Genomic DNA, 72,089 nt, shown 5'->3' with positions numbered 1-72,089 from the left:
GAAAATAATTTTTATCCAATTATAATCTTTAACTTTATCATATCATAATTATAATAATTTTTATTAGTATTATGTTTGACGGTAGGGGTAGGGCGACTCAAACTAATATCTATGCTATAACTTTTTGTTATTAGTATTGTGTTTGATAAGAGAGCAGCTCAAACTATTTTTATCTATATTATTAAATTTAATTTTATCATAAATATAATATTTATTGATTAATATTATTTTTGATGGGAGGGCGGTTCAAACTATCTTTTTTATTAGTATTGTGTTTGACAAGAGGATAACTTAAACAAATTTTTATAATTATTATAATATTTTCTTTATTAATGATATGTTTAACGGGAACATGACTCAAAATAATTTTTATACAATTATAATATTAATTCGTATCAAAATTATAAAAAAAATCATAACGCCGCCGCGAAACGCGGCTTTATTCACTAGTTTCTTATTATAAAATAGTGTCAAATTAATATCTGCTTGATCAGGTGGATGCGTCTCCTGATGTGGTCATATTATCCTATTATCATATTATAATTATATAATATAATTAATTTGTACGTATAATTTCATTCATATCTACATATTAGTCATTGATTAATAACAGAGTGTCATAACCTTGAAACTGTGAAGCAACTATAAATTATAGCAGGGACGAAGCCAGCAAACATCTGTAAGGGGGGCCAAAAAAAATTTCTTCGATACAGTAAAATTTTTCATCAGCACCGTAAAATATTTATTATAAAATAAATACAAAAATACTAGTAAAAAAATTATAGTACAGCTTTACATTCTTTTAAATCAGGAAATCAAATTTATAATTGTGTCAAATAAAAATATTTAGCTATTTCACTTTAAATATATTTAAGTATAAAATGATCAGAAAACTCATCATAATAACTCTAAATTATACAGTAATCTTTAATTAGCATGTAACACACATTAAATGAAATTGTATTTTGACAATATCTCAAAAACTAAATATTATGTTTATTATACTTACTCCTTTTCAAAAAAAAATGTTTATTATACTTACAAAAAAAATATTATGCTTATTTAGAAGATGACAAGTTATAATTTAAATAAGTAAAAATATTACGGATGATGAAATTTAAATTGAAGATGAGTAGATCAATATTAATATGAAATAATAAATTGATAATGCAAGGATTAGCTATTCTATGAAAATGAAGAAGTGAAGTGAGGTATAAGTTTCTTGGATAACACCTCCACCAAAAATTCTTATTTTTAAAAAAGAATCATTTATATTTATCACATATCACATTTTACGATTTTTTTTAAATAGTATAATTGTATATATATGCATATTTTTGTTTATTTTTATTTTTAAATTTGGTCTAATACAATAAATTAGCAAAATCTAAGAATTAAAACTTTATTTTGCAATGTTAAATATTTCTTAGAAGCGAACAAATATTTTTTGAGGGGGGCCAAATTTTTATATTTCTATAAATATATAGATAAAATACAATTTTTTTCAAAATTATATAATAAAAATTACAATTCTATGGAAACCCTAGGGGGGGCCATGGCCCCTTCTGGCCCCTATGTAGCTCCGTCCCTGAATTATAGTGAAGAATACCTAAAGCAGAAGTGCACAGAACATGAAAACAAATGGGAGATGAGCACCTTGCAATCCTCCTAAGTCCTAACTCGACTCAGTGGCTACTCTGGTTTGTATAATTTGTGATCTAAATAATTTCACAAACCGGCACACCGCACAAGTAATAAAAGATAGAAATTACTCAACTAATACTTCTTCTATGATTGACCCGCATGATCGTTCTTTCCGGCTCGAACTGTGATACCGACATATAGTGAAACTCGGTCAAAATATGATTTTTGGGAATCCGTTTTTTCGATGGAATAGAGGATTTTACCCGCAGTGTATTTTATTGGGATTTTAATAAATTGTTTTTAATCTATGAATTTTAATGAATTGTATGTAATTTTAATTTTGTGCGGATTCTTCATGTCTTAGAGTTGATATAAATTCTTTAGGATTTAAACACAATGTTTCAAAATCTCATAGATTTTAGTGTGATTTCAAAAAACTTAAAATACACTAAGGATTGCCACAAAATATTTTAATAAAATTTAAACAATCACAATTGAATATTATCGGATTCTTAAGCATAATATAAAATCCTCATTGAATACCAACATATTTTATAGCATAATTTAAAATCTCAATTGAATACCTCAAGAGTTTAATGGATTTTAAACAATCCCATCGAATACACACTCGGATTTCATGAATGTAATTTATATTTCGTACAATATAAAACGAATTTAACACGGTTAGTTGTTAAAAGAATTCATTGTCAGTTCTCTGTGAAATACTCGTTTGGAGGAAAATGAAATATTAAACAGGAGTATCATCAGTTAAGATCGATCTAGACCGAGATATTATTACGGCTAGGGATGAACAAAATTCTAGAATCCTGATTCAAAATTCTTTCAATTCACCCTTTCAGGACGAATGCAAAAACATTTGACAGTTACTCCCTCCATCCCATTTTAAGTGTCCATTTTGCAAATTTCACACATCTTAAGAAACAATTAATGTGATGTTTTTATCATTATCTTCACACACCTATTCACCTTGGTTTTTATAAATATTAATTACGTATAGCATCACTCCTACTTGAATACCGTGTATTTGACCTTTCTTCACTTCAAATTATACTATACATTCATATTCCCTACATTAATGCATTAATGAATTTAGGAAAGGCTTGTTGGTTGTATTTAATACTATATTGGAACTAGTAAAAAATTGCATGGGTTAAAGAGTATGACACATATTTTGGGAATTTTTTTTTTGGCAAAGTGGACACTTAAAATGGGATGGAGGGAGTACATTATAGAAAATTATAGTTTATCATTTCTAACAAGTACTCCTTCCGTCCCCTGGATAGTATACATTGGAGGATGAGGTCGCGGCACGAAATTTAATGCTCTTGTAAAATATAGTTGTACAATCTATTTTTTTTTCTCGCGTGTACAATCTATTTTTAGAATTTTCTTTTTCTGAATTAAAATTTGGATGTTATATTTTTATACAGAAAGGAAAATCTCAAAAATAAGTTACGGAACTATATTTTATAAGAGTATTGAAATGCGTGTCGAGCAATTAAAAAGAAACGTATAGGTATAAATGGGACAGAGGGAGTAGTTTTTTTTTTTTTAATGTGGTGGTAAATCCTTGAATACTAAAAAATGATATAAAAATGTTTTGTAGAAATTAGATAATTATTTAATAAATTTAAATTATATGAATATTATAAGTTACAGTATAATTTAAAGGGAAAATAGATTTTTTTGCCATTCAACTTATAGCGTTTTTAGAAACTTACCACCCAACTAATTTTATTTTTTTTAGTCACTAATGTTAGGTTTGGTTTTTTTTAGCCACTAACTTAGGTTCGGATTTGATTACTAGTATTATAATAATTTTTTTTGTCACTAAACTTATTGCGTCTTTAGAAACTAACCACTCAACTATAATTTTTTTTATTTTACTCACTAGTGTTAGATTCAGCTTTTTTTTGTCACTGAAGTTACGTTCGGATTTAATTATTAGCATTGCATATTATGTGTAGCATTATTAAAATATAGTGGTAGTCTGTAATATTTTGATAATTTGATATATGTTTGTATTTTTGTATATAGTACTTTTTATGTCTCCAAGGTCGTTTACCTTGGATGATAAGAATGTTACACGCATTTTATGGCCTTTAAAAGATGTAGTTTCAAATATATTTTTTTTTTTTTTGCAAATGAAAATTCAGCATTTGAATTTTTACACACAAAAAAAATCACGAAAATAAGTTATGGAACTATGTTTTATAAGAGTCTTAAATACGTGCTAAGCAGTAGAAAAAACGGTAAACTGATGAGAGAGACGGAGGGAGTAATAATAATATAAAATGATGTATTATATATAGAGGACAATCATCGAAAATTAAGTTTTCCTCTCTATTTATTTATCTTGAAAATTGTAATACGACAAAGTTATTAAAATTTTTGAAGATAAATTTAAAAGAGATCCTAGACTGAGCTAGTCGATTGAAACTTTAATAGCGAAAGATGATGCATCATATCACTCAATTACACTTTATCTTATGAGAGGAGGTCTATTGTTTGAAGTCATTAATTTCATATTCATGATTTATTGAAATTTTGGAATCTAATTACGATTTTTCCTGATTTTAATTTTCATCGGCTCATTTTATATTATTATTGCTATATATAAAGATATAAACATACGACACTCATCAAAATTTTACATACTATCACTATGTATAAATGATGCTACAAAAAATTATTATAATGCTCGTAATCAAATCCGAACCTAAGTTGGTGGATAAAAATAAAACCAAACCTAACATTAGAGCATCTCCAACGGTACTCCTAAATCATTCCCAAAACAATAATATAAAATGTGGCTCCTAGTAAGTTAATACACCGGAAAACGTGAGAACTCCAATGCTACTCTTTATATTTGGCTCCTTATTCACATTTCATATTTATTTTATATAAATGAGAGGAAAAAGTTAACTAAAAGAGAGAGAAGATTGAAGGAAAAATAATATAATATTGAGTTAGGAGCTACTAGATGCTCTTTAAAAGAAAGGAGAGAGAGTAGGCTCCTAAATTTTTAAAGAGCATCTAGGAGCCCATTGGAGCACTAAATTTTGATTTGCTCCTAAATTTGAGACTTAGGAGCTTGTTTAGAGAGCCCCTTGGAGTTGCTCTAAAAGCAAAAATAAATAAGTTGGGTGGTAAGTTTCAAAAAACGCTATAAGTTAAGTGGCCAAAAAATCTATTTTCCCTAATTTAAAAGAATTTTTGTTATAAACAACGCGTTGACGGGAGTCCTTGTTCAGTTTTCATTGGATAGTGGTGTTTTGACTCGTGCGTTGCCAAAAATGTGTGTGACAATCTTTTAATAAACCTACACCATTGTCTGATTGTATCTTTATTCCACATGTATGAACCGTTGACCACTAGAAGTTATAAAAAGATAAAGGGTGCGGTGAGTTAAGTTTCCCCCCTGATAAATTAGAATTAGTGTATTTTTATAATGATAAATTTTATAAAATCATTTATAAATTGAAAATCTTAATTTTTTTATAACTAATTTATAAATTGATTTTGAAAAAAATATGAGTATTCAAATAATAATTTATAATACTTTTTTCTTATAATGCTTATTTATATACCTAGCCTATTATGAATTATGAATTACTAGAAATTTATTTTAAACCGATAAATCAAAAATAACAAGGAAAATTTGGTAGCTAAATCAAAATGAACACAATTACTCCCTCCGTCCCAGCCATTTGTATACAAATGGTTGGGACACGGAGACCAAAAATAATGTAAGAAATAAGTAAAGTTAGGTGAAAAGTGGGTATAGTGGTGGGACCCATTTATATTTAATAATAGATTTGAGATAGCTAAAAATAACAAGAAATAATGTAATAGTGTTTATATTATTATAGAACGGTTTGGCTAGTGTGTGCCCATGGGCACATGCTAAGCACTAACATTAATAAAAATGGAGGGTTTTGATTGGTGTGGTTGTTGTAACTGCAGGGGGTCCACCATTATTAAAGAAGGTAAGCTAATAGAAACTCTCCAATTTCATAAATTTTGGTGCTTAGTGTGTGCCCATAGAAAAACCGATTATAGAATGAGGATAGTGGAAGAAAGTAGTTAGTGTAATGATGTTTTATATTATAAAAATTTACTATTTTTAGTATATATGACGGAGGGAGTTACCTTCTTTTTGGAGCAGCTGCAACGGGGCAAGTATTTAATTGAAAATGGGTTGTTGTAACGAATGCTCCCTGTACTTTAACAACAAGTAACTTACACAGAAGATGCAAACGAGGTTCCTTTTGTACTTTTCTCACCATCCAAACCCCCATAAGAAGCGACACAAACAAATGGAACACAAACCCAACAACAACATTTGCAATCCTAAACAAAACCCATTTTCAGACAAGCCTTCCGAGCTTCTCGGGTCAGGACTGCGCGTTGACCGTTGCAAGAGAATTGATGTCATCAATGGACGCGGTGGTGAAGGTGTTTTGCGTTCATACGGAGCCTAATTTCTCGTTGCCATGGCAGAGGAAGAGGCAGTATAGTTCGAGTAGTAGTGGGTTTATTATTGAGGGCAGGAGGGTTTTGACGAATGCACATTCTGTGGAGCATCATACTCAAGTTAAGTTGAAGAAAAGGGGGTCTGATACTAAGTATTTGGCTACTGTCTTGGCTATTGGGACTGAATGTGATATCGGTAATCACTCTTATCTTCTTGCTTATTTTTTTGGTTTTCGAGTTTTTTGATTATGTACTAGTTTACTATGTGAACAAGTTGATGCAAGGCCATTTATATCGTTCTCAACTTAAATTGTTGTTGCAAGATGAAGTGTTTGTTTCAATGTCATGATTGCTCTGAACACTGGAATACCGAAATTCCCGAGCTAAACATTATATTCAAGTTAAGAAATAAAAATATTGTTATGACCAGGTGTTGAGGTATATCACAAGTCGAAATTCAATGAATCAATGCAGTATTTGAGCTGGATAACGTTCTTAAACTTTTCTTTGTAATTTTGTCAAATGTGCCCAAAAAAGTTAACCTGACTAGTCTGCAAGCTTCGAGGTTGCTTGATCAGAGCCGGCAATTAAAAATTTGTTACTACCAGTTTTGCAGATTTCTTGCTTTGCTTCTATATCTTGATATTTTTTAGCTGTCATTAATGTCTTTTTTTTTGCCATTCTGAAATGGGGAGGGTTGGCTAAATTTTCATTAGAGATATTACTTATTCTTGTTTATATATTTGGAACAACAGCTCTATTGACAGTAAGTGATGATGAATTTTGGGAGGGAGTGTCTCCTATTGAATTTGGGGAATTGCCTGTACTGCAAGATGCTGTGACAGTTGTTGGCTACCCTATTGGCGGAGACACAATCTCAGTGACAAGTGGTGTTGTGTCTCGCATTGAGATACTATCATACGCTCATGGTTCTACAGAACTTCTTGGACTTCAGGTAGTTTAATGTTAATCACGTCTTACTTCAAGTTCCAACTGATCGATATATCTATGATCCTTGACTTAGATGAATCATGATGTGCAGATAGATGCTGCTATAAACGCTGGAAATTCTGGTGGGCCTGCCTTCAGTGATAAAGACAAGTGTGTTGGTATTGCATTCCAATCCCTTAAACACGAAGATGCTGAAAACATTGGTTATGTAATACCGACACCAGTAATTTTACATTTTATTCAAGATTATGAAGAGAATGGAAACTATACAGGTATGCTTGCTCAACCACATCTGTTTGACATTACCTATATCTGCTATTAATGCATTAAAATCATATAGATGATTAGTAGCAGTTAAATTTATATTCAATTTGGATTTGACATTCATTTTATCATTTAGTTACCCATCTCAAGTTAGAATGTCTATTCCTCGCATTAATTTATGTTTGTGGAGTTCTTTCTTCTTCAGGGTTCCCTGTACTCGGAGTTGAGTGGCAAAAGATGGAGAATCCTGATCTTCGTATGTCTATGGGAATGGGTCTCAAGCAGAAAGGTGTCCGCATAAGAAGGATTGAGCCTACTTCTCCAGAATCCCTTCTTTTAAAGCCGTCCGATGTTATCCTTAGCTTTGATGGAGTAGATATAGCTAACGATGGAACAGGTGAGTCTCATCTTATCCAAGCTATGTTTTCTTGCATGCATCCTTTCTGAAATCTGTAACAGTCTCAACTCATAACATGAAACACTAACCATATTGTGATATATAGTAAAAACATAGAATGCATCTGCAATACCTGCATTACTGGTATTTTCTATACTGTTTGAGTCAGTAGAAATCTGGCATAGCGTGACAAAATTCATTTAAATTATATGAGTTTCTTTATCACTACCAGTGTCCTGGAAGGCCTTTCAATAGTAATCAACCACATTCAAAGCACCAGGTATTTTTATAACAAATAAAATGTAGCTAAAGTTTACCATTTAGTTATACCCTATAACTTTATGCCAATTGCCTAAAAATGTCTTAATTCAAGTTTACTTGTCGATATGCTGCAGAATATATTTGATTATTTGTATTTTAGAGTCTGATACATGATAAAATGAAGATAAGTCTATCAATTTTAGAATTACAATAAGAGCTTATTCTCACCTTTCCTGGCTCATAGTCCACTAGTCCTTATAATGATACTCATATTATTTACTTGAATTTATTTTCAGGGACAAATATTAATTTTCAAATTCATGATGGGACATTAGGGTGTATATGTAAATTTTTTTAAAGTTTAAGATACTTGATGACTAATTTAAAGACCAGAATCAAATAAGGCTAATTATAATGCGGTGATTTTGCAACAAAAATATATTAAGTGTAGAATTGTTTTAACCATTTGTATTTTATTGCATTTTAGGCATGTTATATTATGTAAATTGGAAAACCACCACTATTCATCTAATAAAAGAGATGTCTTGGTATCTCTGTGTTGCAGCCTTAACTTAAATATCTGTCAGTCCATTCTCAAGAAAATACTTTTTTCATAGTTCCCTAATGACTTAAATTTTCAGTTCTTTTCAGGGATGGAGAACGCATAGGTTTCAGTTACCTTGTTTCCCAAAAATATACTGGAGATAAGGCCCTAGTTAAGGTTCTCCGTAATTCTAAGACTCTGGAGTTCAATATAACACTTGCAACCCACACAAGGCTCATACCAGCTCACATAAAGGGAAAACCACCTTCATATTACATTGTTGCTGGATTTGTTTTTTCAGCAGTATCTGTTCCATATTTGTGTTCAGAGGTACACTCAGTAAAAGTATTTTGCCTTTTCTTGTAGATTTTTGTGAATGAATGTGGCTATTTTGCTATGCATGCCTGTGTGCAATTTTTCACATATACTCGCTAAAATCATTTTTCCTCTTTTAGCAATTAGTCAACTAAAATGTTGTACATTTCTTAGTAAAAGATCTGTTTTCTTTCCTGTTATGAAAGCGCATGATTATTGACTCATATGTATGTATGTATATATGCTTTTTCAGTGATATAGATTCATATGCTTTTGTTTGTGATAGTTTATCGATACTGCTCATGATTTTTTTTTTTTACAAAAGGTTAAATCTTTAGTTCATTTTTTTTATAATCATCAAATCTGCATGTTAGATCATTTGATGGACAACCAATATATGGATGTATAGGCCAAACTTTATATATATGAAGTTAACTTTATATTCTCTTCCATTAATTATATCTTTAGAAACCAAAATTATTATTTTGAGTGAAAGTAGAGGTCACACTTTGTATTTCATATAGATAGAGCGGCTTCCTGCTTTAGTCATTTTACTATCCATGTATCTAGTTATAGCTCAGGTTCAAACTTTCGAAGTGCATGCTGCTTTTTGTTTGGATCACTTACAGATTATAATAACTTATAAGAGTTCCTATGTTGACCTCATGAAGGTTCTTAACTAATAATATTCTTCTAACTGTTGTTTGTGTTAATTTTTAGTATGAAAAAGATTATGATGCCCCCGTAAAACTATTGGAAAAGCATCTGCATGGAATGGCACAATCAGTTGATGAGCAACTAGTTGTTCTTTCTCAGGTACATATTCCTTTCTGAATCTTATCTGCCGACATATGTTTACCTCTTGCGCGAATACCTGATGCTGCATGCATCTTTCAAATGCAAAATTGAACGTCTGGAGTGTTGATTAGAAGCTCACTACTAAATTCTCTTTACAATTGTATAGGTACTTGTGGCGGATATCAATATTGGTTATGAGTATATAATCAACACTCAGGTCAGAAGGATTTAATATTATTTGTATTTCGAAGATTTCACTAGATTTCCTTAAAATTGAGTCACGTTATGTTTATTTTTACCATTCAAAGAGTATAAACATTTCTTGGAAAGATATTTCTAGACATACGATTATGCAAGTTATTAGTATTTCTAAAACTAAAATGGCAGTATGTTTGTTGGTCAAATTGATGAGGAAAATGCAACAATATATTAGTAGTCTTTTTTGCGAAGATATGTCTTCTTTTTGCCAGACATTGAGATACTATATATGTGCTAAGAAGTGTTCAAACATTTATAACGTGTTGAGTTTCATTGGTAGAATAAAGAGTCAGGGTGACATTGGATGCTAGTATGCTACCATATTTCTGGCTGCTGACTTCTTTTCTGTTAACTTTAATTTTGAAGGTTCATGCTTTTAATGGCAAGCCTGTTAAAAATTTGAAGGGATTAGCTTACATGGTGGAAAAGTGTGATGAAGAATTCCTGAAATTTCATCTTGAATATGAGCAGGTTGACTGTCTACTACAGCTTGTGGTCTTTACGCAAATGTCACCTACAGTTAAATTATGTTTTGCGAATTCTATAATGTTTACTTACTAAGAGTTTAGGTTATTTGCTTTATCTCTCTGTCATACCTAAAATCTCATTGATTTTTGTGTAGATTGTGGTCCTGCAAACGGAAAAGGCAAAGGCTGCAACTCCAGATATTCTTACCACTCATTGCATACCTTCAGCAATGTCTGATGATCTCAAGGCATAAACAGATTGTATATGAAGTTGTATGAAGTGAATCATTATGAAGAGGTCTACAGTGTTATACAATCAGATTTTAGCAGGAATTGTCAATATATAGACATATACACACTTTACTTCATTTGTTTGCAACTTGCAATAGAAGAATACATTCTGTAATTAACACTATGTCTATATTCATTATAGATTTACTTTTAAATTTTTCGTTAAACTTTGCTAGATCTCAGAGATTACGTTTGAGTTGTTATATCCTGACTACATGGTTGGATGTGTTTACGGTGAGATCTTTGTAATGGTTGTTGAACAATTAATTACATTTTTTTAGTCAACAAATCTAAATTCTCCAGGGTTATGTCCTCTGATTTATTGCCTCTGGGATATACCGATTCAGATTTCCAGACAGATAAGGATAAGAGAAAGTCCACCTTGAGATGTGTTTTTACTTTGGGAGGTGGAGCCGTAATATGGAGGAGTGTGAAGCAAAAATGCATCGCAGACTCAACCATGGAAGCCGAATATGTGACAGCCTCTGAGGCAGCCAAAGAGGCTATATGGTTCCGAAACTTCCTACTGGATTTGGATGTGGTTCCTAATTTGCCTAAAGATTTATTGTGATAATACTGGTGCTGTGGCAAATACTAAGGAACCACAGGCCCATAAGGCAGCGAAACACATAGAGCGTAAGTATCACCTTATACGACAATTCGTTAAGCGAGGAGATATTATTGTGACTGATATAGCATCGAAGGATAACCGGGCAGATCATTTCACGAAGAGCTTACCAGCTAAGGATTTTTAGGAGCACGTGGAAGCGATAGGAGTCAGATACTTTGTCACATAGTTATATACTCCCTCCATTCCAAAATAATAGTCGCTTTGACTTTGTGCACGTATTTTGAGGTGCAAAAAAAACATATCTCCATATGTTATTTTTGAAATTTTCTTTTTCTGAATAAAAGTTTAACATCTCTATTTTTATTCAGAAAAAAAAAATTCAAAAATAACGTGTAGAAGTATGTTTTTTTTACACCTCAAAATACGTGCACAAAGTCAAAACGACTATTATTTTGAAATGGAGGGAGTAGTTGGTAGTGGATTGCTTGTAATAAACCCTGACATACTCAAAGAATATCTTGAGTATATTCGTTTGAAGTATATAATAATTATTTGAGAATCTTGAATGCATGTTTTCACATTGTCTGTATATTATATATTGTGGACAATCTAGTATCAAATGGGATAACAGAAGATTAAATTGTCGAGTTCCTTATATAATATAATAAAGGTTCACAGTCGAGGTGGTGTTGGACAAACCACTGGAACGGCTGAAGTATTATTTAGAAATAGTTTATCTTGACTATTGAATAATACTTGTATACTTTGTGTATATTGAACGGGATCAAAATAGTTGAATAATTATTTCTTTAATTCTCACAAAAAAGGATTAAGATTCTATGATGTTATTAATGCTTAAGTTTTTAATCCGGATATAGTGATTGACACTTGTATTTAATGCACATGCCTTGACTCATAAGTTAAGTAATTTATTTTAAATTACGAATTTATGTATTGGGCAATGACATTATATACAGAGTGGGATATTAACTATAAAAGGAAACCATGTCCGGAAAATATATTTGGGTGATGATGTCCTCTTGAAAGCTCATAAAGATATTTATGCTTTAGTCCTGTAGGCAAATTTGTTCTTGCATAATTATAAGGTTGAGTGGATGATCAAGGATAAAACGCAATTAAGGTTAATAATTTTTTTGAACTTTTAATTAGTATCATAAAACGCAGGGCCTAGGTCCGATTGTTCCTAAAAAAGAAACTTGAAAGTCCGTTACATATTGATTCATCTTTCTACCAATGATATAAATACAAATTGCAATCACATCCTTCTAACCCCACACAAAAGTTTAATCATCACTTCCCGTTTACTCCGGACTAGTACTTAAAATAAATTGTCAAGGTTTGTATGTATTTGATTTTTAAAAAGTTGAAGTGGAGAAACTTTTTCATCAAATGTTGGAAAGTAATCTAGACGGCCGATGTCCCTTTTTCCATCAAATGACGGAGAAGCTTTTTCTAGCTGCTAGGGATAAGTCTTTATCTAGTTTCAGTAGTTTTAGGAGTATTTGGGTAAGTGAATGTAGCCGAGTTTAAGCAGGAAAGTAGTTGCTTATTTTCATTTTAAGTTATCGGAAATTGAATGCATATACGCTTGAGTTCCAGTTTTACGTGTGTGAGCTAATAATTATACATTTTTTTGTGCGTGTGTTGTGTTATTCACCTGTAATTCTAAATTATATATCAAAAATGGCTAGGAAGTTCAAGTTATTTGTCTAGTATTTGTTTTGAATAAGTCAGTTTGTATCAAATGTGTTTGCATGCAACTGAGTAGGTAGTACGTAAAAGTTCAGTTTTATTAGGAAGTAGTGGAGCTAAATCTAGTTAGTTTTTCAAATCGATTTATCTCTTCAGTGGTCATGTATCTTTCATTGAGTAATATCAGTTAAGTGAGATTGCAAATATTTCATACATCCAGTCGTGTATCCTATATTAGAAAGTTAAAGTGGAGAAATTTTTCTATCAAAAGGAAATGGCTGGGAAGAAGCTCAAGTTATCTGTGTAAACATGTGTTTTTATACTTATTGTTTTGATGTTTAAGTGTTTAATTTTCGATTTGAGCTTATCAACAAGATCATTGCACGATAATCTATTGAGTTCTAGGTATTTAACATAATTTCTTAAATGATGATATTCTTTCACTCATGTAACTATATAAGTAGTTATATGATTTTATATAATAGGCTCGAGCATTGGAATTTTATGTTCCAATATTACTTCTAAGTTGTCATTCATTTAATTTGTTAATATTTAATATAGTTTGCATTGTAAATCACGAAAATTGTGTGGGCTAATAAATGTTAATATTGAAATTTGTATAAAATTTGTATTGTACAAAGAAGAAGGATAATTAATAATATGATTTTTTTCTTAACAAACAAGACTATTAAAATGAAATTAAAGAAGGGAGTACTTGAGGAAAATATATGTCCCGTTTTTGGTCCACCAGAATCATCTGATCAAATGTGTTTCTGCATGGTACTTTAATTTTTTTTAAGATTAATGAACACCAGAGCGTGAATATTTTAAGTTTTGTAAAAGAAAATGAGAGATTAAGACGTTTCAACATGTGATTACGAAGAAACAAGATATCATCATATTTGAACCCTCTTAAAATAAGAGAAAAAGCTAGCATGCATACCTAACTATATTTACACGACTGTGAATTTTAGCAATTTACAATTAACACATTTTAGCAATTTACATGTACACGATTGATACACACGACGGATGATTTGTGGGCTGTGGCAGTGTATTTGTGATGTGTTTGATTATATAATCCTGAATTTGGAAATAAATGTCTAAAATTTGCAAGAGTTAAAGTGACTAAAACTTGGTTGAAAATTAGTACTACATTTTTACGTAAAGCTTGTGGTTGAAAATTACAGCTTCTACTTCAAGTAGTAGGAGGATCCTAAAGTACTGACGTATTAATTAGTAAGATGCTCTCGTTTGATCTCAGGCATAACAATAGCAAATTCTTACACATGCTGCTAATGAAGAGCAAGTTCTTATAGTTTAGATAAAATATGTAAGGTATTTCTTGTTATGATCTTATAGTTTATATTTTCAATTCAATATGTATATTGAAATCAAGTTCTAATAATTTTATTATTCAAAATTATAAATATATTTCAAGATCAAAACCTTTTTGATTATTAAAAAGTGTTGTAACTCCAACTACTCAGATTTAATGGCTTTGGAGTGAGTTTGGTGGAGGCAAGAAAGTGGGGGGTACAATCTATTTGGATGAGCAATGCATGCACATATAATAAGCTGCTAAAGTTGTGAGCTAGACAGGGGCACCCAACCTAACAAAATCTAAAATTGAACAATACACTAGAGGACAATAAAAGGAACAAGCCTATTAATTCTTTTATAATACAAACTTGTTAATTGACCTACCGATCAACATATGGACTAGAGCTTGCCACTGCCTTGGAAACTTTTCTTTGCTTTACTATATATAGCAATGCATGCACGAATAAATAGAATGTGCAAATTAGTGCTGATTAGCATAAGAGGAAATAGTAGACAGCTAGCCAGCAACCACATTATCTTTGACAAACTTCGCGTATGAGTCTGTGTTTTGAACTATAATTAGCTATATATGCATTCATAAATCACGAGACCCTTGTACATCAAATAATAAAAAAACAAATAAAGTACCACTTAAGCACCTGATATTCATTTGAGGTGGAGTTTGAAAACTAGCGTATCTACTTATAATCTGTGGTTACTTCCTTGGGAAGTGCTATTTGTTTCGCGGAGAGTTACGTAAACCAATGTAACATGTTAAGACGCACAATCAGTCATGTCCCATTTTTCAATTTTTCTAATATTGTTTCGTTTCTACTATACTTTCCAAGTACCATCGTATCGTTTTCAAATTATCAAGTGGTCACGTGCCACATAGGCCATCCAGCTCACTGAATAAACTGAATTTAGTCACATTCGATTGATATGAATCATGTTAAAGACATCATGTGAATTTAGCTTGTTATTAAGGCTCGGGTCTCTTTGTTTAAACTTTTACGCAATTTTAAAGATAGGAGTATAACATTTATTTAAATTTTATTATGAATATACAATGAGCAAGATAGACACGTTATTTCATCTGCAGTTTAATTTTCTTTTAAATTTTTTATCAAATGATTGTAAATAAATATCATCACTTCTTTTGAGGTTGAAATAACTTGCGGTATAAATATGATGTTAGAATATTTTATAAAAGTATTGCTAATTTACTTTTTATAGTTATTTTTGGTTGAGAATGTTGACTATAAAATAATTAATAGTCATGCAAGATACTCCTCTTTTAGATTACGGAGAGGCACATATATTTTAAATTGCTATAATTACTAACACTCGTAAATTATTGTGTATTGCATAGAATACCATCTGTGATTTCATTATTTTGTTTTATATTTGTAGACATGCATGCGATGAACTTGATTCCTAATTAGCTGGAATTTTTTTTCTGTTTTTATCTATGTCCTTGTCTTGTCTTGAATGAAGGAAAGCTGATAATATTTGCATGATGAATATTTGAGGTATTGTGCACCTAATGTAGGTGGCAATAGTATGGAAGTACTATATTAGTAAGGAAACTTGGTTATGGCTGTGGATCTTGAGGACTAGAAACCTCCAGAGCAAAACAACTGTCAAGGAAAAAAGAGAAAATATATTCAAACTGTTCATTCATAATTTAAAGTGCTCAACCTAGCGCAAATATTGAGATAAGTTTCTTATTTCATATTTTTATATTATTTTTTATGACTAATAATTTTAAAAAAATTCTCATCTTTTCTAGAAAAATATTAAAGTTTTTTCTAATATAATTATTATTATGTGTTTATCATGTCGTTAATGATTAGTAAATATTTAAGTATGATATATATATTCTTAAATTGTTTATTTGGAAGTTAGGTATGGCTAACTTTGTTTTGGAGATGTGGCCGGAATTTCATTTATTTTGAAAATTTTAGGAATAAAATAATAAAAGTTGGAGTTTCGAAATTGATAAAGCTGATGGACGACAAAATTACAAGACTGATTATCTGATTAGCAATCGACTTCAATGAAAATCTTGGGCCAATTTCACCCAATATATAAGGAGATAAGTTTTTTTTTTAATTTTTATTTTATTTTCTGCAATATATAAATTTATGTCATGCATTGTTATTGTTATTATATTGTTACTTTATATTTTGCAATATCTTGTAGATTATTATTATAAATATATGATCAGTGTTTCTTATTTAACCTCAAATATTCTTGTTTTAGTAAATTATTTTTAATTAGAAGTATTTTAATTGATTATTTTTTTCATCAAATGTTGGAAAGTAATCTAAACGGTGTCCCTTTTTAGCATTGCTGAATAAGTGGATGTAGAGGAGTTTAAGCAGGAGAGTAGTTGCTTATTTTCATTTTGAGTTATCAGATATTGAATGTATGTACATTTGAGTTCCAATTTTACGTGTCTGAGCTAATAATTATAAAGTTTTTTGCGTGTGTGTTGTGTTATCTACCTCTAATTCTAAATTCTATGTCAAAAGGCCTAGATAGAAATGGCTAGGAAGTTCAAGTTATTTGTCTAGTATTTGTTTTGAAAAAATCAGTTGTATCAAACGTGTTTGCATGCAACTGAGTAGGTGGTCCGTAAAAGTTCAGTTTTATTAGGAAGTAGTGGAGCTAAATCTAGTTAGTTTTTCAAATCGATTTATCTCTTCAGTTTCATGTATCTTTCATTTAATAATATCAGTTAAGTGAGATTGCAAATATTTCTTGAGTTCATACATCCTGTCGTGTATCCTATATCAGAAAGTTAAAAGTGGAGAAACTTTTCTATCAAAAGGCTTTGGATGATTTTGTGGGTTGTGGCAGTGTATTTGTGACGTGTTTGATTATATAATCTTGAATTTGGAATTAATTTTCTAAAATTTGCAAGAGTTAAAGTGACTAAAACTTGGTTAAAAATTAGTACTACATTTTTACGTAAAGCTTGTGGTTGAAAATTACAGCTACTACTTCAAGTAGTAGGAGGATCATAAAGTATATTAACTCGATTGCGAATTTTAGCAACGACTCTGCAATGTACTAAACAACTCAATTTACTGTAAAAGGTAAAAGCATTCACAATCACATGGTCACATTCACATAATTCAAAAACTGGTTAATGTGACCATATGATCATATGAACATATGGAGCACAACATATGGAGCAACATATGTGTCCATATGACCATATGAACATATGGAGAACAACACAACATGGAGGAGCCAACTGGCATAGCTCATCACAAACAATTGGTTAAGTTAAGTGTATAAATATAGCAGCAGAGTGTAGAATCAGTTTAAGAGTTTTCAGTTGTAACATTTCTTCAGCAATACATTCTTAAGAGTTCTTTTGGTTTAAGAGTAAAAGCTTAATAATCTGACAGCAACACGAGAGTAAAAGCTTCATTATTCTGTCCAAAGTTGAAGTATATAAACTGCCACACCACCCACCAACTTGTACTCAACTTTTTCATTATGTAAGTACACACTTGTTTGCGTTGCTTGGTTCTAGCGTAAATCTAATGTTCTGCATTTTGTTTTTATCATTTATATGAATGTTAAGATCATGTAAGATCATTATGTATGAATGTTAAGATCATTTGCATTATCTTGACTATGCATGCATGCATAATTCTTGACTATGCATGTACACATTCTTCACTATGCATGCACAAATTTCATCTCCCATCAAATTTCATGAAAAAATTACAGTTATAATGAGATCAGTTAGCATTTATGTGTGGCCTGTAAATAGAGGTTCTGCTTGTGTTCAATAGATTGTACCGAGTGGAAAAACACAAGTTAGAAAGTAAAAGCACCGAAGCTTTATGTTGTGAGGAAAACAAAAAAAAAAAGGTCGAAGCCTGGTTGAAAAATTGTAGTTGTTTGTTTTATTAAATATACAAGGCGTGTGTTTATTTGCAACAATACATATGCGAATCCATTGTGCAAGGCATGCATTTATAAATATGTGAGTCGTTGGATACCATAATCATCTCTTTATATTACTTCTCTTTTTGTTCCTCGTCTTTTCAGCTTCTGCACTCAACTGGAAAAGAAAAAAACCCATCACCCCAGGCTATCAGTTCTCTCGGGCCATCCAACAAAGCGATTTCTTCTCTACGATTAGGAGTTTCTTGGCGACCCTTTGGATTAGTAGGTATATATGTTACTACATTTTTTTTTGTTTTGTATTGAATTAATCTTGTGGGGGTTTTGAGCCTTTTATCATGTTTAGTTGTTATGGAGTTGTTGATTTTGTTAGTGTATAAATTAGTATGAATGTACAAGTAGCTAGGTTATATATATTTATTATGTTATGATTGTACAGAGGTTTTGAGTTTCTTGAAATCTATGTATTTATTCTTGACTATATATAAGAACTTGTCAAATGATTTATACGTGGAGCAAGAATTGAATTAATTGAAAATGCTGAGGGCATGGTGCATTATGTTTTCGGATATGGCACTCGTATCATAGGACTATAGGAGTTTTCTTGGTCTAAGCTAGGTGTCTGCTTTGAGTACAAAAATAGATTCTATAATTTTCTTGTATACATGGTTGTCCCTACATTTTGCAACAAGCAAGAATCACTATGAAAATATTACCTGTGTTGAGTCTTCTTTTTCTTAAAAAAAATAATTTAACACACTCACCCGTGTACCTTGTTGAGCTGAAATTTTTTTCTACTTCAGTTAATTATTATACTTGCAGTTAATATCAGCCTGCCAAAATAGACTATTGACTAGCCTTGATTTTACTACAAACCGTGTAACATTCTTCACTATGCATGCACAATTTTCTGCACATCTTTGATGTCCAGATAATATCTGTTTGTTTAAAATGTATACGGGTTTGAAATTCTAGCACATGTTCCCACACATGACTACAACAAGAAATTCTCAGCAGATATTATGATTGTTTTATTATATTTTTTGCCTTGCAAATTTATATTTGGTAATTAGGTAGTTTTATTGACTAGATGTGCCTTTTACTTTCTTTCTTCAGAGTTTGTATAATTTTTACGCAACAACAAAGAGATGAACGATCACGAAGCTAGCACAAGCGGCACCAAGAACAAAATTGAGTTGACTCAATTTCCGTTCTGGCAACAAAAGAATGATCACGAAGCGAGCACAAGTGGAACGAAGAATATGTATTGTAAGTATTCTTCAAAAAAAAACAAAAAACCTCGGTCGTATAAACAAACAAATCCAATGATCTTAACACTTTTATTAAATAACAATAATAATGATGATTGGTAACTGGTTTTGATATTAATCTTTTGTGGTGTACAGTTGAGAACTACAGCGATAGTGATGAAGATTTTGATCGATACTCATATGTATATGAGATCGATGAAAACGTCGAGGGACAAGTTATATCATCTTCTCCTTCGAATGTACAGGTTCCAACTCCCCCAGTTAATATTCCACCACCATCGGCTCATATTATCTCCCCTCCTAACCATTATTCCTTTCGTTTCATAGTTTTATTGCTTTTATTGGTCTTCTTATTTCATCCATTTTTTTCTTATCGTCATATGTGTATATAAAATCGACTTCAAAAAAAGTTGTTCTCCAACCTTGCACAACAAATATCATTAGTTTTAACACTAATGATAGCCATGTATCTCTCAACGTCACCTTTTCATATAAATTCTTCAATCCAAATTCTGAAGTGAAATTGGATGTACTTGAGGGGACAGTTGTCCTCTACTCTGACCTTCTTCTTAATGACCACCTTGCAATAAGTTTATATGTTGATTGTGCTCATTCTGAGTATATCTACAAAGTACATTGTTACTCCATCACTCCATGCTGATGGACATTGTCTAATGTTGGAGCTATTGGCCTATTGCGGCTTAATGGCATAAATTTGGCCCCAAAACAATCAACTTACAAATGTTTGGTTCTGGCTACTTTGTTGCAGTAGAGGAGTTTTTTTGTGATGGCGGGGATTCTAAACTTTCAACATCATGGTGTCCTCCACCCATCTCTTCTTTTGCTTTTTCCCACAACATCACCATGTAAAATTCAATAGAAATTGGGCCGTTTGGGCAAACTTAAAAGAATATAATAACTTCTTATCTAAAGTAAATAAGTTGATTATGAGTGAGAAGTAAATAAGTTACTAAAGTGTTTGAAAAAGAAGTAAAAACTCTGTGAGAAAACCTAGCATTCTCAACTTCTTAAAAGTGAACATGTCGAGAAAAGCATAAGCAAGAAACATCTTCTACTTCCCCTAAACAAACACGTGCACTGTCATGGCTCTGATAGCACTGTCACATAGAAGAAATACATACATCTTCTACTTCCCCTAAACAAACACGCGCATTGTCATGGCTCTGATAGCACTGTCACATAGAAGAGATACATACATCTTCTACTTCCCCTAAACAAACACGCGCATTGTCATGGCTCTGATAGCACTGTCACATAGAAGAAATACATACATCTTCTACTTCCCCTAAACAAACACGCGCATTGTCATGGCTCTGATAGCACTGTCACATAGAAGAAATACATACAATGCTGATAGCAGTGTGCTGTTAAAGAAGGTGTTGATTCTGCGTGTCAAAGGATTTGAAAAAAATGGTCTCAATGGCTCCGACCTATCATTTATAATCCAAAACGCTAGAACACTGCATGATGTAGCGTTTTGACATTCTAAAAAACTATTTCATGTAGCGTTTTACTCCTAAAACGTCAGATCGTCTTAGGTTTTATAGTTTTTTCCGGATCAAACACAACATGATGTAACGTTTTTTTCCGAAAAATCAAAATGTCGGATTATCCGACGTCAATAAATGATATTTTGGGTCATTTCTCCCAATTATGTTATTTTAGTCATTATTTGTGGGTCATTTCCATACTATTAGAATAAATGATGATAAAACATTGATATACCATGGTTGCTAATTTTTGATATTTACATATTTTCAGTTATAATATTAAAATAGATTTTTTTGATAAAGTTTAATAGTTAATTATGTGACAGCTTCTGCAAAGCTAAAAATAATATTTCTATAAAGTATGGAATGAGCTAAAACTACATTGGGAAAAATTACTTTTAAATTAACTTAACAAATTTTCACCCACATTTCTTTTCAAAAAAACTATCGTTCTTGTCCGTAACATAGTATCAAACGAAACCTTAATATTACATATAAATTATACCGTTCGTCATATTTTATATAACAATACTTTTGATATATCGGGAGGAGGTACCGAGGTAAAACTCTACAATTTGAGATGTAGATAATATATAGTAAATATGAGATGTATTTAATATTTTAATCATATTCTAATTATAATCTTTATTATTAATAATATTATAACTTTTCAGTGTCATATCGAGAATAATAGAGAGTTTAGTCCGGTTTATAAACATAAATATAAGTATTAATTGAACAAAATTGATTATTTTTTGAAGTTTATGACCTGTGAATTATCCAGAATTCCAGATTATTAGATTTAATTATCAGATTTCCATTTATTTTCTAATTCTGGATTTGATCCAACTTTTAAAAAGCTCCCGAATTTAATCAGGATTGTGAACATTTTGGATGTGACTTGAATCTTTTACAAATATATTATCAAATAATAATTTTTATTCACTCAAATAAAAACAGAACAACAGCTGATACTCCGTGTGTTTACGCTAAACGCTTATAAACCCTAGACCCGACTTCACTTTTCAATTGAGTCTGCAAAACCCTAGAAAATTCAATTACTCAATTAAGATCAAAATGAAATCAGTATCAGCACACGTAGTATCATCAAAGCCAGTCTCTTTAGCTGCAGCTTCCAGAATCCTCTCCAATTTCGTCTCTATGGAGAACGGAGCTTCTCACGCCGTCTCCGTCTATCTCCGCCGCGCCGCCACCTCTTTTGCCAACTTGAATCAGTTCCACAAGGACCTTAAATCATCCTCGTCTACTAAGTCCCTCAAAAAGCACTCTCAAATCATCGCATTTGATTTCGGACAGGATGAGACGGAGATTAAAGGGGAGGGGAATGAAGTGGAGGAGATTGAGGGAAATGATGGAATTGAGGTGGAAAAGAGTGAGGTCAATAAGAAGAAAAAGAAACGGAAAGGCGAGGAGATTGAGGGCAATTTTTCGGGGGAGTCTGCGGAACAGAGTGGATTGAGTAAGAAGAAGAGGAGGAAGACGGAAGGCGATTGATAGGCGCGGTGATAATGTGTGTTTTTATATACTGTTGTTATTTTTATTAATCATGTTATCCGATGGAAGTTCTTTGGGATAGTTGGGCAATTTTGCTATATGGTGGTGTGCGAGGGAGAAAAATATAATGAGATTTTCTATGTTAGTTATGTACTTAGTCTCTGATTGTGATGGTGTAATCACTCTTATCTTCTTGGTATTTTTTTTTAGTTTTCGAGTTTCTTGATTATGTACTAGTTTACCATCTGTGAACAAGTTGACGCAAGGCCTTTTATTTGTTTTATATCATCCTAAACTTGAATTGTTGTTGCAAGATGAAGTGTCCGTTTTAACATCATGATTCATTTGAACATTGGAATACCGAAATTCCCGAGCTAAACATTATATTCAACTTAAGAAATAGAAATACTGCTATGACCAGTTGTTGAGGTATATCGCAAGTTGAAATTCAATGCAGTATTTGAGCTGGATAACGTTCTTAATCTTTTCATTGTAATTTTGTAAAATGTGCCCAAAAAAGTTAACCTGACTAGTCTGCAACCTTTGAGAATGCCGACAATTAAAACTTTTTTGCCATTTTGCAGATTTCTTGCTCTGCTTCTATATCTTGATGTGAAATGTCATTAATGCAATTAAAATATCTGTCTGTCCATTCTCAAGAAAATACTTGTTTCTTAGTTCCCTAATGACTCAAGTATTCAGTTCTTTTCAGGGATGGAGAACGCATAGGTTTCAGTTACTTTGTTTCTCAAAAATATACTGGAGATCAGGCCCTAGTTAAGGTTCTTCGTAATTCTAAGACTCTGGAGTTCTATATAAAACATGCAACCCACAGAAGGCTCATACCAGCTCACATAAAGGGAAAACCACCTTCATAGTATTACATTGTTGCTGGATTTGTTTTTTCAGCAGTATCTGTTCCATATTTGTGTTCCGAGGTACACTTACTAAATTTTGCCTTTTCTTGTAGAACTTTGTCAATGAATGTGGCTATTTTGCTATGCATGCATGTGTGCAATTTTTCACATTTACTCGCTAAAATCATTTTTCCTCCTCTTGTAGAGAATTAGTCTTTATAAATGTGGTACACTTTTAACTAAAAGATCTGTTTTTTTTTTTTTCCACTTATGAAAACGCTCGAGTATTAACTCAGTTATGTATGTATATGCTTCTAGAGTGACATAGTTTCTTTCGTTTGTGAGAGTTTATCGATTCTGCTCATGATATATTTAATACAAAAGGTTAAATCTTCAGTTCATTTTTTATATAATCATTAAATTACCGATTTAGATCATCTAATGGACAACCAATATATGTATGTATATGCCAAACTTTAAATATATGAAGTTAATTTTATATTTTTTTCTTATATCTTTAGAAACCAAAAATTATTATTTTGAGTGGAAGTAGAGGTCACACTTTTTTCATATAAACAGAGCTGCTTCCTGCTTTAGTCATTTTACTATTCATCTAGAAAGCAAGGATACTTCATCTAGGTGAAGAACTGCGCAGGGGATACTTGGGGGTGCAGGGGTGCGGCGGGATACGCATGGGATACGCCACGTGTCGTATCTGTGGAGGCAGTGATGGGATACGCGGGGGTGCGGGGATGGGGGTGCGGCAGTTGCACAAATCGTAATTTACAACAATTTCTTTTTTAAATTAAAAAACTTAAAATTAGTTGGTCAAAAGAACGAAAAGAGGGGTAAAAGCCTAATTAGACTTTATTGTCTCTCTTCACTCGATTCTCTCTCTATAGACCATGCCTCTATCGTGCTGAAGCTCTTTCTCTCTCTATACGTCGTCACTCTCTCCACACACTCCATCTTTCTCCGCACCTAATCTCCCTTCACACATTCAGTCTCTATATGCTCCCAATCTCCCTCCACACTGCATTTTTCTCTTCAATTTTAAATTTATAGCTCTCATTCGGCTGGATTGAACAAGGTAATATTAGTATGTATAATTATAGCAACTGACTAGATCTAGTATGTGAGAATTGTCTATGATTGATTCTATTAATTTTGCATGTATGTTCGATTTTATCCGTGATTCCATTGATTTTGCATGTATGTTCGATTTTATCTGTGATTCTATAGTTTTGTATGTATATTCGTGAATATAAAAGGGAAAATTGAAATTCTGTCCTAGGCAGGATCGTAATTGGAACAAAAACATATCTTTGTTCAAATCTGTCGTCTCTAAGGATTCAACGAACAACTTTTTCAGAGTAGGATTTATCTTTGTCACAAAACATAGTATACCACATGAAGTCGACAACAGAGCAATTATATCCGCATGAAACTGCAATTTTATCCCACACAACTCTACAAAAAAAAGTATGGTGCGGTTAATTAAAATTGTACTAAAATTTATAACCTGACGTATTGATCAAATTGCAATGTGGTTAATTATAGGAGTTACCTATTCATGTATCTGGTTATTGCTCAGGTTCAAATTTTGTAAGTGTACGCCGCTTTTTTTTTTTGATCACCTGCAGATTATAAGAGGTCCTATGTTGACCTCATAAAGGTTCTTAACTAATAATTTTCTTCCAACATTTGTTTGTGATGATTTTTAGTATGAAACAGATTATGATGCCCCCGTAAAACTATTGGAAAAGCATCTGCATGGAATGGCACAATCAGTTGACGAGCAAGTAGTTGTTCTTTCTCAGATACATCTCCCTTTCTGAGTCATATCCGCCGACATTTGTTTACCTCTTGCGCAAATCCCTGATGCTGCATGCATCTTTTAAATGCAAAAATGAACGTCCGGAGTGTTGATTCGGAGCTCACTACTAAATTCTCTTTACAATTGTATAGGTACTTGTGGCGGATTTCAATATTGACTATGAGGATAGTCAACACTCGAGTCAGAAGGATTGAATACTATTTGTATTTTGAGGACTTCACTAGATTTCCTTAAAATTGAGAGTCACGTTATGTTTATTTTCACCAACCCAAAGAGGATAAACATTTATTGGAAAAATATTTCTAGACACACAATGATGCAAGTTATTATTATTTCTGGAACTACAATGTCAGTATGTTAAGTTGTCAAATTGATGAGGAAAAGGCAACAAAATATCAGTAGTCTTATACTTTGCGAAGATATGTCTTACTTTTGCCAGACACAGAGATACTATATTTTTGCTCAGAAGTGTTCAAACATTTATAATGTGTCGGTCTCGGAATGAATGTTTGTGGTTTAATATAAAATTTTGCATGTCCATGGCCAAGTGTTGAGTTTCATGGGTACTTGAGTTGAATAAAGAGTCAGGGTGACATTGGATGCTAGTATGCATATTTCTGGCTGCTGACTTCTTTTCCGTTTACTTTTGAAGGTTCATGCTTTTAATGGCAAGCCTGTTAAAAATTCGAAGGGATTAGCTTACATGGTGGAAAAGTGTGATGAAGAATTCGTTAATTTTCATCTTGAATATGAACAGGTTGACTGTCTCCTACACTTTGTGTTCTTTACACAATTGTCACCTACAGGTGAATAATGTTTTACGTATTCTATAATGTTTACTTATTAGGAGTTCAGGATGTCTGCTTTATCTGTCATACTTAAAATCTCATTGAATTATGTGTAGATTGTGGTCCTGCACATGGAAAAGGCAAAGGCTGCAATTCCAGATATTTTTACCACTCAGTGCATACCTTCAGCAATGTCTGATGATCTCAAGGCATAAACAGATTGTATGATGAAGTTATATGAAGTGAATCATTATGAAGAGGCCTCTAGTGTTGTACAATCAGTTTTAATATGCATTTAACTTCGGGAGTGTTTGGTTCATGTTTATTGAGTCCGGTTAACGGGAATCGGATCTCATGTGCTGGTGTTTGGATTTGTCATTTTGTGATATGGAATAGGAGCCCCATTCCCACTTGATGGGTAAATCAATTCTTCCATACTCCTTGGTATACTCATTCCCATATCCTTCATTTCCGTTCCAGATTCCCATTCTCATTTACCATCAAAACACGCCCCTCATATGTTTTCAACTTGCATTAGAAGTAGCACTATGGCGCGTTTGGATCGTGAGTTGGAATGAGAATTAGGATTGTGAATGAGGGGTATGGGAATGGGTATCCCAGGAAGAGTGTAAGGAATGATATACCCTCCAAGTGGTATTGGGTTCCCATTCCATGTCATAAAATTGCTAATCCAAACACCAACACATGGGTTTGAGGTTCCGATTCTCTTTAGCCGGGCTTATTAACCAATCAAACGCCTTCTATGTCCATATTCATTAGAGATTTACTCTTGAATTTTTCGTTAAACTTTGCTAGATCTCAGAGGTTATGTTTGAGTTGTTATGTCATGACTACATGCTTGGATGCTTTTACAGTGAGATCTTTGTAATGGTTGTACAACAATTGATTACAATTCTTCCGGTCAATAAAATCTGAACTCTTCAGGGTTATGCTTCAAATGTCGTTACTCTTCTTTGGAATATATTCAGTGTAGATGGTGTTCCAAATAATCGTCATTTGGTTGCAGAGATGACACAAATGTTACATCGCGCACATTTTTCTCTTATCACGCGACCAGAGAAATTTACTGCATTACATTAATATTTCCTGTACATTGGCACAAGGAGACTCAATCTGCTATCTATCATACAGTTTATGTTGATTGTGCTCATTCTGAGTGTATCTACAAAGTACATTGTTCCTCCATGCTGATGGAACATCGTCTAAATCTAAAGCGATTGCGGCTTAATGGCATATATTTGTCCCCAAAACAATCAACTAACAAATGTTTGGTTCTGGCTACTTTGTTGAAGTAGAGGAGTTTTTTGTGATGGCGGGGATCCTAAACTCTCAACATCAAGGCGTCCTACACCCATCTCTTCTTTTGCTTTCCCCCACATTACCGTGTAAAATCCTATAGATATTATCATGGCTCCGATAGCACTGTCACATAGAAATACATACAATGTTTAGAACATAGAGATTGTGTGTGTGTGTGTTTGTGTGTGTGTTGGTGTGTTTTGTGTGTGCGTGCAGAGAAGGAAATGTGGTATTTACCTCCCTAGATAGAGCGTGTCACCAAGAAAAATGACTCCCATGGTGACTGCAATGGCTATTGACAATGGCTTAAACATTGCAACAAAGAAGGGGCCCTTTACACGCAAAACCCATGTATGAACAGAATTGTTTATGAATGACCCAAAAATTCCCTAAAATGAAGTAGAGGGCAGTGATCAACCAATGAATATTAGATTTTGTTTAAGCAGTTGATACCATAAGAACACAAACCACTACTACTTACAGAGCAAATTATAGAGGCCAGTGCTATATCCGGTTTAAGTTTCCAAGCACTTGAATCCGGTTCTGTAATCAGAGCCACAATTCCAGCTAGTACGCTCACAATTAAGTTGTAAAAGAATACAACTGTTAATTCCGAAGGATATTCCTTCATGATTTGAGCCTACAAGATGGGTAACTATATTCAAGTCTGAATCATAGAGAAGTCTTGAAAATGCAGGCAAAAAAGCTACATGTAGTAGTACCTGAACAATGTACCACATTGGAACCAAAATATACTCGGTTGTAAGAAAAAGGCCTCCGAGCACCCAGTTTGAATTGGGGTTCGAATTTGAGGAGCTCAGGAGTTGAGGAACAGATAAAGAAGACAGAGAAGGAGTTGGGATGATTCTTGGACCTTTATAAAGCGTGACCAAAAATGCACCTGATATTGATACAATGGCTCCCAGCACTTTGGCTTGACTGCTTGAGCTTCTAAGTGCAACACTTTCCATCCTATCAACAACTATAAGGTAAGACCTTCTACTTAATATATGCAACAACTCGGCATTAACATTGAAGCTAAACTTATGTGAAACAAATCTGTTGCTAAATTTGCACTTTCATAAGGCCTAAATAAACAATATCACGACTTATTTACATGAAAATGACCCAAATTATCTTAGTTATTGAAAAACCACCCTTTTTACTTGATTTATATAAATGCTATTAAATTTATGGCCAGTATGACAACTTGGATTCCATTTGAAATTCTGAGATTTGATCAGATGACATGTTTGGATACAAAAAAAATGTTGAATTTGAATTTCATTTGAAATCCGGTACATTCAAATACCAGTATAAAGCTGAGGATTTAAAGTGACACTTCAAATTATGTACTTTTAAAATCCAAAATTTGAAATGAAATATATGTTCCCAAACATGATCTTAATGAATTTTAGAACTGCAACAAAATTCACAAGTTGACAGGGCGACTCAGAAAGTCGAAATGAGTCATTCAAGACTACAAAGACATCCGATTGCTAAAAAGTTCGCAGATCATGAACAAAACAAATCATGCTGATTTAAGAAAATGACGAGTTTTAGCTCTAAATGCGTGGGTTCAAGAAAAGAATAGCAAGACAAAAGAAAAAGTAAAGCGGGCCTGCGAAAAGAAAACCTGAAAATGATGGCAAGTATGAAAGTAAAGGCAGGGACAAGGTTGCTGATGGCTGAAGCTAGAGTTGGAGAGCTGTAACCGATCCCTGTATATCCCATGATCTGCGATGTGCATCTACAAACACCACCAAATTCCAATTCCAAATTTATCACAAACAACTAGCGGACAAGAAACTTTACAATTTTGTACAAATCTCTTCAACTTTACCAAATGTTTTTCGTCATTCTTCAACATAAATAAAAATAGATAAGTCAAAATATTTAAGAATACGTAAATTAGCCGCGCATAGGCAACATAACCTTACCCGATTAACCCGAGGATGCAAATCTTGGATACAATGGAGAAGTTGACCGGAGGAAGTGTCCTGCCTCTGCGCAAATGTTTCACAAAAATCAAGATCAAGATCCGAGGTGATCGTATAACTAAACCTAAATCTTCAACTAGTAAAAAAAACAAAAAAAAAACATTATATTTCATTTGTTGACTTAGAAATGATCGTACACATATAAAAGTTAGGGACATATTCCACCACAAACTATTTTAAACCACGAACTTGATAGACCAGAAACATGTTCCATTACAAACCATCTTAAATCACCGGTTTATATACAGTTCTTCAAGAAACATATTACATTAATGTGCATGAAAAAGATTATAGAAACCTGGGAGTGAAGAAAGGAGAAGGGAGGAGACAGAGAGCAGCAACAGCATAAGAGTAGACCACAAAAACATGCTCACTCATGCCTTTCATGGTGGCAGCTTTGTACAGAGTGTTCAAGCCGACGTTCAAGCACTCCATAGTCACCATAGCTGCAAAAGGAAGCACATCTCTGTAACAGTATTTCTGTCCGGCCATTTTGATCAACTTCTTGACTCTGTTCACTCACAAATAATTAGGCAACTATGGTCTTATTTTATGGGATTATAGAGTGGAGTGTGTTGTGATATTTGGGGTATTTTATTATTGGAGGTGGAGTGAAATGGCCAACTGGAAGCAGTTTGATTAAGACTGCCAAGTGTTTCCTGTTTATGTTCTTTTCTCTCCTCATCTCTTTGACAATATCTATTATTTGACGGAGAAAATGTTGCAAGAGGAGTTGAATTTAATCAATAAAAATAAGAAATGAAAATTAATTAAAAATAAAAAATCAGTTGGATGATTAATTAAATATTTAATTAGTTTGATAAATTATATAACTGAGATTTATTGGCGATTGATCACCAATTTTTAGAACAATGGAGGAAGCACATTAATAAAAAAAGCTGAAATGTTATTTCCGTACGTTTGATGTATTATGTGCAATTTTTTAGATATGAATATATTTTTGGTCACATGTTTACGGTAATCATGAACGTGGATGATTTATAAATTTGATATATATTTTTTCGGGTGATTAATATATCTTAGCAATACATTTTTGCAAATATAAACACTTTATAAATATTTAATAAATTTAAAAATAATAGATAAGTATAAACCTTTTATCTTATTAATTTTTTTTTTTTTTGAAAAAAAAAAGGAGATAATTCAATAAATAATGGTCATACGGCATCTACAAGAATGATCGAGTCGAACAAACATAGAAAAAATTAACATGCCTGTCTTCATACCCAAGATGAGACAAATAAGCGATGTTGAAATTGACGATGGTACAGATCCTTGCTCTGTGTTCACCATCTTTTCCAAAAACTCCGTTTGAGCTATCGACCACAAATGCAATTCCCGAAAGGCTTTATCTATGAATCCAAACCACTATCACAAAAGGAGAGAAAAATCACACACTCTCACCAGGGAGAGAAATCAAACTATAATCAAAACAAACTAAAACAATTAGATCTGCATCACGACGCTTAGGAGATAATCGATCCACTCACAAATCCAAAAAGGCCTCTGGAAGCGAATAAGAACGAAAATCGAAAGTTTCGGTAATATAGATCTAAGAAAACTTTCCCCGAAGATGGAGATTTATTAAGAAACTCAATGAAAAAGCAAGAACAATCAAAAACTAGTAATCAAACGAAAAGATTTGGGGCTTTCCACCGGAAACCGATGGAAGCCCCATCGGAGATGAAAAGAGGAGGCGCTAGAGAGAAGAGAGAAAAAGAAAACTAGGGTTTTGGGTTTGATTTTTTGATATCTTATTAATTTTTAGAAAATAAGTCACAAAACACTCGCCGACTCGACACTTAATTGTAATATAAAAAAATGATGAGTGGGATAGATGCTTTTGTGATCCGATTCACACGTTTGGGAACATTATAGAAGTGCATGTTCATATTTTATTGGCGTTACGTAGGACGTGCATATACCATAATATTTGATTAAAAACGAGTGGCAACTTCAGCCTAAGAAATACAAATAAATAAAATGAATGATATCTAGTGTGGGATGCAATTAAGGTCAAAATCATGCATATTTCAGGGCATCCAGTTAATTGGACCATCCGTCAAAAAAAAAAAAAAAAAGTTAATTGGACCCCCTCCAAGTGCGATGCTTAGCCAACAAACATGTTGCTTTGCGTGTTTTCTAACTCAAAATCCATTTGCATCTTATTGATTTAATTAATACTTGACCAGATTTAGAAATTCGGAATCACCTTCAATTTAGGTGACTCGATTTGCTTGGACTACGTATAGGGAGACGGAGGTAAGGAGAGGTATCGGGGACACGGGTCCTCCATAAATTTTTTTTTCCTTATATTTTTTCATCATTCTAAATTTTACTCTTTTCGTCCCTCTCATTTCTTATCAAATGAGTTGGGCAGGGAGGTTAAGAAACCATTTCTTATCAAATGAGTTGGGCACGGAGGTTAAAAAATATGTATGAGTTGGGCACAGTGAGTGAAGTGGTAGGACCCATTGATTTTTAATATATAAAAAGATGATAGTGGAGTAAAAGTAGTGTGAAAAGGAAAGAAAAGTGGAGAAGTGGTGGGACCCATTAACTATTTTTGGTAAGTTTTGAAATGTAAAGAATTGGATGGAACACCCCAAAAAAGAAAGGGTAAAAAAATGAGAGGGACGGAGGGAGCAGAGGCGGAGGGACATGGGGGCCTCTGGGTGCCCATGCCCCCATAGGTTTCAGAAAAGTGTGTATGTTTTTATATGAGGTCCACATATTTGACAATATTAATCTACAAAATATTATTCCTTGTGCCCCCTGGAATGTTAAAAATTGCCCCTAGAATGTTAAAAATTAAAAAGTGCCCCCTTGAGTATTGTGTTCTGCCTCCGCCACTGGGAGGGAGTATTAAATTATAAAAGTGTTCTCTCAAAATTTGAAAATATAGAAATGTCTTCTGAAAAGTTGCTTGATGCCGTCTTAAAATTTTGTGTCTGAATCCGTCCCGACTCCATACGCTGAGGTTCTGGTCTAAAAACAAGATTCGTATACCAATTTTTTTTCCATTACATATACAACTTCATTTACAGTAAATACACTCTTTGCAGGATATTACATATGTCTAAATCTATCAAAATTTTACGTTTTTCAAAACTTGTTTTCAATTTTTTCTCCAAATAATATATAATCGATAATAAAACTTTTACATATAAATTATTTAATTAAATAAATTATCTGTCACATGATTTGAAAATAAAATTTTGAGGACAAACATGACATACATAACACTAGTCAATTCAAATACTCCACGGATAAAGACCTCGAGGCTCGAACTAATTATGGCCACATTGATGCACCAACAAATTGCACAATAAATATCTTAAAATTCTGTTTCTATCATCTTTTTGCGTGTGGCATGCTCGCTCCGCTTTCGTATCTTTAGGCCATCTCCAACGGATGACTTTATCTTCATATTTTTGAAGTTAGAGTAATCAAAACAACTCCAACGCTGGTTTTATCTTCATATTTGAAGATATCAACATTTTATCTTCAAATTTGAAGGAATACTGTACAACTTTATCTTCATTACTATTTGACCAACTCTCACACAACATATATATGTATCTATCTTTCTATATTTTATTGTATTAAATTGAGTTTAAAGTAAAGTTTGAAGGATTGGTTGGAGAAGAATAAAGTTTGAAGGGTTGATTTGAAGATAAAGATAGAGACAAGATTGGAGATGGTCTTAGTTCCTTTTACTAAATATACCACTCCAAAAGAAAGACTCTCTTGACAAGTAGAAAGGTGCCAATTTCTTGTATACTGTACATCACGGGACCCTTAAATAAATTTAGTTATAAGATTTTTTGCTGCTATTTTTACCTTCTTATTCATATATATATTGGTCATTAGCGATTAACGATTAGCTGTGGTCGATTGAATCAGATGTTTTGACTAACTGATTGAAGTAGATGTTTTGACTAACAGATTGAATTAGCTGTTTCTCGTAAAACTGTTTGGTAAATAGCTGATTGATTATCCTCGACCAATCATATCTATGGATTTTCGTGTCAACAAAAGACTTGAACAGTCGAAGTAACAAAGTGAAGATGGATTTTTTCGATATTCTCTAGCAAGTAGCAATACAAACATATCCGGTTCTAAACTCGAGAAAACTCCCGGCGATCACTTTCCCGTAGGCAAACGTTATTTTGGTTTTGAGAATTTTGGTAATACTTGCTATTGCAACTCTGTTTTTCAGGTATCTCTTCGTTTTTTTGTTTGTTACTTTCATTTTCTGATTTATTTTGAGTGGAATTGCGAAAAAGTGTTGACTTTAATCTTGTTTGTTTGTTTAATCCTTGTGTTTTGTTTGGTTTCGGTGTTTTTGGTGATTTTTCGTGTTACAAATGAGACGCTTCATTATTCGTTTCGCATACGACGAGGCAACCTGACCGATAGCATAGCGGTGGAGGCCGATGATGGCGGTGACGGCGGTTTCGGGACGGGATCCGGTTTCAAAAAGGAAAGCGCTAATTGCGCCTTAATTGAGAGCGTAAATTGTGCCTCGTAATTGAGGGCGTTAATTGTGCCTCCTAATTGAGGCGTTAATTTTGCCTCGTAATTGAGGGCGTTAATTGTGCCTCCTAATTGAGGACGTTAATTGTGCCTCTTTATTGAGGGCGTTAATTGTGCTTTAATTAAGGACATTAATATCTTATTATTACGCCTTAATTAAGAGCTTAATTGTCTCAATCATGAGTTATCATGATTGTGAGAATATTTTAATATAATCTGTTAAATATATCGACTTATATTCTTCTTGTTTCTCTTGTTTTTTTTTCAGGATTCTTGGAAGAAGACCAATTTTTCTTTTCGGACATTAAAGTTTTATTGTCTAAATTTCCCCGATCATCTTGCATGTCCGACGGTTAGATAATAAGCTTTCTTGAATGAAAGAATTATCACAGTGAATTGCCGATGCTCGTTGAGAATTATTCTCATTTTCAAAAAAAAAAAAAAAACTGATTGATTAGATTTTTGTAACACAAACCAAAACCTATAACCCAAAAACCTCCGTAACCTTTAAAAACTAGCTTTTTGGATCCAAACCTCTATTTCAAATCCGCTAATTACCAAACACTAATTTTAGCGGATTTTAGTGGTCAAACCTCCAAAACACCTCAAATCTCTAATTTTTCTCAAAAACTCTGAATTCAAACATGCCACTATAATTATGTAAATATGTAAGACACTAGTTTATAAATAATAACTTATGGCAAAACATAATAAAAATTAAAAATCTCTTTTCATCTTCTTATATATAGAAAAAAGTGAGTAGTAAACAAAATTATATAATAATTAAAATGTTACGAGAAACAAAAATAATGACTAGATGACTAGATGACTAGAATTAGATGACTAGATGACGTAATTGATCTTGAAAATTTTATAAAATAAAAACAATTATCATATCTGAATAAATTAGATAGACCATAAAATATGTGGGGCAAGTTGGCAACGTCCATACGAGAAGTAATGCTTGAGCAGTTTACTCGAGGGAAACATGACGTTTGAATATTAAATATGATTATATATTTCAAAATAAATTGACTTGGGAATTTGAAGAAAATAAATAATGATAATTAATATTACGATATTAAAATAAAATTATTTCAAATTCTCCATCAAGAGCTACCATCAAATTCTCCATGAATTTTCACTCCATTTCTGCAACTTGGCTGGAGATCTGAATCTGAATATTTCCTTGAAAGGAAGAAAGTTCAGATGTTGCAGCTGACACACAATCTTCAACATGGCTTTGATTTCTGTTAAGGCTAATAAGCAGAGCTTTCAGCCTTTTAATCCCCTGTAACGCCTCTGTTTTCATCCAGACATTATGGTGTTAAAATAACCGCTGAAACAATAGGGAACAACTTTTCCCTAAGGTTTGATGTTCAGCTGCTAAATGAGTTCAGTAAAAATGTTAAGATGCCAAAACAAATACATAATAATATACATCTGCTAAGAAGAAAACACGAAACACCATTTAAAATTGTCATCACAAACTGCAATTCACAAATGTTTAACAATCTAACTGAATGAAAACTACATTACTCCCAGTTTCTAATGCAGACCTGAGACCACAGCTAAACATAAAAGTCTTAAACAAGCAAGCCAACATTTATTTAGTTTGCTTCCACTACATGTCATTTCAACACATCTTGCACCTAAAATTTGAATGGGGATTCGGCCATTTCAAATTTTGCAGTTAAGATGAATTGGAAGCCAAGCTCCTGCCTCATGTTCCAGGTGTTCATGCTTTGTCACGATAAGCATCATGAGGGACAGCTGCGACATCAAGCTCCCAAAAGCCTTTTAAACATCCATCGTTCTGATTTGAGAGCTTGAATGCTGGAATCTGATAAGAGAATCTTGGGAATTCATTATGAGGTATCTTTAGTGTAATCTTAAACCCTCTGTCCCTTCTTTGGTGCTTGAATATGGATCTCGATCCAGTAAAATGTTCAAGCAACCAGACTTCAACAGAGCTGTCATTGCTTTTAAAAACTTCAACTATGTCGTATGAGGGATTTTCATCCAAGATTCCAGCATTCCAGTTCTTGTAAATTGCCCAGACTTCACCTTTTCTTGGACAAATCTCAACTTTGTCCTGGCTGATATATTCAACACTCATCAAATGTGAAAAAGAACTTGGGAAATAAAGTTGGGGCTTTTCAGCCGAGAGTTGGAAAATTCCACAGCTGCTCGGCTCCTTTGAGGACCATGGTTTCAGCAGTACTGTAAGCAACTTGGTTGCTTCAACTTTCTTGATCTGACCATAAATCATAGGCAACCCAGTTTGTCCACAGTACATAGCCCATATCTGGCCGCGACCAAAATTCCCAGCAGCCCTGTCCATCTCAAAGTCATAATAGGTATCTCCTTTTGATCTTTTCTTGTTAATACGAAGAGAAGGAATTTTATCTGAAAAAGCGGTCTTTTCATGTCTGGTATTGACTTTTTCATCTTTATTTTTGGGATTCTCATCTTCAGGAGAAGTTTGGGAACTCATTTTCACTTCCTCAGGTTGCAAAAGCTCATCAGTATTGTTAGGAAGAGCAGCGAGATCGAGTTCAAATGATCCTGCTGGGACACCTTCTCTTTCAGTACCAGATAATTTGTTGGAAGGAACTCTGTGAGAGAACCTTAGCAATTCATGGGGATATATCTGATTAAAAAAACTCCCATTCTTGTAATCTCTTTCATATAAGCTCACAAAACCTGTAACTTTTGATAAGTAGCAAACATCTATCCCCACGATTTGCTTAAAATCTGTCAAAATCTCCACCAGATCATATCTGAAAGGCTTATGGCTTTCAGGATCAGAACTCCATCCAATATCCCAATCACTAAACATAGCCCAGGTCTCTCCTTTACGAGGATATATTAAGTAAGATCCTCTACTGCTGCAGTTTTCAAATTCAACCTGATGGGAAAAGATGAGCCTGTCAGAAGTTTCTTCAGTAGCCCCATGGTGAAATCTTCCACAGCTTATGGGTAACACACTTGCCCAATTAATGTCGCTTTCATTTTCAGGAGCAGGCTCTAGCCAAGTAAATTTGACAGAAAACGGAGAGGAAAGTACCTTCCTAATGCGAGCATAGAATCTAGGCATTCCATCCACTGAATCATAGCAGGCCCAGATTTGATTAACTCTAAAGGACGCTTCCTCTTTATTTTTATCAAAGTCACTGAATTCGGAATCTGGGCACTTGTAAATTTCAGGTAATGAGTTGGTATCCGATTTTGGAGCAGATTCAGCATTATCTGGGACACTTGATGCTTTGGGAGAAGCGTGACTTTTACCATGTTCCTCCTTGTTCTCTCTACACCAGCCAGATTTGCTCCCTGCAGACCATTGTGTAAGGTCTGGAAAGTCATCAGCAATCTGATCTTCATTATAAGAAACTTTAGGCTTCTGTCTAGAAGATCTCCTCCAATTACAGACATCTTCATTCTTTGTATTCTCTTTGGGAGCAGGCTGCACACTTTCGTCAAAGATCACTTCCTCATCTTGTTGGCTTGTGTGCACTTTGCGCTTGCCTTTGACACTAGAAGTTGTCTCAGACTTACAACTGGAAAAAGTAGGAGCTAAACCTTTTGAACCAACAGCATTTGGTTGATTTGCCTGGGGTGCACTTTGAGCATTTAAGTCGTATGCAACATATTCATGTTTGCAAACTAGACACGTCCTGAGTTTATTTTCAACTGTCCTGGAATATAGGAATTTTGAATGGCAAGATGAACAAATGGTCCAGAATGTTTTAGTACCAACTGCACTTCTGTCACTCTGATACACTTGATGAGCTGGTGACTGTGGTACCACATGTCTCTTAAAAGCTCTGTACATCTTATCATACAGAGACTTCTTTTTTGGGTTTAAGAGAACCTCAATGGCTTCTCCAATCAACTTAAACGCGGCTTCTGCACCAGCAAATTTGTTCTTATCAGGATGAAGAAGTAGTGCTAGTTTTCGATACTGCTTTTTGATGGCAGCCTCATCAACTATTCCTCCAATTTGAAGAATACCATACCAGTCTTTCTCAGAAGCAATGCTATTATCACGAGCAGCACAATGAACCTCACAAACGATCAGCAGTTGTGAAATGTTGTCATCAAGTCCTGGAAACAGATTTCTGGCCTTCAGCGCCAGCTTCTGAGCCCCTTGAAAGTCACCCCTTTGCAGTTTCACTTCAGCCAATTCTCTGGCCTTGATGGCTTCTTCTCTGTTGCATTCCATGCTCACTGCCAAGAATTTTTATGTCACCGTAAATATTTCCATTAGGATATAGCAATGTACCATCACATCAACAACATATATATTGAGTGTTGTACTTCAGAAAGTATTCAAAATTACATCCTTAGAACAACAATATAATCGATTTTATTTTTAATAATCACAATCAGGATGTGCTTTGAAAATATAGAGTATTTAAAAAAATAAGAAAACACTGTATACTAAAAAGTTACAATAGAGATCTCACATGAACCAAGTGGTTCAACAAGTCTAGTTTTTGCTATTATAAGAAGAATAAATTTACTCTTCATGTCTTGGTTATTTAATCCCAGTGATGGGGTCATCTTAACATTTCACTTGTTAAAAAATATTTATAATAGTAGGTGATAAAGTTATTTCAACATACATCACACACCTCTTATTAAATTAAGCATATATACACAGTTAAAAATCATCCAACTCCCAGCTATATGGCAAAATAAACCAAAATAACACAAATATTATTAGAAAGATACATATGCTGCTAGAATTTTAAAACAACTCCCAAACAAATACTTTAATTTTCAAAAATAAACAAAAAATAGCTAAATCAATTTTCCCCTAGAAATTGTTTTGCTACAGAGCACATGATACTTCATAATATCAAAAAATTTAACACACAGTAGTTTCAAGAAAAAATTAAAAATTAGCACAAAATGAGGGAAGTTTTATCTCTCTCACCAACAGTAACATTACAAACACAAATAGATTTTAGCAGACAAAAAAAATCGAAAACACAACTTTACGACAACAACACAAGTCAATTCACCTTAAAAATAGATCTCACCTTAAAAATAGATCTGAACAGGGGCAAATTAAACTTTGGTAAGAGAAAAGAACTCCAAGACACCCCAAAGTCTGTGGTTAACCAGATCAAACAGCCAAACAAATGAAACAGCACAGAATCGACACCGTCGGATATAAAACTATTTAACTCTGATGCGAGATTTCTAAGAAAGCAGGGACAAGAATGAATTTTTTTTTTATTATTATAGTAGTACTTTTGTTAAGAAAAAGTGAGATAAAAATTTTATTTTTCACTTAGCGAACATTTTATTCACTCATTTTTTGTTGTTATGCACTGTCTTCCTGCATGTTTCACATCTGTATGTGTCAAGTAATCACACGTGTTATATTCCTGTAGGCGTTACCCTGGGCTTCCTCGTTTCCTCCGTTGATTATCAAAACGTCCGTTACTACGGTGTCCGTTACGCTATATAGAATATTAATTTATTATTATTCATTTATTATACTTTTTAATATGATAATACTCGTATATGTGAAAATAATATTTTATGTCCACTAAATTCATCTATTACCTACATTATTTATATCTAATGGATAAAAAAATTATTTTTATTTAACTCTCTTCATAAATAAAAAAATGTTATCATATTATACTAATATAAATATTATTTTGTTTATTTAAGATTATTTTCCTCATGAATGAATTTCTTAAACTTTTTTGATCATTTAAAATTATTTGTGAATCCATAATTATAAATTTATTTTCAATAATTCTATATTATAGTCTAAATTTTATAGAAATGATTAGAATTCTATTATTGTATAATTCATATTTTTCTATTTTTATTTTAAAAATATTAGAATACTTGAAACAATTGTCTACATATAATTTCATTAAAATTAAGTAACTTATATCATTATGTAATTTAATATCCGATTGGAGTATTAAAATTTAATTTCAAATTAAAAATAATTTTACATTTGAACTTTAGTTGGAATATTTGTCTTTTCACTTAATCTAATCACATTTATATTATAAGTGAATTTCTTATAATCAAATTATAGGTTCAAAATTATCTGAATTATTTAACAACTAATATTTTTACTTTAGTCTTTTTTGTCTTTGTTGGTATATCTCATATTTATTAAATATATATGAAGATAATAAGTATTATCACATTAAATAAATTATATTTTATGAAGATATAAACTTAAATAAGATGTTAAGGGGTCGTTTGGTTGAGTTTAAAATAAGTACTTCTTGTTTAAAGTAAAAAAAGTGAAGCAGAAGTTAGAAGTTAGTTAATACTCACAAGTGTTTGAGAAAAGAGCATAAGTCATCAAACAAAAGGTAGAATTCTTAGATTTTGTTAAGTACTTCTCGACTTTTTACAGGAACGGTACGAATAATTTATAACTCTAGAAGTCGGACTTAAAAGTCTCATCCAAACACCCATTAAAATTTTATAAAATGATAACTATTTAATTACAAATACGATGGATTTAAAATATAATATGTATATTAGTTCGAATCGAATATAAACCGTGGATGATATTCGGGTGTTCGAGTGAGATCATATTATGAATAATTATATGATACCGAATCTGAGCCGGTATAGGTATTCTCATATCCGGGATCATATATTATACGGACTTAATTTTTCTGTTAGATTTGGATCGTTTTCAAAATAAATATGAGACATGTGTCATATTTTCGAGCCGGATATAAGCCGAGATAGTCCGTATCGATTTACGCCTTACTTCCGGGTCCCATAATTCAAAACATGTCTACTCTTGATGGGTTGCTATTTAAAATAACACGTTGGAGGTCCCGCAACATACGAACTTGATACTCATCTCTTCATTTTTTTCCGTTACTTTTTAGCATGCTTTTTAAGACTCATTTAAAGTGTAACTCCAAAATATATTTTTCTTAAAAAAATTCACTGAATAAAAGTTTAATTTTAAACTTTTATTCAGAAAAAAAATTAAAAAAAAGTTATAGAACTATATTTTATACGAGGCTCAAAATGCATGCAAACACTAAACGTAAACAATTTAGAGGGACGGAGGGAGTACTATTTTAGACTTGTTTGCATGGAGTTTTGGGCTTTTGGCATTGTCCTCATCTGTTAGAGCAAGTCCAATACTAGATGCTATATATCTATTGCTATTGCTATAATATAGCATCAAAAAGTGTTTTTTGGTGCTAAAATAAAACTTGCACTCCAATGCTAAGTTCTATAACTAGTTTCAAATTTAACCAACTCATTAATTTTTACCTAAATTTTATTAGATATCTCAACCAATTTCTAGTTATTGATGATGTGGCAACATAGAGGGATCCGTCTTTGGTTTCAAATATAGAACCAAAGATGCATCTATGCATGGATGCATCCAAATATAGCACCCCTTTGGAGTTGAATTTTTTTACTTTTGATGCTATAATATAGCAATAGAACCAAGCATAGCATTGCATTGGAGTTGCTCTTAAGCTCCACCAATTTCTTAACTTGTCAACTAACATAATGGGCATCATTATTATCTAAAATATTTAATTATTTTATAATTTTTAATATAACAATTTATGAATCACATCTCTCAAAACATAAACATAATTGATTTTTTTAATACAACATCCTTTTATCGGTCAATCAATCGAATTCATGATAAAGAATCTATTGTCAGTTTCATCAATTATTGATGGAGTGACTAAGTAATTGACGAACTTCAATTTTAACGTTGAACCAATAAAAATCTAGTGCATCGTAAACTTCCTCAATTACAATGCTTTTGGAGCATATTTAAAAAGAGTTTAAAATTGACCGATCTACGTACTCATCTCAATTCAGGGGGGATCGCGGTCCGATTTGGTTCGGGTTGGAGGTAGAACCAGAATCAAATCATATGTTATTGGTTTCTTAAAATTTTCGAGCCAACGCCTAACCCGCAAACCAACTAACTCGAATCAAGCGATGCGGTTTTTGATGGTTCGGTTAAACATGTTGATTATGTCTAAAGCTTGTAATCAGGAACGAGGATTCATCAATAATACTAGAAAATAAAGTATTATCAATTTGTCTCCATTAAAGCACAATTTCACATAGTTAAATTAAAATATGAATTTTAGTCTAAAATGCATGAACTTGAATCAATTGAAGAGTAGTGTCAAAATTTAATTGAAAACTACTTCAACAATAGTTCCAAAGGAATGAAAATAATAGAAATGCAGCTGTCTGATAAATTAAAAGAGTAAATGTTTTAAACAACATAACAGCAACCCAACAAGTATAAATTTAAGAAGTAATATATTTATACATATATAATATTTTGTACATATATATAATATTAAATATTTATATGTATATGTATATATGAGGTTTGATTTTATAACAGGTTGGTCTAATATAAAACCAAAACCAATCCACAAATGGCAGTTTTTCAAATTAGTCGAACCGAAACCGTAAACCTCATTTCGGTTTAGATCGGATTAATATTAGATTAGTTTATGCGGAATTTGCGGTTTAAACTAGACCGTGATCATCCATACATCTCATGTGCTTGTTTACATTTATAATTTTCTCAAGGACGGGATGGCTATAAACATCTTCATGACCCCGGGTCATCACATCCTGGGTAATCATATTCGGGATCGCTCAATCCAAAGCTCGCTACATCTCGGGATCGTCAGTCTTGTGAGTCCTCTCTTAAACGCATTTAGAGCAAGGCTCTCAAGCCTCATCATTTCTATTCCAAGGCCGCCCTGGATCAACGGACATCAGTATTATACACTAAGTCTCTTGTGATACTTTCGAGGGCTACTCCTATTATGGGTCCCTCACCCCATCAGAGAATGATTAAGCTCATGACCAATTACAGCTGGGGACGCATGAGTACTTCTAATGAGATCTCTACCTTCATAGGTCTCTCCATTACATTACACGTTCTTCTTGACGATGGCTTTTACGAGTTCAACTCACTACTTTGATGGAATGGACCAACTCCTACATTATCTAGGTTGTTTTGCCCGAAAAACTATGTGGTAGCTTTAATAAATAGGGTAAATGGATATCTTGTGTGTCAAAAACTGGATTCCTGCTTAGAACGTTTTAGAACTCTTTCTCATAAGGATCAAATACAAGATCAACTATAATATCCATTATTCTTTGTTTGTTTTGTATTTTTCACAACGTTATTTTTATATTCAAATAAATTTTCATATTTATCGTTAACCACTTTTTTCTGTTAACACATGTATTGACATTACAGATCTCCAAAGTATGAGATATGGCAAGGCATGGATAGTTTGCATGTTGTTTTTTTCAAAAAAGAGTTTGATTGTTCTTTATCGTCATAACTAGGAAAGTAAAGAAAAAGTTAAAATTAAAATTAAAATTAAATTTAAAAAAATTCTCATGGTACCTTTGGCAAAAGCCGAATGTACAGGGATATCATAGATAATATCCCATTTACTTCGCTAGTAGCATACCTTCCCATTCGGCCACAGGGATGCACAAAAAGGAAACGGTGGAAAAATGCTCAATTATTAGAATTTTAGAATATTTAATACCAAAAAATATGATATTTGTTTCTCAAAATGAAGTTTTATTGAATTCAAATAATATCATTCAAGCATGTTCTTAATTACTCGTCCGTTAATGTTTTTAATGGTAAATTGTAATCAATAAAAATTATAAGTAGAAATATTGTATATAATTTATCACGTAAATGAAGAGTACTCCCTCCGTTTTGAAATATAGGTCGCTTAATTTTTTTGCACGCAATTCTAAGTGCTTTGACCGCATGCTAAAAATCATTATTTTTATTATTATTTTTTTGAATAAAAATATGTGATATATATTTTTATTCAGAAAAAGAAAATTTCAAAAATAATGATTTTTAACATGTGATCAAAAGACTTAAATATACGTGAAAAAAGTCAAGCGATCTGTATTTCAAAATGTGAGTAGTTGTTGAACTACTCATTAATGCTTTTATAATGGAGATTGTGATCAAAAATACAGATGATGTATATCTCTACAAATACAAGAACAAATAACTGAAGTCTCGATACATTTTGATAACAGAGAGAAAGTGTGTGAAAAACAACAATAGATTTAAAAAAAATGTCTAGCGAAAGATTTAACATCGTACTGGTCCTAACAGTAATGGTAATAGCAACTCTGCACATGCAAGTCTCAGATGCACAGAACACTCACACGGTCGGTGACTCCACCGGCTGGACCATTCCACCACATCCTAACACCTACAAGTCCTGGGCTGCCTCCCAAACTTTCGCGGTCGGAGATAATCTCGGTAATTTTTTTTAATAACAATATTTGTATTATTTAAATATTTTAAATATTATACAGTAAACGTTTCAACGATGTTAGTGTAATGTATGTTTTGTTATTCGGACAATATGAGGGAAGCAGTAATTATTCATTTGTGTTGCAGTATTTAATTTTCCGACCGGAATGCACACCGCAGCGGAGGTGACGAAGGACGCGTACGACGCATGCAACACCGAAAAGCCGATCGCGGTCTGGGCCAACGGCCCAGCCACCGTTCCCCTTAAATCCTCTGGGCCACACTATTATCTTTGTACTTTACCAGGTCACTGTTCGGCTGGTCAAAAGTTGGCTATTACAATTTAGTTATTTTGGTTTTGTATTAAATTTAATAATATAAATTGGTTGGTTAAATTTAATAATATAAATTGGTTAGTTATCCTTTATGTTTCATATATATACACTTGTGCTATAATCACAGCATTACAGTTCTTTTTATTATTATTAGTAGAACACGGAATCAGCACGGAATAATTAAAATTTTGTAATTAGTGGCATTTAGAAATTAAATCATCGAAGTTTATGCAGTAATGATTCGCTAAAAAATGAGCGTAACTGAAAAATGAGAAATGCTAGAAATCCCAAAAAATTTCATAATTATGGGATCCCAATATACGAGCAACCTATGTAAATTAGAATAAAAAAATCTTGAAATATAGGAATTAAATATCGATATTTTTTCAACGGAAAATTGGATATGCAGTCCAACTGTGCATTTATCATGATGATCTTGTTGAGCTTTTGTTATTATATATACAATACGGTTGTTATTCAATGTCACGAAGTCATCCAAAATTAAATGCTAACATTGCCTCTATGTACAATAAGTTCTATCGTGTGAAGGAATTTCGAAAGAAACTCCTTTGAGAGCACCCATTTTCCTGTAGCACGTGTGTGATTCTACAAGATTTTAACAATAATAATCCGAAGTATATTGGCAAGTCGGAGCAACGTTTTCTAATCCACCATCTTTCATATAAACAAGTATTCATCACCAAGTATGGGATATTGCAAGGCATGGGTAGTTTGCGTGTGTTTTTCTTTACTAGGTCTTGATTATGTTCCTTACAGTATACTGTATACTAAATGAAAACTCAATACCTGATCAAAGAATGATTAACAACTCTTCTAAGCAAAAAAAAAACAAAATTATTTAAAATTATTTACTTGCAATATCTAATTCAAAATATGCATATCAACATATCCATTTTACAAATGCAAATTGGACTGATATATTTATTTTTCACGTATGCACCCAAAATAATAGTAAATGTACTGTAATAATTTGTGAGAATGCTTATCTCACAGCATCTATTAAACATGTGTATCAAACTCTTATTTTTATCATACACACGCAAGATGATCAAGAATCAAGATGACGTTCCTGCCAAAATAGTGATTAAAACTGATAATTTTACCACACTCTCACAATTTCTACAATATTAGACCTCACCGCTTTCAGATTGTGGAACTCGGGCCATGTGAATTGATTATACAGCTATCATCAGATAAGTCAGAACTTCCCATGCTTAACTCACTTTAAGTGTCCAAGTACAAACTCGGAGAGTCGGAGGAAGCTTAACCCAAATAAATTAGGAAAAATTAACGAAACAGTAATACCTAAGTACAAAAACTATTAGGCGTGAATTCTGTTAACTCTTTCGCTTTCTTCTCAAGTTAGGCATAGCACTTAAAAATTGTCCGGATCTGGCTCCAGGATCGTCTCCAACCACAATGTTACTAGATCCAGCTACATTGACATGCTTCTTATTGCGTTCCTTCGTGACATCAATATTACCTGAATCTGGCATATCATACGGTTTATCTGTATAATCTCCAGCTTGAATCTCATCCACTGATCTCGAGTGTGAAACAGAACAATTAGAAGGGTTGTCATAGTCGTGAAGTATAGTTCTTGTTGGACTGTAGGCACTTGTTTCTGTGTCAACGTGGAAAACATCTCTCGCTGGACTGCAGGCACTTTTTTCTTTGTCATTATCTAAGTCATCATCCTCAAAGCAAAATCCACCCCCTGTGGCACTTTTTCCTGTGTCATTGCTGTGAAAAACATCTCCCGCTGGACTGTAAGCACTTTTTTCTTGGTCATTATCTACGTCATCATCCTCAAAGCAAAATCCACCCCCTGTTTTAAGGTAATCTCCATCTGCATTAGAATGCATGCAAGTGTCATTCTCCACATCATCATCCTTAAAGCAAAATCCACCACCTGTTCTAAGGCAATCTTCATCTGCATTAAAGTGTGTGTCAGTGTCATTGTCTACGTCATCAGCCACAAAGCAAAATCCACCACCTGTTTTAAGGCAATCTTCATCTGCCTTAAAGTGTGTGTCAGTGTCATTGTCTACGTCATCAGCCACAAAGCAAAATCCTCCCCCTGTTTTTAGGTAATCTTCATCTGCATTTAAATGTGTGCCATTTTGATCCAAATTAACATGATCTGTACCAATATCAAGTTCAGCCTCATCCGGGCAGAATCCACTCCCAGACTGAATGTTGTCAGAAGAAGGTTTCACAAGCACATGATGCTTCAATTTACTGGCACTGGCATTATAAGCAGTACCCATGTCCCTGTTGGCATGATCTACCCTTCCTACGTCAACAGTACTTCCACCATCTTGGCCAGCATCAGCCAATTCCTCGCCGTCTGAATCATTCATAACATATCTCACAGCCTTCCGAGGACGTGTAGACTGCAAGTGACACGTAACAAGATTTATTTATTTTTTATAAAAAAGGAAAATCAGTAATTTTTAAAAAAGTTATTTGTCATCTGCAACACTCATGCATCAAGCTAGGAAGCTTGTAGTAATTAATGTTATATTACTGTCCTAGACACGATCACACGAACACGAAAACCATTAATTTTTCATAGCATAAATAAAGTTGCTGGTGTTCGAGAAAGCTTACCCGACGGACTTGGTGTGACCTATCATGTTTTTCATCTGGTTGATCTTTATCAAGTTTATCACTGGAGCTAATTTCAGCACAATCGAAAGTAGAGCTCTCTTTTCCTCTCCCGCGTTTGCCTGATCGACCTTTGCCTCGACCCCTGCTTCTCCCTCGGCAACCCAATTTTGATCTTCCATTGGTGTTCTCCCTTCCAACCGCCTGCATCAATGATTCCGAGTTTTTCTCCTCAGGTGTGCAAGGCTCTCCATGAACCTTCTTTTTCCTAGAGCAACCAGCAGTTGCTGCTTCATTAGATTTACTTTCCTGTCCAGCAGCTAGACCATCTGAAATGCTAACATCTTCTCCTGGACCAGCCCGACCTGAGCTTAGTTTTCTTCTTTTGCTGCCTTTCGGATTTCCTAGCTTGGTATCATCCATTAACCCTGAGGCCTTGTCCCCCCTTGATAATTTGACAGCCTCTTTAACTCTTCTACTACGAATTTTGGCAAATCTCTCATTGAAAGAGTAAAATGCTTCCAATCTAAGTTGCGTCTTTTGTTGTTTAATCAGAGAAGACAGAAAATGAAAGCATTAGTTCCTCTTCCATCGTTACCATGATCAAAGAGCAGGAGCAGAACAAGTACAACGGCATGACTACTGTTGATTCTCGTGCAACATGTCACACTTGTTTGGATTTTATTTTATTTTTTTGATGATGCTTAAGGTGATAAGATATTACAATTTCTTTTGAGAAGTGTACAGATTAATTTTTCTCGTGCACTTGATGAGTAGAGAAAACAACTTAATATGTGTGTGTGTGTAGAAATTTTACCTCATGCTTATTGTACTCATTCAAGACAGGTACAAGAACATCATCAGACTTTTCAGTCCCCCATCCAAACTTTTCCAAGCAAAGTCTGTTAAAATACAAAAAAGCTCAATCAGATCACAAACACTAAACACATTCTTTATGGGTCAAGTCACTTCATTCGTTCAAGTTAAATCGAATGTGCAAATTTATTCACCTTTTTTGAACACCACAAAATACGCTCATAGTCAGTCTACACATATGAGCAATTTGTTTTTTCGAGTTAACTCTATTTTATTTAATTACATAAATTTTAAATTACTAAAATCATTTCATACACTTAAACTGATACAACTTACAAGCAATATGACTATTATATATATATATATATATATATATATATATATATATATATATATATATATATATATGCAGGGTCAAGAACAACCAGAAACTTGGCTTGACTTACGACCTAGAACATACAATCTTCAATCAAAAGCTCATATCTATTCGCTCTTGCAATTTATTTTTCTGCTGCAGGACACAATTTTTTTAAAATTAACTTAGAATACAATATTCTTTTGCAAACAAAATGTTTATATCATTAATTAATAACATAATATTTTTTTTAGCATAACACAATATTTTCCTTATCTTTTCAATTATAAAAATATCTATGCAAAAATATATATTTTACAATATAATGCAATATTAATATTCTGGAAAAGAACATATATAACTCTAAGGATTTAAATGAAACTTGACCCCCTGTATATATAATTATAATTAAAAGGGCTTGGAGACTTTTTCCATTAGTCAGGACGCACAAGTTTCACAAGCTGCACTAAGAAAGACAAACGACTTGCTCAACAGCACAAAATGCAAGAGAACACTTGAATGACATAAAGCAGCTGCATATACATGGAGTACGTATCTTCACTGGTATTTTGGAATACCTACTTGTGTAGAATGACACTTAACAACATACATTCTACAGATGAACATTTTACATCCTGTTTCAGTTTTACAGATTTAGGAATTCTTTTAATATTTCTTCAGTGCTTTCTTTTGCCTAGTCATGATTTGTTTCTTTGTTCTTGTTCTGAACTTTCTTAAGTATTTGGTTATTTTACGTACTTCCCTCCTGTTCAAGATCCTCAATATAAAATCTTTTCCGAGTAGGTTATTAGGGTTTACAATATTTGACATCATATATATGTAGCTTTTAGGGACCGTTTTTGTGTTCATTATGTATTGATTGCGGAATTCTCTATTCATCTTCATCATAATTCTCTGTGGTACAATAGTCACTGATCCCCATCTAGACTCAGAGATCAGACCCACAAACTAAGCTGTTAGGTGATGTCCAACAAATGCAAGTCCTAAATACAGTCAAGAATGATCTCAAATCAACTCACTTGCGAAGAACAAAATGATCTGGCTTCCCCCATGAAAATGTCTCCTTTGACTTGTCCACTTTTGGGGAGTTGTATGCTGAAATTACTGCTTGGCTTGGGAAAGTAAAAGGAAAATGCCAGTTTTTGCTTACTTTTCTCTGAATAACAAAAATACAACAAATTAATAAGAAAGGCATGTAGTGAATTTTCAAATAACAAGTAATGGTCAGAAATTACAGATCTGATATTACATGCTTATTTATGAAGTGTTGCTTCTTCTCAAGTAGATCATCAACTGGTCCGTGAACTGCACCTTCTGAACTGCAATTTAAGGAATTCTTGCTAAAAACCTCAGCTTTTCCAAGTATAGTTGGATCTGGAGATTCAACCCACTCCCTGAACTGGTGAAGGCCATTTTCCTCAGGAAATGCATTTATGACTTCAATAGCATTAACAATGCCAATCCCACTGCAACAATATAGAGAGAAACAAACATTTTACACATGTATTCATAACCTCCATCAAAGGGCATTTCATCCATACAATTCTTCAGCAGCTTCCTACTAATATAAGTATTAAAACAACTATTACTAAACAGCTCTGTTTTCAAATAACTAGAGAATTTCAGTTTTTAAAACTTGTGTTAACAACAGCACACCAAAACAGCTCCTATATGAGCCCAAAAATAATACTTGCAACTGATATTTAGATACTAATTTCAAAACAGTCAACAGGTTAGCAGAATCAAGTGTATACAGATACAGATAACCACAAAATTTGTCTCACCTTACACCTTCAGTATAATCACTCCCAAGAAGCAGTGCCATACGAATTAATTTTTCTCGATTTAAGCCCAACTCATTTTCAATGTCCTGAATATAACAGATAGAGAAAAACCGATGATTGTCTCAGATAGATTCTAGGTTATTAAAAAAACTAAGGTTAGGCAAGAAACAAAAACCCAAGAAATTAAGCAGAAGAATAAAGTGACACCAGACATTGGACCTGCAAAGATGCATTGCAAAGGTACATTAAAGAGCTAAATTAACATGAAGTAAATGTCATCCAAGACACAAACCTTCATAAGGTATGTCTCTACATATTTGCGATCATCAAAGATATTTTTGTACACACTTCGTGCTCCGAACAAAAGCACATCAGAGTCATCAGTTACAACACCATCAACAAGATTCTCAAGTTCCATAAATGCGCACTGAGCTTCAGCCTCCATTGGTGCTATGATATATGGCAAGCCAAACATTTGAAGCAGTTCCTATAATCAAGAGCAGATATTCAGATGCATTGAACTTGTCCTTAACAGAATAAAAACAGATGGGAACCGGCTTCGGAGAGCAAAAATGTGCACCAGTAAACAGTAAAACATTCCTAGCTAGCTCAATCTGAGTTTTCAAACATTAATTAAAATACCATGCTAGATTCCTTGATAGGTCATCTCTGATATTTGACTGAATTAGGACACTATCTTGTTGTCACTTCATTAATCAGTATAACACCAGATAAAAAAATTATAATAGTAGCATTAAAACTTAATTACTACCCAATATATGGGCACAGATCTGCTTTAACTTAGATAGGCAACTTCCTTTTTGTAGTGTTCAAAATGTTATCATCCACTATACGTATCATTTTCCAAAAGGCCGACAACAAAAATATGTCGAACGCAGCAAATTTGGGCACCCTGTGAAGATTAGTATTTGAGTTCAGAAAATCAAACACAAAAGTACACGACGCCATTTAGTGTGTAGTTTGTCTGTCTATATATACACATACATATATGTCATAACATTTGGGTCATGTTCCCCTTAGAACTCTTACCTTAAGAACCCTTAGAACTTTCTAGTATTAATAAAGGTTCTGCAGCAGAACTGCAGATGCAAAAAGTGTCGTGTTTATGTACTATATTTCAAAATTATTTTTTGAACACGCATAATGATGCAAAAAAAAAGTATTTAGATTTAGATCTCGAAAATCTAATTAAAATTTAGGGCTCTGCAGCAGAACCTTAGTGGTTCTAAGGTTTTATTTTTTGGATAGCTTCTCTCTTGAGCGCAACCCATATATATATAGTCTTACTCCACTACAACCTCCTTATAATAAAAACTAAAAGCTAACATAATTTTTTTTATAAATCACATCGAAGACTAAAAGCTAACATAATTTTGATTTGTATTGGAGCAACTGCCTCTCTCTCTCTCTCTCTCTCTCTCTCTCTATATATATATATATATATATATATGTATGTATATGTATGTATGTGTGTGTGTGTGTGACTGTGTGTGTGTGTGGAGAGAGGGATACAATACAAATAATAAATTCATCTAACTCTGTTTTTATTTGATGTCTTACAAAAAGTACAAGAATCCATTTTGTGTAAGTGTTTCAAACTCAGGTACATGAAACACTAAAATACATGAAAATCCATGTCTTAAGAATTTCCTTCCAATAAAAAGATGTCTGCTGTTGAAGACTTTCTATCTTCCAATCACTTCTTCTTTTGGCAGTCCTACTGATTGGAACATAGTGGAATTAGAATAGAGATCTCATTTTAGGTTCTATAAAAAAATGAGCCTTTGGGATCCATACCGAAAACAAAAGAAGATATACATAAAAGGGAATCCCTAAATGGAAAAGAAACTACTATCTTCATCCCAAACAGGATAAAAAAATATACATGCCAAATGAGTGCTGCAACATTATTATAATTTCTGAGTCTCCAAGGTGAGCAAGACTAGACAAGAGAACTTCTGAAACATGCTGGATTTCGATGAGGTCATTATTTACTGTTTAGTGTCTGTTACGAGAAATCCCTTTTGAATAATTATAGATACTTTGCAACAGTCATATGAAGTTTTAAAGCGCACCTGACATTCTGTAAACATCTCACTGCTTACAGCTTCTGCATTACGTTCAAGCTTTCTCTTCTCAACTCCTAAAAATAGGCGCTCTTTACGCAGTCTTTGCATTTCCTCTTCCAAATTAACCCTTGTCTTTTCAACCTGCTCCTTCAAGGAATCCATCATAACAGAGTTCTCTGTACAATTGTTTACATCATCATCTCCTTCAGCGAAGCTTTGTACAGTATCATTTCTAATAGATTCTCTAACAAAAGATTTAGTAAACACTCCAGCACCCGTCAAATGTTCCATTGCAGGATTCTTCAAATCAAACTGTTGAGCATCACCAATACTTAAACACACATCAGGTGATACTGAATCAGAGGTGATGCCAGGGGTACCTATGTTTCCAGGCTGCACCTGACCAATCTGACATGGCGAGCCGAATGACGGAAGAGTCTCGCGTACATTTTGCAAAACCTTTGATTCAACTACGTGACCTCCTTCATTCTCAGTAGGTGTACCTGATTTCACACACTTGCTTTGGGCATAAGACTTACTGCTTCCACTGCCATTTTGCCCTATATCTGGCTGAATAGTCTGGGTGCTGTCACCAGATCTATCAATCAATGGAGCAGCGCCATCTAAGTCAACATCTGTACAAAATTCAGACTGGATCAATGGGCGATCATAGGTATTTGGGATATCAAACTCGCATACATTGTTCAGCTTTTGAGCTCCACCACATACATTGGAACCAACTGTTTGAATAACAGACTCTGCAGATACCTTAGGCATGAGTAAATGCTTAATATGATTGTTTGACCCATCAGGCATCCCCTCTATATCTACTTCTTGACCTTCAATATGTTCTTTGTCTTCAGGTGAATCATTGATGTGTTTCTCATGTCCCAAATCCTCGAGACTCCTTTTTATGGCTTCCTGAAAATTGATTTCTTCTTCCATGTCACCTTTGTACACAACTTCCTTGTATATCGGTTGACATGAGAAAGTATGTCCAGGAATGTCAGATGATCCATCCTCCCATTCCACATCATTTCCAGCATCAGCTTCCATGTCTGATTCCTTGTAATTCGATAGACATGAGGAAGCACAAATTTGACCATCCAAAAGACCTTCCTCCAGTTGCAAATTAATTTCATGACATTTACGGTTATGCATAGTAGATGGATATTCTCCTACTTCTACTTCATGATGAATATTATTTTTGTCTAATATGACGCCTTCTTCCCATTCACAGTCTGAATCAGAATCGGAGCACTTTTTTGTTTTAATTTCTTCATCAGAAGAAACACCCAAATCTGAATCTCCTGCAACTAAGCGAGTAAATAAATCATCATCATCGTCTCTGTTCTCACCATCAACGTCAAACGTAACCTCTAGAGGAGTTCTACTATTTATGAACTCTTCACTTCTAGGATGGACAGCAATTTCATCATCACCCAAATCTAGACTTTCTAGAGGCTGCATCTTACTAGAGAGTTCTTCAGACACAGCAGCAGAACTTGTATTTATGGCGGTGTTTAGACTCTCCACCTCTGACTCCTTCATCAGATCCAAATTTCTTTGCAAGTCACGAGTCATTCGCAATCCCATTGCTCTTACCCTACTGACCCTAACATGACCTCTATCATCCAGATATGTCTCAACATCATTGTGATTTATAGCACTAGACTGATCTGCTACTGATCCCGAAACACTGAACTTCTTGGTGGGAACAGATCCATCTGAAGTATTTGAAGGGGCAACTGGCATTTGTTGTTGCTCACGGCTGTTTTGGTCTAGTCCAGCAGATGCTACGACCCTTTCAATTTAGTCATATTGTTCAACATGAGTTCTTACACTTGAAAAGATAGAAATTTCGGAAAAAAATCCGATAAAAATATAAATGTACAGCATTATAGCATTTAATATATATCCCAAAAGGCTCCATGCAATGAAATATATGATAATCAGATATTGTTTGGGTATTTACTCACTGTTTATCACCAGTAAAGGATGAAGAATAAACAAACTCTCGGTTAGGTTCAGATGCTATCCGTGATGTCTGTACACCACCTATTCCTTTCCCAGCTGCAGATTTACGCACTTCATCTATATCCCGCCGAAAAGCAACAGTTTTAAGATAAGACTGTATTTGTAGCTCTGAGAATCTTTCGGGAACCTGTATGAAAATGATAAGAAACAAGTCAACTGATGATCAACTATGCAGACCTTTATCAGACTAAAATTACCCATATCTATAACTTCTGCTCTGCGTTCGACTTTATATAGTATCAATGTGGCTACCTTCTTAACTTTCTGGTACTTCTGCCTATTTTCAGCCATTAGCCTCTCTCTCATCTGCAAAACATGGGCACATAAATAGTATTGCACAGATAATAAGCCAATTATTGAAATCTGTCAACTTAAGGAATATCATATAAAGAGTCCTAACCTGCGCAAGAAGATCAAGTTGCATAGAAGGAGGTAAAGCAGCTAAGACAGCAGGATCCATCTGCCCATTCATTGTTGGCTACACAAGCAGAAAACTGTAAGATATTTACTCACTATTATTTTACATTGTGATTGTCATATACAACACATTCCCAAGAACAAAACTACTTGTTTGGACGAGAATCTAAATTTAAATGGTGAAGTATTACCCCAAATTTAACATAGCTGAATAATGGGGTACATTATATAACACCCAGCTAAGTCGCACAAAATCATTATTCAAAGATGCACCCAACAAGGACACTAAAAAGAGCATTGATGATAATTTTTTAGCTAGGAAAAGATATATATATATATATATATATATATATAGAGAGAGAGAGAGAGAGAGAGGGTTACTCCAGTGAGAACTTCTTAAAATGAGAACCGTGAGAACTTCCTTAATTTATCATATTTTGGCTAATCTAAACATCAAACTAGTGGGTACCCAATGTAAAAAATGTATATAAAACTAGTCTCTTCCTAGCTAGTCAAAAAAAAAAATTCAAAAAAAAAAATCCACTGCCACGTCATCAGTGATTTTTTTTTATTTTTTTTTTCGACTAGCTAGGTGGAGACCTTAATTATATACATTTTTTGTGAAGGTGCCCCTGGCGGGGCCCTTCAAATGAATGAGATATTGATAAATTAAAAAAGTTCTCACGGTTCTCATTTTAAGAAAGTTCTCATTTGAGCATGTGCCTATATATATATATATATTTTTCAGGAGTATACAGCAATAATATATAATTTTCAGTAATAAAAGAAAATATAACACATTGACAAATTAGCAATAAGACAAAAGTAGAATAACAGCTACTGCATATAACCATATTGCAGAGATACAGGTACATGATGAATTTCAATCAGACATATCAAAAGTCAAACCACTACATCAGGTTTCTTGCATGCAACTTAACAATGCATGAAACACTTACAAGAATCATCTCCTCTTCTGCCTCATCATCCTCTTCCTCGAAAGGTACACTAGCAACAGATGTTGAAGCATGGTCCGTTTGCCTCCCATCTTCCTCCGCCGCAAGGGAGGCAGCCAGCCTTCATGAACACAAAGGACAAATTTCAAACCTTTTTCCTGCCAAGACAAAAATCAGATCCAACCTAGTAAAGGCCTTACATTTTATCAATTGCTTCTTGATTATAGCTTCCAGAAACCGGTTCCTTTCCTTCTAAAGCTATATCTGTGATTTTCCTTTTACCCTTTGCATCAGACACAGATGTTGAAGCATGGTGCATTTGACTCCCATCTTCTTCCGCCGCAAGAGAGGCAGCCAACCTTCATGAACACAAGGTCAAACTATTTAATCTTTTTACACATCAAGTAGATTTTCATATCAGACCCAATAAAGGTCTTACATTTCATCAATTACTTCTTGATTAGAGCTTCCGGAAACAGGTTTCTTTCCTTCTGAAGTGTCTGCAGCTTTCTGTTCTTTATCTTTGCTTTTTCTTTTACCCTTAGCATTATTTTGTTGTCTTTGGTCCTTAAGATTTTCTGCCAGTTGTTGCAACCTATGTGTCTTCATCTATAAAGACAGACGGAAAAATGAAATGTCTTAATAATTTAACTTCCACAACGACTTTGATCCTAACAAAAATAAACTCACAAGCCAGTCAAGTTAATCATTTAACTCATACATACTATAGTTTATACCTCTACTTCCAAATAACTGAAATTCACATAACACCGTAAATACATTCCTATTCCGCACAATCAAAGTAACTTAAACTCCGATAACAAAAACACAAATGATCTCACATGATTAATCAGCAATTTCTCAGCAGTTTTACGGATATTAGTCTGAGCATTTTCACGCTGTCTCCTCCGAGCAGCAACAGTTCTCCTCTTAAGCACAGGCGTAGCGCCATCAAATACAAAAACAGGCTTAACACGAAGAAACAAAAGCTTACAAATCCGTCGAAAAAAGCCCAAAATGTGAGCGTTTTTCACCATCTCTCCTTTCTCATCTCTCATCGCTTTCATAAATTGAACCATCCAGATACTGGCATCTGTAAAAACGAACAGACACGCAGTAATTAAATTAGAATTTATTTATGTGACAGTTAAATTTGGGAGAAAAATTGAGTAAATTAGGGTTAGGGATTTCAGTGGAAAGAGTACCGATAGCGAGTTTTTTTCCGGCGAGAGTCTCGACGTTGACGCGGCGGCCGACGGGAGACAAGAGTTCCCAGAGATTGTGAACACCCATTGATTCTGATTCTGATTTGATTAGATAGTTTTGTTGATTGATCGTATCATGTTGTGTCTGATTTATTGCCGCCAAGTAGTATTTATACGGAGGGAAGTCGGTTAGTCAAAGGACCTGTAACGACGTCGTAGACTTCTACTACTTGAACTTAATTTCTTCCGGAGTCTAAGAGCATCTGCAGCCGAGTCTCCGTTCCCTAAATATATAATAAAATATGCATTTTTTAAAAGATTACTACATTTTATTGAATGAGAACTCCAACAATATTCTTTATTTTTATTTCTTATTATTATTATAATTATAATATTATATTCAACTTGTAGGTAGGAGAGAGAAATGAGGGAAAGAGTAGGAAAAAGGATAAAAGTGAATATTTCATTCTTAAAAATAGTATGAGGAATGGTTCCACAATCCTTAAAAATGAGGAATGAAGTAGGTATCCTAACTTTTTAAGGAATGATTAGGACTCTGCTGAAGTTGTGTTTTTCATAAGTGGCTTTACTAGTAGTATTTTCTGTTTATTTAATGAATTAAATTGTTTTTAACTATTCAATTCTCGGACCATTACGAATTTACGACTACTAATTATGAGTATTATTATCAAAATTGTTAATTATTTATTTTAAAATAGCGATTAATTCATTAATAACTCGTCGAATTAGTTAAATTATTGTTGATTCGGTTGATTATATGGTTTTTTTCTAGTTATTTCTATTTTATGTCTCTGACTTTTACGATATTGTGTTTGTTCTAGGGGAACATGAAAAAATAGATTTATAAAATGGGTATTTACTAATATTTTTTGTTGAGGTGGAGGGTTTTTATTAATCATGATTTTTGTGCATATGCAGGGGGCCATGATTATTAATGAGTTTTAGCCAATAGAAATCCTCCGCTTACTTAAAAAGTGGTTGTTAGTGTGTGTTAGTGTGTGTCCACTACAAAATCCGTTATAAAATATCAAATATTTATCTTAAAATTTCTATTTTTTCAGAAAATCCTCGAAAAATAAAAATAAAAATCTACTTATCTAAAGAATATAAATCCTGAAGACAAAATCGAGTCATTTTTACTATGACTGCCCCTCTCGGCCCTCTTATTTACAAGACCTGCCATTACTCAATAATGTGGGTGTTTGGCTAAGCTTCTTATAAGTGTTTCCGGGCTTCTTTTAGCACTTTAAGCAGCTTCTACTTTTTATGTGGTGTTTGGTAAAAATAAGCAGAAGCGCTTATTTTGGATTTTTAAGCCAGAAGCTGGAAGCTAGACATGCTAGCTTTTTTTGAGTTTTTCCAGTGATTTGTATTTATTATGAAGTTTTAAAAATTTTAATATATAACAAACTTTATTTATTAATAAAGTCTTTTTTATTTTAATAATTTGATTTTTTTTAAAATTTATACATTTAAATTACCAAACACTCAATTGACTTGTAAGAAAAAGTTATCCAAACACTTTTAATAACTTATAAGAGCATCTCCAACCTTACAAAACCCTTAGGTAAAAAATGAGTTGGCATACCATATATAAAAAATATAGCCAATCTGTTGAAAAAAGCGCACTCCAACCACATGAGACTGTTGTCTATAATTTTAGCCAACCTCCTATGGATGGCTATATTTGTCGAACCTCTGCAGGTCTGTAAAAAATCTGTAGGAAGATTACACATCATTTATTACTATACTGAGCTGATATATTCTATTTTAACAAACTAAAATATTAATAACATACTATTTTTAAATTATAGCCAACCAATATAGCCAATACCGTCGAAGCAAAATGTCTTACAGGTTCAGCAAATTTTATATAATGTCTTACAGGTCCAATTTAGCCAACGATTATAGCCAACACCGTTGGAGATGCTCTAACTCAAGATCACTTATCAATTATAATCTACTTCTTTATTTTAAGCAATAAGTCACACTTTTAAGTTAAGCCAAACGCCCCCAATGTTTGGCGCAGCATGCTCATTAATTATGCAGACCTGTGTAATTGATGATTACTTTTTCTGCTGCGATTGACTTATGCACCACTATGTTACCTCCCCTTTTAACCTTATCTTTCAATTTCAATTTTCAAATTTCATTGTTATGTTATTGTTCTACTTCTCCCCTGGAAACCCTCTTCCCATTGTCGGTTGAAACTCTTTCCTCAATCAGCTTCTTCTTAATAAACGAAGCCTCTGTGTAATGGATCAGGTAACGATCTTTCATGTATAAATATAGATACGTTGTTTACAACCGTGTTTTGATTAAATGACCTCTGTTGCACAGCGGAACAAGATTTCCGAATCTGATGGGTTGTACCATGGCCGGAGGTCTGATGATTTTAGTTTGGATTCCTCTCTGCACTCTGGTGAATGCTTTGCCTGTTTATTAAGTCTGATTTTGATTATGATTTTGTATTTTCAGGCGTTTGATTTAGTTCTTTTTTTATTAAGTCTGATTTTGATTATGATTTTGTATTTTCAGGCGTTTGATTTAGTTCTTTGTGTTGACGATGAGGTGAATTTGGATTTAAAAACTCAATAAAATGGTAACCCTCTTCACTTTTCATTTATATCACTACTTTAACTGATCGCAGTCTAAGTGTTTGAGTATTGAACTAACAGAGTTTTTGACTGCTTTCTTTATGTTTTAACCTCCGACAATTCGTGTGGTATATATTATTTTGTTATTTGATGATCTTAATAAAGGTGTGTTAAGTTATGGTTTTCTAGGAGCGCCATAAGGGATTTATTAAACTCGGACCTATATTATATGCTAAGTCATCTTATGTGCTAATCTTATTATTGTTATTACTGAACAGCTGAGCAACTACTCCTCAATGGAAGGTGTGTTGTACTGCAAGCCACACTTTGAGCAGCTGTACAAGGAATCGGGAAACTTCAACAAGAACTTTCTGTCACGTATAATTTTGCTGCAGCTGCAAAGTCAGCTGATCAGTTAACTCCAGTGCTGGTAAATGTCTCTTACAATTGGCTTATGGTTGAAGTATTTACATTGTTCTACACCTCATTTAATATCTAATTATCCTTCTATCTAGACAAAGTCACCTAGCAAAGCTACTGGCATGTTTTCTGGCACACAAGATAAATGTGCTACTTGCGGTAAAACAGCTTATCCACTAGAGAAGGTATGTAACTTCTTCAAGAACATAAGATATTATTACACTTTGCTGATTAAGTTAAAGTTACTTTTTCTACTTCTCAAAGACTGACTGATATCTGCATCTTAGTATGTATAGTATTTTGCAACGGGTGGTGCACAGATTCTCATAACCATTTGTATTTTTTTGGAGTTTCATGACAAACATCAGTCTAACTTTTACTATATACTACTATTTGTTTGTGTGAAATTTTGCAATGTCCGACTCAAGTGTTCACTGACTTTTGTGTTGAAGGAGTGATTTGTGATTTACAATGTGATTACTAACCGGAAAGGGTTAGACTGGGGAAGATGGAGGTATTTTTGTCAGTTGTCGAACAACTTTTGGTTTAAAGCCAATTCAAGAGTCCAAAGAGCATATTATTTTTCACTGTGAGTTTGTGATATTCTTCTTAAAGCAGCATCATATTCGGAGACATCTCTTTTAATATTATATCACTCTGTCATTTTGTTTATGGAGGGGATTTGGTTGTATACCGACTCTTATTATGCTCAGTCTGAGTATCTTATGGTTAGAGTTCATTCAAATGCTACCTGGATCTAACAATCTATGTTGGGATATAGGTTATGTATTCACAATGCTAGATGTGGCTTTCTTCCATAGAAATTAAAGTTCTAAAGCTTCCATAGATGTGGCCTTCTTCGCGAGTTCGTGACCTACCTCCAGAGCAGTTCTGTAGACATAATTTGTTTTAGGAAAAGCTTCTGAAGCAGGATTCGCGAATGAAATGTACAAGATCCTGACGGCTGCTGCACTCAGTATAATGTTGGACCGGTCACTGATTATTGGGAAACCAGGCAATTGGTGCTCTCTCAAGCCTTTACATATGTTTATCCATTAATTTCACTTGAATGATGAACAAAAGTAACCACTGATCTTCCAATTTAATTCTGTAAGGCAGTTGATATTGCTGCATGCTTCTCTGGTTCATAGTGTTCCTCAATTTAATTCTTGGTTGATAAACAAGACTGTGCATGCATTTGTGATCATAATATAAAATTCACTATGAGAAACATTTGATCCAATATATAAGTCTATTCCACCTTTAGTGAGTTAAATACCAAAGATGAATTTATTATAACTTTGTGACAGCTACATAAACTATTCAAACATATCGTTTACCTTGAACGAAGTTAAGCATCTTTGGAGACAAAATGGTTGTGCTACTAAATATCAAAGACATTTGTTAATGAGGATTGATGATTTTCAGAAGCCAGCACTAACAAGTGTTCTTTGTAGCAACTGGAAGGAGTGGGAGGAACCAATAATATGGTAAACACCTTATTTCAATTATTACTCCTTTGGAGGAATTAACATATCAGTATTGACTTTCAGATACTATACCAGGCTCCAAAATACCACAGATTCTGTAGCAGCTCAATTTTTTAAAAAAAATATCAACATCAAGATGAGGGAAGTTGCAATGAATCTATTTGGAAAGCCGGATGATTTTCATGATAGGCCCAACGTGTTTGGAGAACTCATGAGAGTCCTCATAAGGATCCTAATATGCAAGAAGAAAAGCAATAGCCAGTGAGGGAGTCTTAGTTATGAATTAGAATTAGTTTTTCTATAGTATTTGTCTAATAAACTGTAAAGCATAATGTAACGTAACTATAATTACGATAACTCAACACAACAAAAGACAGGAAACAATACGTAAGTATAATACAGGAATATACAGGTTGGAGATTCGATACGAACAGACAAAGACAATCAAGATATCTGAGACGAGCATCCGTCCACTGGAAGAAGTTCATTAACATGTTCAAGCCTCAGTGAAGAATAAAGTTCTATGTGTCTGCTATCAAGATTGCCTTAAGATCAAGTATCAAAGACCAGAAGATTCCAGTATATTTAATTTGATTATTTATAATCAAATTTATCGAAGCAATATCTAACCCGGAATGACTGATCAAGTATATTATCAAGCAAAAGAATTCAAGGGATTATTTCAGTTCGAGTCGTTCGTGAACCAGACCAGTGCACTGAACGTCAGGACGTACGAAAGTATTCAGTGGATTCTATCAACGGATTAATTGATCAAGTCAATTAAACAGTTCAGGAGAAGTCAATGCATTTAATTGCTATATATATATATATATATATATATATATTATTAATTGTGAATTACTTGAATACAATTAAATTCAAGTAATTAAATAAAAAACAATTAATTATATATATACATATATATATATATATGTGTGTGTGTGTACAAATGGGAAGACTTGGAAATATTGTCTAAGTCCCTAAGCATATCTCAGGGGCACTCGGCGCAAGGTTTGACCAAGAGTCAAAGCGCAAGCTTTGACTCAGGTCAACCTCAGTTAAGCTACACGATTTTCTCTCCAAGTACTCATCAGATATACACAGGAGATGTTCTCCATGGCGCAAGTATTGACTTTGGTCAAAAGCGCAAGCTTTGACTCGAAGTCAAAGCAAGAGGCGCAACTCTCATTCCTGATTTACTTTCTAAGTGCTATACAGTGAAGCATTACAGGCGCAACAATGCTTGAAGCGCAACATTTGACCGAGTCAAATGTTGCGACTCCAAGTCATTGTGTGTGTGGATTAAAACTCCCAAGTTGTTCCAAGTCTCAGCCACATATGGATGCACTGTACAAGCGCAAACTTTGACCAGGAGGCGCCAAGTTTGACTCTCACAATTGAAGACACTGGAATATACATATATGTATATATGGAGCGCAACTTAGCTATACATATATTCATATATATATATATATGTATATGAAAGTGGCGCCAATCTCCTGTGTTCCTTGGAGATAGTTTTATTTTTATAAAACGAATCCGTCCAGGACGAACTCGTTAACCATGGTTAGATTTTGTAAAGCCTATAAATAGAGCTTTGTGTTTTCATTTGAAAACAACTACACACTTTGTAAGTGCACACACTATACACATTCTCGAGAGTTAAATTAGAAGATCGTATTTATCGAGAGTTTGTAATAGAGTGATTGTAGTCTCTGCAGCCGACACTTGTGTTGGAATTTGTAGCACCCGAGGATTATTTCTAATACAAAGAATATTCCCCGACTTGCTGGAGTTATTTATTTACGATTGATTTAACATGTACTGAAACAAGATTATCCGCAATTAAATTAAATCGAAGAAATTGGTACGACGTATTCAACCCCCCCTTCTACGTCTGATTGGACCTAACAATTGGTATCAGAGCTTAGCTGATCGATATACAGATCTGAGATCCGTAACCAATCTGAAAAGCTAGTTGTCCGTACAATCGTAATTTTATCTGATAACAATGTCGACACACAAGTTAGGAATCAAAGTACCTCCATTTGACAAAGATGACTACAACAACTGGAAGATGAAGATGTTGTTGTACATCAGAGTTGCTAATCCCATGTTCATTGGGATTCTGGAAAATGGTCCATTTGTGCCTATGAAGATTATTCCTGAATCTGTTGAAAATGGTGTTCGTATTCCACAGAAGTCTGTTCCCAAAGAGAAAAGTGAATACACTGACACTGATAAGGAATATGTTGCACAGGATCATAATCTGCAACTCATAATTGTTGAATCAATGACCAAGACAATGACACATCTGATACTAAGTCTGAAAACTTCAAAGCAGATGTGGGACACTATTGAGGCATTGATGGAGGGATCTGAAGAAGTCAGGGAAAACAGATACGATATGCTAATTGCCAGATATGAAGCATTTCAGGCAATACCTGGAGAGAACATTTCTCAAATCTATGAGAGATTCATGTTGTTGTTGAATGAACTCACCCTGCATGGAAAGACTTATCCACAGAAAGAGATAAACAGAAAGTTCTCATTTGTGATGCCACCCCATCTAGTTGTTAAGACAGAGACCATCCGGGAAAGAAGCGACTTCAGGACTATGACTTTGGAAAAGCTGTTTGGAAAACTGAAGACGTTTGAGATGGAACTTGAACAGAGAAAGATTATATATGGTGGTGGATCAACAGAATCCAAGAGTATGGCCTTACAGAAGACCACTGCACTGATTGCTGATCAACCATACTTTGGTTATCAACAATTAGTTGAATATGGTATCAATGATCACACTGTTGCTCAGAGTGATTGTTCATCCATCAAAGCTGACTATCCTTCTACCATTACTGAGATTGTAGAAGCTGAAGTTGATGAAGTTTCTGAAGAACCGGAGGATGAGTTCTACACTCAAGAAGAGCTGGAGCAGCTGGAAGATAAGTCAATGGCTTATATGGCTGCAAGGTTTAAGCATATCAAGTTCAGAAAGAACCCCCGGTACAAGAAAGCTTCAGGGAACAAGTTTCAGGGTAAAGGAGGATACTCAGGCTCAGGGTCAAAGAGTACTGGCAGTTTCAAATCAAACATGTATGACAAGAGCAAGGTCAGATGCTACAACTGCAATGACTTAGGGCACTTTGCTACAGAGTGCAGGAAACCCAAAGCTGCTCCTGTCAGAAGCAACTCATATGATAAGAAGAATTCTTATGAGGATCTGAAGAAAGAAAATGAGAAGCTAAAAGCTAAGTTGGAAGCAATGGTGGCCAAGCACAAAGGAAGGGCTTACATTGCTGAGGGAAAAAGCTGGGATGACACAGATTCTGATGATGAACCTGTCCAGAGCAATTATGCTTTTGCATTAATGGCTGACACTGTCGAGGAATCTCCATCTCAGGTATCTCCTGAAATTTCTGTTGATGACATGACTACTGCTGATTATAAAAAGACTATAAATGAACTAGGTCAAGAGATGTATAACTTGCACACTAGTTTATTAGCTTCAGAATCAGATAACAGTAGTCTTTCTCTAAAGATAGCTAAACTTGAAGAAAGAGTAGATGAATTAGCTTTAGAGAAACTCATAAACACTAACCTTAAAGATAGAATTGAATATTTAGAGAATAAGGAGAAGTGTAGTGCAGAAATTGAGGAGTCCCTTAGGTCTCAGATTGCTGATCTAGAAACTAAGCTTAGGGCCTATCAGAATTCTGCCTTTCTACAGAAAGAGATCTTGGATAGTCAAAGGGTTGATAAGAAGGTTGCTATTGGCCTTGACTATAGTTCTTTGGAAAGAGCCAAAAGAAAGAAGAAAAGAGAGAATGAAGGCATATTTGTTTCAGCAGGAACTGAGAATGCTCCTGAAGGAACAAATATACCTAAAATTCTGAAGAACACCAAGACCCCTATCTTTAGAATGGCACAAACAGAACCTCTGATAGAAGAAGACCTTGTCATCAAGGAAGAGTTGAAAAATGAGGAAGTTGTTAAGCCTCAAGTAAAACAGGAATCACAAGAAGTACCTTCTAATTCCCATGTCAGAGATGACTCAGATAAAACTGGATTAGGAAGTACTAGTTCCAACAAAAAGAAGAACAACAGGAATGGCAAGTTAGATCCTAAGAACACCAATTCTAGGAATTCTAAAGCTAGAAAGGTTTGTAATAATTGCAATTCTACTAATCATCTTACTCATGCATGTAAAGTGATTAAAGTAGATAATTCTGTTTCCTAATACTGTTAACATGAATGCTGTTCATTTGCCATGTGGTAGAGTAGGTTGCATGCTATGTGCTATGAATATGATGTCTGCATGCTTTACCATGTTAAATGCATCTTTTTCTGCACCATCTACCATGAATATGAATATGCCTGCACCTTCTGTTGCCCCTGTGGCAAAGACTGCTAGTCCTTCTAAGAAGAAGGAAACTCCCAACTCCCAGTCTAAAAGCACTTCTGCTAAGACTAAAAAGGAGAAGAGTCCAGTCACCCCTGAACAAGCACATGTTAAACCAGTTTCTGTTGATAATCCTGTTTCTACTAAATCACCTGGACCCAAGAACGTCTGGGTACCAAAGAAAGTTTAATCCATTTGTGAATGCAGGGCACAGGAAGGAAAAGTAAAGTTGTGTGGGTTCTTGATAGTGGTTGTTCAAGACACATGACTGGAGAAAAGTCCCTGCTCACAGATGTAGTGATGAGAACCGGCCCAATTGTAATCTTTGGAGATGACAGCAAAGGATTTACAACGGGATATGGTAAGCTGAAAGTTGGAAATGTCATCATTGAAGATATCTCTCTGGTAGAAGGACTCAAGCACAACTTACTGAGTATCAGTCAGTTCTGTGACAAAGGATACGACGTAATCTTTCAGAAGGAAGTTTGCTTGATCCAGAACCGGAAGAACAAGGATCTTACACTCCGTGGTGTAAGAAAATCAAGTTTGTTTATAGCCGACATAGACTCAGCAAGTAAGGGGGAGGTCAAGTGTTTCTACACCAAGGCCTCTGCTGATGATAGTTGGTTATGGCATCAGAAGCTCTCACACTTGAACTTTAAGACTATGAACTCTTTAGTCAAAAGGGAACTTGTGAGAGGATTGCCACAGAAAGAATTCTGTCAAGAAGGACTCTGTGATGCATGTGAAAAAGGGAAGTCAAAGAAAGCATCACACAGGAGCAAAGGCATGACTGATATTGGTTCACCCCTTCAACTGATTCATATGGATCTGTTTGGACCAGTCAACATTCCTTCTATATCAAGGAAAAGATATGCTCTTGTGATCGTCGATGACTACTCAAAATACACATGGGTATTATTCTTACATTCAAAGGATGAAGCAGCACTCGTCATCATTGATCATATCAAGAAGATTGAAAAGGAAGCAGATCTGCCAGTAAGGGCAATCAGATCAGATAATGGAACAGAATTTCGTAATGCTGTTCTTAATGACTTCTGTACTGATAAGGGCATCTCTCGTCAGTATTCAGCTCCAAGGACTCCACAACAAAATGGTGTCGTAGAAAGGAAGAACAGAACCTTGATTGAAGCAGCAAGGACTATGATTAGTCAATCAAGACTTCCAATCTATTTCTGGGCTGAAGCTGTAAGCACTGCTTGCTACACTCAAAATCGTACCCTGATTAACAAGGATTTGGATAAGACTCCTTATGAAGTAATGGCCAACAGAAAACCATCACTGAGTTACTTTCATGTGTTTGGTGCAAAATGCTTTGTGTTAAAAGAAGAGCATCTGGGAAAGTTTGATGCCAAAGCTGAAGAAGGCATTTTTCTGGGTTATTCTTTGGAGTCTAAGGCCTACAGGGTTTATCTGATCAATGACGACAAGCTGATTGAAAGCATCAATGTAAGATTTGATGATACCAGACTCCCAAGTCTTCAAAAGGAAAATGAATCTGATTCTCTGGAGTTTGAGAATTTAGAAGACATCTACTTAGGAGAAGATGAACCTGAAGCTGATATAAGAGATCCTAATGCAAATGAAGAGAATGCTGATCCTGAACCATCTGGAGGAAGTATTGGCAACAATACAAATGATCATCATGGTCACAGTGGTCAAAGTGGAGGATCATCAAATAGAATCTACATCAGCTCAGGGGGAGTAAGTCAAAGTGGATCCACTAGTCATCACACTCAACACAACTATGATTTTGGTGAATCATCAAGATTGAATCTGCCAAGACAAAGGGTATGGAGTAGAGACCATCCTGTTGAACAAATCATTGGTGATCCAGACACAGGAGTACAGACTAGAAGAGCAACTCAGAATGAATGCAACTTTGCTGGATTCTTGTCTCAGACTGAACCAAAGAAAGTTGAAGAGGCTCTAAGTGATCCAGATTGGGTATCTGCAATGCAGGAAGAACTCAATCAATTCGAAAGGCAGAAAGTTTGGAAGATGGTGCCAAGACCTAAAGGAAAATCTATAGTTGGCACTAGATGGGTTTTTAGAAACAAGCTGGATGAAGATGGTATTGTTACGAGGAATAAGGCAAGACTGGTTGCAAAGGGTTATTCACAAGAAGAAGGAATTGATTATGATGAAACCTATGCTCCAGTTGCTAGGCTTGAAGCAATCAGGATGTTCTTAGCATTTGCTGCACACTCCAACTTCAAAGTATATCAGATGGATGTGAAAAGTGCATTCCTGAATGGTGATCTGGAAGAGGAAGTCTATGTTGAACAACCCCCTGGGTTTAAAGACAAAGAATTTGAAGACTTCGTATACTTTCTCTTCAAAGCACTCTATGGCCTGAAGCAAGCCCCTCGAACCTGGTATGACACTCTTTCCAAGTTCTTACTTGAAAATGGTTTCACCAGAGGTATCATCGATAAAACTCTTTTCCATAAAAAGCATAAGGATGATATAATTCTTGTACAAGTATATGTCGATGACATTATATTTGGTTCTACTAATGATCTTTTGTGCGAGAGATTTGCTAAGTTAATGCAGAGCAAGTATGAGATGAGCATGATGGGAGAATTGTCATTCTTCCTAGGACTTCAAGTCATTCAGAAGCCTGACGGTATTTTTATCTGCCAATCTAAATACATCAAGGATCTTCTGAAGAAATATGGAATGGAAGAAGCATCTACTGCCAAAACCCCTATGCCAACTGCTGTCAAACTTGATCAGGACAAATCTGGTAAGTCAGTTGACATCACGAAGTATCGAGGTATGATTGGCTCTCTCTTATACTTAACTGCTAGTAGACCAGATATCATGTTCGCAACTTGTTTATGTGCTAGATTCCAGGCTGATCCTAAAGAGTCACATCTTATAGCTGTTAAGCGTATTTTTAGGTATCTTAAGGGAACCCCCAATCTAGGGATTTGGTACCCTAAAGATACAGGTTTTAATCTGATTGGCTATACAGATTCTGACTTTGCAGGATGTAAGATTGATAGGAAAAGTACTTCAGGAAGCTGTCAGTTTCTTGGACGAAGGTTGGTGTCATGGTATAGCAAGAAGCAACACTCCGTGTCTACGTCTACAGCGGAAGCTGAATACATAGCTGCTGGAAGTTGCTGTGCTCAAATCTTGTGGATGAGGAATCAACTACAAGATTATGGACTCATGTTGAATAAAATTCCGATTCTGTGTGATAACACGAGTGCCATTGCCATTGCCAACAATCCTGTTCAACACTCCAGGACAAAGCATATTGATATCAGGTATCATTTCCTTCGCGAGCATGTCATGAATGGAACAGTAGAGTTACACTTCGTACCTACTGATCAACAAATTGCAGACATCTTCACTAAACCACTAGACGAATCCACTTTCTCTAGACTGGTTGGTGAACTTGGGATGTTAAATATGTCTAATTAATTAGACAAGAAATAACTGCAATTTGTTCGTAAGTTCACAAGTTTTAAAATGTACATATTTTCAGGACTTGTGAATTTACAAAGTGCATCCAGTATTTTAAATAATTTTCTGATAATTAGTTTTAATTATTTGCCATGATTTATATGATTTGCATGATTCTATGTGATTATGTGATTAATTGCTAAGTGGTAGATATTTAGAATTAATCTTCTTGAGTTAATTAAGTGCTTATATTCAGTTAATGAATATTAGTATTTGTTTGATTCATATTTTAATTAAATTTGATTAATGGATTTGAAGCAATTCAAATTATTTTAAGTTGTCCATTAATTAAATATTTAGTTAAAATAAATGCAGCACAATTTATTAAATATTGTTGACTAAATTTTAATTTAGTTAAAACTTATTTAATTTAATTGTGATATCAATTCGTTGGAGTATTTTGAATTTAATCAAAATATGTTCGACAAAATTGATAATGTGTTTAAGTGAGATTTCCCAAATATTTCTAAGTGCTATACAGTCACTGTATAGTGACAACTAAGCGCAACATTTGACTTTAGTCAAATGTTGCGCCCCTGTTGATATACATATACACTGGTTTTTCGACTTAGTTTTCTAAGTAGTAAAGTCACACTATGTACACGCCCAGCGCAACGTTTGACTTTTCATCAGTCAAAAGTTGCGCCACGGCTCGTGTTCCTCTTATACAGCTGTGTGTAACTTAGAATTATCTCCTGTCAAAACAAACTTGCGCCTCCACAGTGTTTACTATGGAGGGCAGGATTGTCTTTTCAGAAGTGGCGCTTAATCCTCTGTCGTGGGTATACAATGGAGGGCAAGTTGGTCATTAACCAACTTGCGCCTCAGTATACAGTGTCCATATATATGCTGCACTTGGCGTGTTTCCACTCTTCTTCAACACTATACACACGACTATACACACAGACGAGAAACTCTGCCACTTTCAAAAACCAACGGACTCGTCTTCTTCAATCGAACAAAACCACACCAAATCTTTGCCCATTTTTGATTGTGAGACCAGTTTTGTAATCCCTGAGACCAGAGCTTTCTAGTCATACCAGATTTATTACGATCCATCGTCGTTTTTCGAAAGGGTTTTTCGAAACCTTTAAGCTTCTTGGACTGATTTGTACTAGTTTTTAGTGTCCATAATTTGCGAAGCCGATCCCATAAATCTTAGAATTTCGAGGAGTATAACATACTGTAATTTCATCAAAATCTGAAATTCTTGGAATTAGGGCTTTTCGGAGCGTTATTAATTAATTATTTTCGTGACATAAAGTGAATATTTGTTCGTGTTTATTCGTGAAACGAAATTTATAATCATTTTTAATTTTAATTAAAAATGGCTGCAAATTTTGAAATTCCGAAGACAAATTTCACAATTGTTGAGAATAATAATTTAATTACGCAAGCGAATTATCGACGCTGGGTTCGATATATGTCAGAATTTTCTTTTGCTAGATTTGCAATGACAGAATCAGTTAATCTTAACAAATCTCTTCTACGAGAGTTTTTGTCTTCTCTTTCTGTTGTAAATGCAGGACAAGTACTTGGACTTACTTGCACAATTCAGGGACGTACACTTTCTATCACTGAGAATACCCTGAACACTGCACTCCAGCTACCTACAGAAAATTTTGAAGCTGTTCCTGACAGAGCTGAACGAGTTAATTTTTTCTATGCTATCCACTGTCAGAGGGAGCCAAATGGTGATCTTCCAGTGAAGATGTATGTCAAGCACCTGCCTAGGGAATGGAATTTCTTCTTTAATTCCATCTCCCATGTGTTTGCCCCTAAAACTGGAGGATTCCATGGGATTACCAACTTCAATCAGGAAATTGGGATTGCCATTGCTCAAAACTCAAGAATCAATCTGGGACATCTGATTATGGGAGCTTTTCAGGACTCTCTGAGGAAGAACAGACATGTACTTCTATATCCTCGTTTCTTCCAGATTGTGCTGAATCAGATGTTGACACCTGCTGAACGTGCTGTCTATCCAAATATAGACAATGTCATCTGTTCCTTCATGACTACAAGGGTGATATCAATGCTGGAGAATCATCAAGGATACACCAACAATGAACCAGTGGTGATCACTGAGGCCATGCAAGCTTTTCTGAATCAAAATGTGCCTCCACCACCAATTCAACCTGTTGCTGCCCCTGTTGTTGCTGGAGAAGTCCCTGAAGAGCATGATGAACCAATTCCTGAGCCACTCATCCAAGAAAATGTTCCTGAGGCTCAAAATATTCCTGTAGAGGAAGAAGTGATTGTGGAAGATGCTGCAGATGTCTCCTCTGAAACTAATGATCAATCTGATGGAGAGGATTCACTACAGGACAACTCTACTGATTCTGAGGATGAAGCAAATAGTCCTGTACAATCCACTGTAGCTGCACCAACTGATGATGTGATGGTGGACATTGATGAACTCTTCACCAACACATACAATCCCCTGCATCCATCAGGTATACCTTCTGACTCTGACAATTTGTCATTTAGTGCACCTGATGATTGGGTCCAGAATTTACTGGATCTTAATCCACTCACTCCACTTCCTCCACGTGCCAGTGAATTTGAAATCCCCCAAATTCATAACCAAGGCACCACTTCCCAAACACCTGAAGCAGAAACTACTCTACCCCTCAGCCAACCACTTATTATTTCTGAGAAAGAGGGAGAAAGTGCCTTAAGTGCACCACATAAGGAGATCGTTTCTGAAACTGCAGCTCTGTCTCCTAGTCAAGAAAGGAGAATAGAACCTGAGACAACTGCAGATATGTCTATTTCTTCACCACCTCAGCCAAATACTATTCCAATGCACA

The 72,089-nt window shown here is 34.1% G+C and overlaps 5 protein-coding genes and 2 long non-coding RNA genes across 12 annotated transcripts; 4 read left to right on the top strand and 3 right to left on the bottom strand.

Moving 5' to 3' along the window:
- The first annotated feature begins 5,894 nt into the window (after positions 1-5,894).
- LOC108212594 (protease Do-like 9) lies at positions 5,895-10,883 on the top strand. The gene is made up of 9 exons (XM_017384318.2): positions 5,895-6,337; positions 6,897-7,096; positions 7,184-7,364; positions 7,562-7,753; positions 8,656-8,888; positions 9,594-9,689; positions 9,838-9,888; positions 10,296-10,400; positions 10,552-10,883. Exons 1-9 carry the CDS (start codon positions 6,097-6,099, stop codon positions 10,648-10,650), a joined length of 1,398 nt encoding a protein of 465 aa, XP_017239807.2. The 5' UTR covers positions 5,895-6,096; the 3' UTR covers positions 10,651-10,883.
- An 11,082-nt stretch (positions 10,884-21,965) lies between these two features.
- Positions 21,966-22,804, top strand: LOC108214550 (uncharacterized). The gene has a single exon (XM_017386613.2). The coding sequence runs from the start codon at positions 22,084-22,086 to the stop codon at positions 22,519-22,521; it is 438 nt and encodes a 145-aa protein (XP_017242102.1). The 5' UTR covers positions 21,966-22,083; the 3' UTR covers positions 22,522-22,804.
- Positions 22,805-23,233: 429 nt separating this feature from the next.
- LOC108214551 (uncharacterized) lies at positions 23,234-26,962 on the top strand. 3 transcript variants are annotated; one of them, XR_010289906.1, is made up of 3 exons: positions 23,234-23,459; positions 25,103-26,021; positions 26,120-26,962. It is a non-coding gene; the product is annotated as an uncharacterized LOC108214551 (long non-coding RNA). The 3 variants fall into 3 exon arrangements; XR_001805704.1 differs by having other exon boundaries at positions 23,234-25,346; positions 25,868-26,021; XR_010289905.1 differs by having other exon boundaries at positions 23,234-26,021.
- An 82-nt stretch (positions 26,963-27,044) lies between these two features.
- Positions 27,045-29,963, bottom strand: LOC108214549 (WAT1-related protein At3g28050). The gene is made up of 7 exons (XM_017386612.2): positions 29,622-29,963; positions 29,264-29,329; positions 28,960-29,073; positions 28,046-28,295; positions 27,805-27,963; positions 27,561-27,712; positions 27,045-27,446 (listed from the first exon to the last, which is right to left on the bottom strand). Exons 1-7 carry the CDS (start codon positions 29,813-29,815, stop codon positions 27,278-27,280), a joined length of 1,104 nt encoding a protein of 367 aa, XP_017242101.1. The 5' UTR covers positions 29,816-29,963; the 3' UTR covers positions 27,045-27,277.
- A 5,346-nt stretch (positions 29,964-35,309) lies between these two features.
- Positions 35,310-39,128, bottom strand: LOC108213346 (uncharacterized). The gene is made up of 2 exons (XM_017385129.2): positions 38,932-39,128; positions 35,310-38,113 (listed from the first exon to the last, which is right to left on the bottom strand). Exon 2 carries the CDS (start codon positions 38,106-38,108, stop codon positions 35,622-35,624), a length of 2,487 nt encoding a protein of 828 aa, XP_017240618.1. The 5' UTR covers positions 38,109-38,113; positions 38,932-39,128; the 3' UTR covers positions 35,310-35,621.
- A 6,370-nt stretch (positions 39,129-45,498) lies between these two features.
- Positions 45,499-57,066, bottom strand: LOC108214567 (DNA repair protein UVH3). The gene is made up of 16 exons (XM_017386634.2): positions 56,849-57,066; positions 56,486-56,736; positions 56,083-56,252; positions 55,844-56,002; positions 55,647-55,764; positions 54,671-54,748; positions 54,523-54,576; positions 54,213-54,397; positions 52,240-54,037; positions 50,436-50,630; positions 50,144-50,229; positions 49,609-49,825; positions 49,379-49,515; positions 47,985-48,069; positions 47,171-47,704; positions 45,499-46,953 (listed from the first exon to the last, which is right to left on the bottom strand). Exons 1-16 carry the CDS (start codon positions 56,934-56,936, stop codon positions 45,895-45,897), a joined length of 5,214 nt encoding a protein of 1,737 aa, XP_017242123.2. The 5' UTR covers positions 56,937-57,066; the 3' UTR covers positions 45,499-45,894.
- Positions 57,067-58,897: 1,831 nt separating this feature from the next.
- Positions 58,898-61,609, top strand: LOC108211637 (uncharacterized). Of its 4 annotated transcripts, none has more exons than XR_010289904.1 (6): positions 58,898-59,134; positions 59,210-59,291; positions 59,408-59,471; positions 59,745-59,896; positions 59,982-61,376; positions 61,440-61,609. It is a non-coding gene; the product is annotated as an uncharacterized LOC108211637 (long non-coding RNA). The 4 variants fall into 4 exon arrangements; XR_010289903.1 differs by having other exon boundaries at positions 61,452-61,606; XR_001805085.2 differs by lacking the exon at positions 61,440-61,609 and having other exon boundaries at positions 58,904-59,134; positions 59,982-60,475; positions 60,668-61,129.
- Positions 61,610-72,089: the final 10,480 nt, after the last annotated feature.

Source organism: Daucus carota, chromosome 3 (assembly GCF_001625215.2).
Source record: "Daucus carota subsp. sativus chromosome 3, DH1 v3.0, whole genome shotgun sequence".
NCBI lineage: Eukaryota > Viridiplantae > Streptophyta > Magnoliopsida > Apiales > Apiaceae > Daucus > Daucus carota.
The sequence above is the reverse complement of the archived record's forward strand: the minus strand, read 5'-3'. Positions and strand labels throughout refer to the sequence as shown.

Coding starts and splice junctions, on each gene's coding strand:
- LOC108214567 (XM_017386634.2), bottom strand. CDS start 56,936: ATGGGTGTTCACAATCTCTGGGAACTCTTGTCTCCCGTCGGCCGCCGC. Junction 56,737..56,848: donor CGGAAAAAAACTCGCTATCG/GTACTCTTTCCA, acceptor TCGTTTTTACAG/ATGCCAGTATCTGGATGGTT. Junction 46,954..47,170: donor GGTCACACCAAGTCCGTCGG/GTAAGCTTTCTC, acceptor TGTCACTTGCAG/TCTACACGTCCTCGGAAGGC.
- LOC108214550 (XM_017386613.2), top strand. CDS start 22,084: ATGAAATCAGTATCAGCACACGTAGTATCATCAAAGCCAGTCTCTTTA.
- LOC108214549 (XM_017386612.2), bottom strand. CDS start 29,815: ATGGCCGGACAGAAATACTGTTACAGAGATGTGCTTCCTTTTGCAGCT. Junction 29,330..29,621: donor TCTCCTTTCTTCACTCCCAG/GTTTCTATAATC, acceptor ACATTTGCGCAG/AGGCAGGACACTTCCTCCGG. Junction 27,964..28,045: donor CAATGTGGTACATTGTTCAG/GTACTACTACAT, acceptor CCCATCTTGTAG/GCTCAAATCATGAAGGAATA.
- LOC108212594 (XM_017384318.2), top strand. CDS start 6,097: ATGTCATCAATGGACGCGGTGGTGAAGGTGTTTTGCGTTCATACGGAG. Junction 8,889..9,593: donor TTCCATATTTGTGTTCAGAG/GTACACTCAGTA, acceptor GTTAATTTTTAG/TATGAAAAAGATTATGATGC. Junction 9,690..9,837: donor AACTAGTTGTTCTTTCTCAG/GTACATATTCCT, acceptor ACAATTGTATAG/GTACTTGTGGCGGATATCAA.
- LOC108213346 (XM_017385129.2), bottom strand. CDS start 38,108: ATGGAATGCAACAGAGAAGAAGCCATCAAGGCCAGAGAATTGGCTGAA.